This window comes from Acomys russatus, chromosome 28, assembly GCF_903995435.1.
Source record: "Acomys russatus chromosome 28, mAcoRus1.1, whole genome shotgun sequence".
Lineage (NCBI taxonomy): Eukaryota > Metazoa > Chordata > Mammalia > Rodentia > Muridae > Acomys > Acomys russatus.
In genome coordinates this window covers 35,226,092-35,297,218 of record NC_067164.1, presented here as the reverse complement: position 1 = coordinate 35,297,218, position 71,127 = coordinate 35,226,092, and the positions used below count along the sequence as shown (strand labels likewise).

Sequence of the window (71,127 nt, the reverse complement as noted above, 5' to 3'; positions counted from 1 at the left end):
GCTATCTATAACCTTTTTGAGTGAGGGGTGTACGGGCAGGCTGCAGCTACCCAGAGATCTCACGGGGAGCCTGGCTTGGAAAGTGAGTGTGCCTTGGAGTTTTGGGAATGCCCGGTGATTCCTGGCCAGGTCCTGGCCTGAACGTGGGCTGGGGGACAGAGTCCTCCCTCAAACTGTTGATTCATCCTGAGGTCTCTGGATCGGCTCATGTGGCGCTGAGATGGCTATGAGGCTGGCTGGGGACACACCCTTCTGGTCCTCTCTAGCCTTGGCTGAAGGAACCAACCAAGGCTCTGGGCTTGTCTGATTGGATTTCCCCCTCGCCCACTTTGTCTCAGCATCCACCATTAAATAGACCCTGGGAAAGAGGCCTGGTGGGGCTCATACTTGGGCAAGTTGTCAAATGTGCTAGTTGCCATGAAAAACTTGTGAGGGTTGAGGATGGTGGGGCCTGGGTTGGCCAAAGGATGTCCTGTTTAGAAAGTCCTGAAGAAACACCCCTCCCACCCGCTCCCCCACCCTCCCCACACACCCCAGCTGGAGGGAAGAATGTGTCTGAGGAGTCAGAGGGAAGCCTGCACTGGGGCCTGAGCCAGCTTTCCCCTCTCCTGGGCCTCTCTGCTCTGGGGGAGTGGCATGTTTTCTTCTACTCAGGGGCAGCTTGGGAGAGATCAGGGGCCCTTTCAGGGAAAGGGGAGAGGGAGGCAGGCCTGAGGACACTGTGAAAGCCCAGTTCTCAGCTTCAGCTACAGCCCCATGCCGGAACCCCAATCCATTTTCCACTCTGTTATGAGCATCTGGTGCTCTCTCAAAGGCTGTGTAGGGGAAGCACAGTCTCAGAGCTTTGCTGCTTGGTGGTGGTGGTGGGGGGACCTTGGAGACCAGTTAGTACAGCACCCCCACTTTACTGGAAGGCTAATTTAAAACAGTTGGCCTTGGCAGGGTCTGGTCTGGCCTGCCTTTTTCTGCTGAGGCCCCATTTCCTGAAAGAGACAAGTGTCCACGGTGAGCCAATCTCACTCACTCACCATTGCACCCCTTGGTGCATTTGAAAATAGCCTCAGAGGTTCTTTTTAAAGGTAACAGGGTTTGAGGCATGCAGGGTATTTCCAGTTCAGGGCCTTCATTTAAAATCTTGGCTCAATGCAGGCTCACAGCCAGGTCTTCCTCTGCGCCTTGTCAGGCTGTGCCTGGGAAGGGCACAAGGAGGCTTGAAATAGATATATTTGAATATGGAAAATATTTGAATATCACCAAGAATAAGGTGAAGGCTGATACGGTATAGGAGGGCTCGCAGGTACAGTGGACAGAATCATAGTTAACTGTGGATGATGGAGTACCTTCGCTGAGCAGCCCTTATAGCTACAGAAGAGACCAGGATGTCTAGGAGGTACTTTGTGCAGGGCCAAGGGGGCTCAGCACCCTAGAGGTGGGTGGGAGGGCAGTTGTGCAGGGTTTAGTTGATGACACCTGGTTCCCCAGGGAGGGCCCTGGGCTGGCTAAGATCTTGGCTCCCCGAAGCATTAGAAAGAGGACTCCTGGAAGATGGAAGGTTCTGGTTTTTACCAGAAAGGAGGGTAGGGTAGAGTGAGGGAAAGGCGGAGGTGTGTGTGTATGTGTGTGTGTGTGTGTGTGTGTGTGTGTAGGGAGGGAGAGAAAGAGGTGGGGGTGATGGTAGAACACAAGTAGGTGGGGGACATCCAAGCACACCCCTCCCCCAACTAACTTCTAGCTTGCTGGTTTTATCCCTTTTGGGGGAGGGGCTGGGGCGGCTGCCAACTCTGAGCTCACTTTTTGGACAGACCTTTAGGTTGTTTCTTATAGCCTCCTCCCAAACCCTAGAGAGTCGGAGCCTTCGGACAGAATTGGCTCTTGGCGGAAATCAGGAGGCAAACACAGCAGGGTGGGGGCAACACCTGCAGGGGGGAGGTGGGAGGGGGGCAGTCATGCCCTTGGAGGACAGATGAGTCTTTCTTTGCCTTTTCCTGTGAGGCAGGCTCAGGCTCAGGGAGGGGCTGTCCTTACATTGCACCCACCGTACCCCCTCATTAACCCCCTTCCCCCAGCCCCGTGCCAAGCACACACAACTGGATGAACAGCGTTAGTATGGGAATGCAGAGTATGTGGCCAGGGAACCTTCTAGAATACTGGTAACCTACAGTGTTTTTTTCTTTGGGATTTGGGGAATAACCAAAAACAACATTTACTCTCCAGGATGGTGCTGCTCTCTCTGGTGGGTCAGGACACCAGGTGACTTCCTGGGCTCAGTGTAGGGGAAGAAAGACCCTTGTTGGGACACAGCAGGGGAGAAGCAGCCCAGAGAGGCCGGATTTGCTGGCTCCTGGCTGCAGAGGGCTCCTGCTGACCTAGGCTGGAGATTGAGGTTGCCATCTTGCTCTTGTGCATCAAGTTTACTCCTCAGGAGACGACACCATCCTGTACCTCATGCATCCCTTGCCATGGGACAATTAAATAGAATCTAGACGCTGTCCGTGACCGGCTGTGGTGCCTGTCTGGCCTCGGTTACTTTGAGAAGACCATGCTATTCCTTTCTAGGGTCCTCTGGGAGCTCATCTGTGTGGACTATGGAAAGGGTGAGGTGCAGAAAGACTCCCCCCTCCCTCCCACTCTTCTCTCCCGAGAAAGCACTCCTACTTCTTCTCTTCAGCTTAGTTTTGGAAATGTGTCCACTCTATGCCACCTGCAAGTGGGGCCTTGCCAGTCCCTTTCCACGAAGGAATGGCGCCTCTCCCTTGCTCTTGGAGCAGACAGACTGAACTCGCGCCTGGGTGAAGGCTTTACGCAGAGACACCCGCCTGAAAACATCTCCTCTGGTTCTTGGGACCTCACAGACATACGCTTTTCTTCTTTGGTTCTGTCTGGTAGGGCCCCATCAGGGGGTTGTCTTATTTTCTCTCTAAAGCTGGTGGCCTGTACACCACCAGTCTCGGCTATGTGGGAATGTCAGGCTTTCCTCATGCCCTTTCCTAACCATTTCCCAAAATGCTCCCCTTTTCTACTTTTTTTTTGACACAGAGGCCAGTGTGTGGGGCCCGGGTTTTCCTTCTTCTGGGGAGAAGTTGGGAACAGCCTCGGTGTCTCAAGTCACACTTTGGCTTGATGGAGCAGGCCGAATTGGCTCGGGGACCGGGATTGCTTTGTGCGACCTCAGTGGCGAGTAGCGGAAGGAGAGGGTAGTGCAACCACAGCCCTGAAGCTAGCTGGGGACTAAACTCTGCGGCGCACCAGGGGCTGTCTCCGCCCAGGCCCAGGGTCGGAGGCCCGGGCAGAGCTGTCCAGAGGCCCCGGGGCGGTCCTGTGCCCATGCCTGCGTCCCGCGCCCCAGCGCCCTGCTGCCCAGCTCCGGCCGCGCCCCGACCCTCGGGAACGGGCTCACAGGCGACGGGGCGGGGGCCAGGGAGGAGGCGCGTTCCTGCAAATCACATGATTTTCCCGCTTATATAAATCACAGCTTGTTTTTCTCAACTAGCTGCAGACTTAAAGGTGCAGTGTCTTCTTTCTCTCCCAAGGGCACAGGCTCCCCTGAGTGCTTTTGACCTCCGGCAAGCTGGCCCAGAGTGGCTTCAGCAAGGGACACGTCACAGTTCAGGGTTTACATTTGGCCCCTCCTTGGTACTTGAGATAGTTCCTTGGGCTGGGGACCGGGCATGGAAATGCTATCCTTTGAGGGATACAAAACCTTTGCATTCGGGCCGCCTTTTTAGAGGTGGGCCCTGAGCTGAGGGCCACGGAGGGCACTGGCCTGTGGGAGAATTCTGGTAGGCAGGCTTCTAAGGCTATTCTGGTCAGCCCTGGCTGTTTGAGGCCAACGTAGGTGGGAAGAGAAACCCGTCACTATATATTCAGCATTTCCTGTCTAGGCACTGGGAGGCTGAACCGAACCGTTAGACAGCTTCCACCCTCAAGTGCGTTTATAGTATTTGTGATGAGGTATGCAGACGCCAGACACCGAGGCAGGAGCTAGATCAGGCAGCACAGGCAGTTCAATGCCTGTTCCTGGCTGAACAGAAGAGAGAGCCACAGGCAATTTGTAATTACTCCGGGATTAATAGTTTGGACATGAGTCCTGCAGGCCTTGGGAAGAGGCAGGAGGGGACAGCCTGCTGTGTGCCCCAGTGGGAGGGAGGAGGGGGCATGGTGTTGGGGGGGGGTGTTAATGGAGTGGTCTTTTTGTTCCATTGAGGAGTTAGGAAGTGAGGGTTGAGGCCGGAACTCTGCAGGGTGACCATTAGCAGCGATTGTGGGCTGAGCGTCAACTGGGAAGGCAGAGGGAGCAGTCCCCGCCCAGCCAAAGGGAATGCGGGTCAATAGTATTTCTGAGGACCAGCAGGCTCACAGCAGTGCATCCTGGGATAAACGGGAGGCCCCTGGGGAGGCTGTTTGGAGGGAGGCCAACATCAGTTCTCAGTGCTGGGACATTAGGAAAAAAGAACCCCCGGGGTTGGTGGTGCACGCCTTTAATCCCAGCACTCGGGAGGCAGAGGCAGGCGGATCGCTGGAGTTCGAGGCCAGCCTGGTCTACAAAGCGAGTCCAGGACAGCCAAGGCTACACAGAGAAACCCTGTCTCAAAAAACAAACAAACAAACAACAACAACAACAACAACAGAACCAACCATGAAAGGTAGGGACCGCTTGGAAGGAAGAATTAAGGTGCTGAAGTTCTTGTGTGTTTGGGGAGGGACAAATGGCTCCAAATGGTGGGAGGTGGGGGAGAAAGGGAGTCTACAGAGGGGGTGTGGGGGAGGGGAGGCCAGGCCAGACCTTTTTTTAGATGGTGTTTGTCTGGACACTGGGCACAAACAGTGTCCAGGGGCCTGGAAGCCAGGGAAGAGAAGCCACATAGAAGGAAGATGCCACAGGACAAGGGCGTGCTGCTGCAGATCTGGGAGTCCCCTGAAGAGGAGAGAGAGGGGGAGGTTGGGGAACATGAGGACGGCAAGGCTGTGAGGTCCTGTGTCCTTGCAGGTGCACTGTGTGTGTGCGCGTGCGCTGCTACCAGCCAGGCTGGTTTTCTCTCTGAACCAGAGTGATCTCATTTGGAGAATGAACCTTGTGATTCAGTGCTTCATGCATTGTCTTGCGGGCTTCTATCCAACATCCATCCTTCATCCATCCTCCATCCATCCTACTTGCTTACAGCCAGGCTGGGAACAAATGCTCTCTCCCTCCACGTTGTCCTACCATCCAGAGCCTCTGCTTCTGTTTTGTTCGTTTTTAAAGACAAAGTTTCTCTCTTAACCACCGAGCCATCTCTCTAGCCCCAAAGTTTCTCTCTATAGCTCTGGCTGCCCTGGAACTCACTCTGTAGACTAGCCTGCCTCTGCCTCCCGAGTGTGGGGATTAAAGGCGGGCACCACCATGCCTGGCCCTGCCTCTATTTCTTTTAAAGAAATCAAACGTTTAAAACCTTTAGAGGTGTGGGTGTCTCGCTTGCATGTCTGTTTGTGGGTTGTGTGCATCCCTGATGCCGGAGGAGGCTGGCTAGAGCGGAGTCCGGCTCTTCAGACTGGAGCTACAGATGGTTGTGAGCCGCCCTGTGGGTGCCGGGAACTAGGGCTCTGACAATGAAGTCATCTCTCCAGCCCACAGCCTCCTCTTCAGCAACAGCGGCTGGAGTTCAGCTACTCTCTGCCCAACTGTACGTTGGTTTTCTTTTTTCTTTTTCTTCTTCTTCTTCTTTTTTTTCTTTTCGAGACAGGGTTTCTCTGTGTAGCCTTGGCTGTCCTGGACTCGCTTTGTAGACCAGGCTGGCGTTGGTTTTCTTTTTATTACTCTTCATCCTCCTGGTCACTTCCTCCTTCTCCTCCTGGAAGAAAAACAAAGAAACCCTGTTCCTATGCGGATCTGAACTGGAAATGCCCTCTGTCATAAAGGAAGGAGACAATACACTTTGTTTCCTAAGGGCCTCCTTGTGAAGATAATTGTTACCTCCTTTGACTCGCCCCACCCTGCAAGGTTCAGGACAGCAGGTGTCACCGGGTGTCCTCACAGTGGACAAAACGCTTGTCAAGAGTGTCACTGTTTTGATGAAGACCCACATTTCTTTAAAAAAAAAAAAAAAGAAGAAGAAGCCGGGCGTGATAGTGCACGCCTTTAATCCCAGCACTTGGGAGGCAGAGACAGGCGGATCACTGTGAGTTCGAGGCCAGCCTGGTCTACAGAGCGAGTCTGAGTGGGGGACGATGCTGGGTGGTAGAGTTCGATCCTGGTGGGTTTGAGGGCCTGCATCTGATTTTCATCGCCACCCCACTCACCCCACACAGGAAAAGTTCATGCCTTCAAAAATTAGATGCCTTGGGGCTGGAGAGATAGCTCAGAGGTTGCGCTCTTCCAGAGCCTCTGCCTGCCCTTCCAGAGGTCCTGAGTTCAATTCCCTGCAACCACATGGAGGCTCACAGCCATCTATAATGTAATCTGATGCCCTCTTCTGGCCTGCAGGTGTAAATGCAGACAGAGCACTGTATGCATAATAATAAATTAATCTTTTTTTAAAAAATGCTTGCTGCTTTAAAAAAAAATTAGATGACTTAAAGTAAGCAGCTGAAGAGATCTGCAGTGGTACTGCATGTGGTAACACACCAGTGAAAGAAATAGCTATCGGGGCTGGAGAGATGGCTCAGAGGTTAAGAGCACTGGCTGCTCTTCCAGAGGTCCTGAGTTCAATTCCCAGCAACCACATGGTGACTCATAACCATCTACAATTTATCTGATGCCCTCTTCTGGTGTGCAAGCAGGACACTGCATACATAATAAGTAAATCTTCACCAAAAAAGAAAAAAGAAAAAAGAAATAGCTATCAAGGGAATTAGGAAAAAGTTGATTACAGTAACTTTAATTTTTTGGGGGGGCGGTTTGAGACAGGGTTTCTCTGTGTAACATCTCTGGCTGTGTTAGACTCACTTTGTAGACCAGGCTGGCCTTGAACTCAGAGATCCTCCTGCCTCTGTCTCCCTAGTACTGGGGTTAAAGCCATGTGTCACCACTGCCCAGCTATTTTTATTTTTATTTTTTAAAATTAAACTCAGAGCCTTATTCATATGGAGCATGAACTGCCACTGAGCATCATAGTCCCTGGTCAATTTTTATCTTTTTTTTTTCAATACAGGTTTTTTCTGTGTAGCCCTGGCTGTCCTAGAACTCACTCTGTAGACCAGCTCGCAGAGATCGGCCTCTAAGGCGTGTGCCAGGCCGATGCTAATAGTATGCTAATAGAAGATGGAGGCTCACGCTCTGGCCGTCTCGTCCCAGGGCACATGGGTGTAAGTGGCTAAGCTGGGACTCGACCCTGGGACTCCTCAGTCTCCGGCCCTGCTCCTTCCAGTACATGAGGGCTCTGGCCGGCCTGGAATTCTACATCCTGCTGCATCCCCAGTGCTGGGACTACAGGTGTGCACCACGATACCTGCCTGTTCTCAGGTGTTTGCACTTGTTTTAAAAATCAAAACACAGGGGCTGGAGAGATGGCTCAGAGATTAAGAGCACTGGCTGCTCTTCCAAAGGTGCTGAGTTCAATTCCCAGCAAGCACATGGTGGCTCACAACCATCTGTAATGAGGTCTGGTGCCCTCTTCTGGCCTGCAGGTGTACATGCAGACAGAACACTATATACATAATATAATGTAACAAATAAATAAATCTTTAAAAAAAAAAAAAAAAAAAAAAAAAAAAAAACCACAGCCAGGCGGTGGTGGTGCACGCCTTTAATCCCAGCACTTGGGAGGCAGAGGCAGGCGGATCTCCTTGAGTTCAAGGCCAGCCTGGAATGCAGAATGAGTTCCAGGACAGCCAGGGCCACACAGAGAAACCCTGTCTCAAAAAACAAAACAAAGCCAAACAAATTAAAAACACCCAGCAGTGGTGGGGCTCACCTTTTATCCCAGCACTTAGCTTTGCAGAGGCAGAGAGGCAGAGAGGCAGAGGCAGAGGCAGAGGCAGAGAGGCAGAGGCAGAGGCAGAGGCAGAGAGAAAGAGGCAGAGGCATCCCTGATCTCCAGGTCATTATGTTCCACAGAGCTAGTTCTAGGACAGCCAGGGGTATACAAAGAAACCCTGCCTCGGGGAAAAAAAAAACCCAAAGAAAAAGCAATCAAACAAACAAAACCCCACACGAACACGCCTAAAAGGCAAACTGATTTTCCAGGTCTAAGTATGCTCTTAATTGGCACTTATTTCTGGGCCCTTTATTTACTTCAAGGGACCCTCCTTCCTCTTTCTCCTGTTTTTGAACAGTTCATAAACTTGGCCCTTTCTCGGCTCACATTTCTTCTTCCTAAACAAAGTTGAAATTTACAGGCGTTTGGTCACCTGTGGGAAAGGGGTTGCCTCATAAGGCAGAAAGAAAAGAAAACTGACGTTGAAGCGTCTAGAACCAGAGTTAAAGCCTTGCCTTCTTTTTTTTTAAATTAAAAAATTAATTAATTATTTTAATAATTTATTCAGATTAGAACTAAATTGTTATCCCATCACTTGTATCCTCCCATTCCTCCTTCCCTCTTGCCTTCACCCTATTCCCCTCTCCTAGGTCTATGACTGAGGGGGACCTCCTCCCCCACTATATGGTCATAGGCTATCAAGTCTCATCTTGGTAGCCTGCTTATTCTTTCTTTGAGTGCCATCAGGCCTCCCCACCAAGAGGAGTTAGTCAAATATGGGGCACCAGAGTTCATGTCTAAGTCAGTCTGTGCTCTCCACATAACTGTGGAGAATGTCTTGTCTGTTGGCTAGATCAGAGAGTAGGCCTTCAATGTTTTACTACTTGTATTGTCCTTGGATAGTGCAATACCTTGAGCAGACCCCCGCCCCTTCCTTCTTTACACTGGTATTTGGGTCCACCTGGTGGCCAAGAGAGCCTTAACACAAACAAGGCCTGGCTGTCTCCCCCTTGTGGCAAACACTGGTAAGACAGGCTGGTAATCCCTTGTGTGCGTCTGCAGGTCCCTTAACTTCCGTTGCAGGTGGAGCTCAGAGCTTCCGTGGGCATGGCATCCTCACAATCGGCCTGATGGTCATGGGAGAGTTAAGATAACCCCAAATATGAAAACTCAGTGTGAAGCGGGTCAGGTGCAAGCATTGCATAGTGTCATTGGAAAGAAATCTTTGTCTTGGGTCTTGGAAGGTAGTCGGAAATAGAGCTTCTTGCAAGACCCTGGCTCTGACCCCATCGTTCCAAGTTGAAGCTTTCTTTCTAGTCTCCATTTCTACCGTCTTCTGTGTATGACAGACGTTGTCAGTGTGTGTACACACCCTCCTGCTTACACAGGGCAGCATGGGCACAGAGGAGAGAGAGAGAGAGAGAGAGAAGAGAAGAGAAGAGGAGAGGAGAGGAGAGGAGAGGAGAGGAGAAAGAGGAGGGAGGAGAGAGGGAGGGCATGGGCTCTCGGAAGGCAGCTCAGCAGTTAAGAGCTCTTGGTTCTGCGGATGGCCACCGGTCAGGAAAGTTAACCTCTGCTTTGGAATACAGCAGGCAGCACACTGAAGGTGGCAGACAGAACAGTGGCCCCAGGAGGGGCCCCACCCCCGCAATTTAATCCTTAGGATCTCAGACTATGCTAAATCTCACTGCGAAAAGACTTTGCAGAAGGAATTAAGCTTGTGAACTTGAAAATAGGGAGGTTATCCGGGATTATCCAGAGAGGCTGGTGTTATCGAGTGAGACGGTAAAGAGATGAGTCACTGAGCTAAGACTGTAGAGGAGGAGGGCAGAGTCCAAGCTTGAGACTTAGGTAAAATTTTTTTTGGTATATTTTATTTATTTATTTATTTATTTATTTATTTATTTATTTATTTGACTCAGTCTCTCTGTGTAGCCCTGGCTATTCTGGAACTCTATATGTAGGCCAGGTTGACCTTAAACCATCACACCTGGTGCAGCCAGTGCTCTTAACCCGCTTGACAGTGGAGCCATCCCTCTGCCCCGCGACAAGGCTGGTTTTGAGGAAGGAAGGTAAGCCTCCTCAGCTCCTGGGAACAGCTGATGATGTCATCAAGGAAGTGAGGATGTCCCTTTGTCCCTCAAGGGTGTGAGTCAACAATCTGAAAGCATAGGCTGGAGAGATGGCTCAGCAGTTAAGAGCACTGTCTGCTCTTCCAAAGGTCCTGAGTTCAATTCCAAGCAACCACATGGTGGCTCACAACCATTTACAATGAGATCTGGTGCCCTCTTCTGGCGTGAGGTGTACGTGCAGACAGAATACTGTATACTTAATAAACAACAACAAAAACAACTCTCTGAAAGCAAGAGCAAGGGACCAATTCTTCTGAGAGCCTCATGAAGGCCAGCCTTGCTCACCCACACTTGACAGCAGCTTGGTGAGGCCTACAGAAACAGATGCTGGCTTAACTTGCTAAGTCTGCAGTACTCAGGGTGAGAAACACAGAGGCTAACCACTGCTCAGCTTAGCTACGCAGTCCTCCACGGATGCCTTGCTTCTTTCTCTAGGTGCCAGGGGAGAGGAGACACAAGGGCATTGCATCATGGGTACCAGGACCGAGGATTCAGGAAGAAACAGGTTCTGGCTGCCCCAAATAGCCTCCTAAATTTCACGAGTAAGTGGAAAATTAACAACTTGAGGCTGCAAACCAAAGTAAGGTTTAGAAAAGGGAAGTGTGGGCTGGGGAGATGGCTCAGCGGTTAAGAGCACTGCCTGCTCTTCCAAAGGTCCTGAGTTCAATTCCCAGCAACCACATGGTGACTCAACAACCATCTATAATGAGATCTGGTGCCCTCTTCTGGCCTACAGTTGTACACGCAGGCAAAACATTGTAAATGTTCTGTAAGAAAAGAAAAGTGTTACCATGATTTGATACCACATGCTGCACTCCCGTATTGAATTATCACACTGTATCCTCTCCAAATAACTGATCTTCCAGCACCTAGAAAACAAATGAGACTCTCTCTCTCAGACACACAACTCTGAATACACTTTGGAAATTTTTAGCCTCTCGAGAGTGCAGTCTGCGGAGCAGAACCCTTTGTCAGTGGTAAGACAGAGAGTCATGCTCAGAGGAGACAAGCAGTAACAGGAGACGACCCAGTTAATGCCCTGTTACCCCCACATGGCTGTCACACTACCCGGAAGAACGCTTAGCTCGGCTACACTGAACTAATTCAATTTTAATGGGATGAATTTCCTAGACTCCTAGACATTTCAGCTGGGTCTGTGACTGACGGGTTCCTGGAAAGAGGCCACACTGTTGAGTGCGACAGTCAGTCTTCATCAGATAGCGACTGGAACCTAATGATTTGAGGGCCACTCTGAAAAATTAAAAGCCACTCAGAGTAGACATTGATTTTTACACCAGAGTGTGCACAAGAAGGAAACAAAAACACACGTTCACCTTTCGTAGGCTGACTTTACAAACAGTTGTCCGTGACACTTTTGGAGATCACTAAGTTTATGAAGGCTTCCTATTGCATTTTTTTTTGAGACAGGGTTTCTCTCTGTAGCCTTGGCTGTCCTGGACTTGCTTTGTAGACCAGGCTGGCCTCATAAACTCACAGCGATTCACCTGCCTCTGCCTCCTGAGTGCTGGGATTAAAGGCGTGCACCACTATGCCCGGCCCTATTGCATCTTCAAGAGGCAGCTGCCTCTGCTGACGCAGTGCTGGTAGCCACATGGAGAATGAAAACACGGCAGGCGTGGGTGGGGTAGTACTTGCATTTAAGCCTAGTATTCAGGAGGCAGAGGCAGGCAGATGTCTGTGAGTTCAAGGTCAGCCTGGTCTTTGTAGCAAGTTCCAGGACAGCCAAGGCTACATTGCTGGACTCTGTCTCAGAAGCATTCATTTTCCCCCTAGCTAAGGTATTTAGTATGTGGTATGTGTGTGTGTGTGTGTGTGTGTGTGTGTGTGTGTGTGTGTTACATGTGAGGACAGCTTGTGGGAGCTGGTACTCTCCCTCCATCACATGGGCCCTAGGGATTGAATTCATGTCCTCAGGCCCCGTGGCAAGCAACTTAAACTGGGGCTCCTATAGAGCAGTATGTTTCTATGTGGCATTTTCTTTCTTTCTTTTTTGCTTTTTACTTTTTTTTGCTTTTTCTGAGACAGGGTTTCTCAGTGTAGCCCTGGCTGTCCTGGACTCGCTTTGTAGATCAGGCTGGCCTCGAACTCACAGCGATCCGCCTGCCTCTGCCTCTGGAGTGCTGGGATTAAAGGCGTGCGCCACCACGCCGGGCTCTATCCTCCACACCTTTATCTTCATTTAAACCTTTCCACACCGAGTATATCCACCTCCTACCTCACATCGTGCGTGTTTTACTACAGCCTTGCACCTTCGTCTTCCCTCCCCCTTCCCAAGCCTCCCTTCTTGCTTGTGGCTGTGACAGGCCTGGCTATGTGTCTTGTTGATGGGATGTGGACTCTGGAGCTCTGGAGTAGGAAGGCTGTGAAAGCTTTAAGCAGGCTTCCATGGGCCGGCCCAGTAGGAGCAGGGAAGGCCCTGGTGCAGCGAGCAATACAGATTCTGCGGTCTCAAGAGGTTTCATTGAAGAATAGCGTCTGTGGCTTGGAGATTGTTCTAGTGCTTTTTTGGTGAACAATGTGTCTGCCTGTTGGCCTGAGGCTAAACTGAAGAGTTTTGGACAAATGGCACTGGCAGAGGAGATTTCAAAGGGGTGTGTTTATTAGTGGTCCGTTTTACACAGATCTGTGATGAAAAAGAACAAACTGAGCAAGGAAAAATGACAAATTGTGTGCCTTGAGGAGAAAGGGGCACCAGGAAGTGTAATGGAGCTGAGTCCAGTGCTCAGGGAGACACAGGGTCTAAAGGATGCTAAGTGGAATCAAGGCAGTGGTGACCTCAGTGCGAGACCCCCGCCCAAATAAGCTTCCAATGTGAGGAAAGGAATTAAAGAGCAACTTAGGCCCAGCTGTGGAGGCGCACACCTTTGATCCCAGCACTCTGGAGGCAGAGGCACGTGGATCTCTGAGTTCAAAGTCAGCCTGCGCTACAGAGCGAGTTCCAGGGCTACAGGGCTTGGCTGTGTACAAGCTTAGGCAGTGTAGGAAACCACTGAGAGCAAAGAGCCGGTGGCAAAGCCGGGTGGTGGTGGCGGATTGTTGTGAGTTCAAGGCCAGCCTGGTCTACCAAGCGAGTCCAGGACAGCCAAGGCTACACAGAGAAACCCTGTCGGGGGGGGGGGGGGGGGGGGGGGGGGGGGAAGAGCCGGTGGCAATGTATTTGAAGGAGGAGCCATGTTCCAGCCCCAGTAAGCAGAAGAGCCTGGCAGCTTCAGCCACGTGGCTCTGGCTTTAGAGTCAGGATAGAAGAAGGAGTTTATGGAATCTCCTTCTGTGACTAAGGAAAGGTGCTGAAGCCAGGCATATGGCAGGGTGTACCTTCAAAAAGGCCAGAGAGAGCCAGGCGGTGGTGGTGCACACCTTTAATCCCAGCACTTGGGAGGCAGAGGCAGGTGGATCTCTGTGAGTTCCAGGCCAGCCTGGTCTACAAAAGCAAGTCCAGGAAAGCCAGGACTGTTACACACTGTCTCGAAAAACCTAAAACAAAACAAAAACAAAAGCAAAATGGTCAGAGAGGCCATTTCGTGAAGCTGTTAAAAGTGAATCCTGAGGGGCTGGAGAGATAGCTCAGTGGTTGAGAGCACTGCCTGCTCTTCCAAAGGACCCGGGTTCAATTCCCAGCACCCACATGGCAGCTCACAAGGATCTGACACCCTTACACCAATGCACATAAATTAAAACTAAATAAAAATATTTTAAAAAAGTAAATCCTGAGTTTTGTTGGAGGCCCCAAGATGTTGGCGATGCCAGTGTCGTGGGATACCGGCCAAGGAGAGCCGCTAACAGGGCATGGAGCCAGCCTGAGAGAGAGACGTGTGGTGTTGTCCACAAAGCTGAAAGGAATTGGAGATCTGAAGAGCAGTTGCTCATCAGATGTGGCCATGCAGGGTTTGCAGTTTGCCCGGCTGCTTTTCGGTATTGCTTTGGTTCAATATTTCCTCCCTGAGCTCCTTCTCCTCCCTTTTGGAAGGTAACATATATATTATATATCATCTGCCGTTGTATGTTGGGAGTATGTGATTTGCTTTTTTTTTTTTTTTGGTTTTGTTTTGAGACAGGGTTTCTTTGTGTAGCCTTGGTTGTCCTAGATTCTCTTTGTAGACCAGGCTGGCCTCAAATTCAGAGTGATCCGCCTGCCTCTGCCTCCCGAGTGCTGGGATTAAAGGCGTGCGCCACCACGCCCAGCGGTGATCTGCTTTTTCATTACAGTTATTACCATGAGTCTCCAAAGAGACTTAAAAATTTGGACCTTCCTTCCTTTCTTCCTTCCTTCCTTCCTTTCTTTCTTTTCTGAGACAAGGTTTCTCTGTGTAGCCTTGCCTGTCTTGGACTCACTCTGTAGACCAGGCTGGCCTCGAACTCACAGTGATCCACCCGCCTCTGCCTCCTGAGTGCTGGGCTTTTCAACCGTGTTGAGAATGTGATAGACCAGGGGACTTTGGAAGTTGGACTAAATGCATTTTCACATTATGATATAGCTACAATGGGGGCCAGTGAATGGACCGTGGTGGCCTGAATTGACGTGGCCCCATAGACTCATGTATTTGAATACTTGGTCATTAGGGACTGGCATTACTTGATAGGAGAAGGCATGGCCTTGTTGGAGAAAGTGAGTCACTGGGTGTTAGCGGTGGGGTGTGGAAGAATGCCTTGAGTGGATGTAACAACTGTCAATAAATTTCTGTTTAGCCAATCAGTTGGGCAGAAGGACAGGCAGTGGAAGGCGGGACTTCCTGGAGAGGGGGCGGAGCCAAGAATTGACAGCTGACAGGGGCGAGAGCAGGGTTTACAGTTGACAGGAGGAGGAGGAAGAAGCCTCCGGAGGAGCAGATTGTCAAGTGCTTGTGATATTTGTATGTTATGAGGTTTAGAGTAGTTTATGAGTAGATTAGTATTAGTTTAGATTCTGCCTGGCGTAGTGCTTGCAGCTTTACGTTTCAGTCTCTGTGTCAGTTATCGGCTTCCTAGGCCAAACAGGTACATTTATTGTAACATTGGGGTTTCAAATGCTGTAGCCAAGCTTAATTTCTCTGTGTCTCTGTCTCTGTCTGTCTGTCTCTCTCTCTCCCTCCCTCCCTGCTGCCTGCGGATCCAGATGTAGAACTTTCACCTGCCTTTTCCTGCCATGATGACAATGGACTGAACCTCTGAAACAATAAGCCAGCCCCAGTTAGATGTTTATCTGTACAAGCGTTGCCCTGGTCATGGTGCCTCTTCACAGCACCATGTAGTCACAACACTGACTATAGCGCTGGCCTTGAAGGCCCTTCTTAAGAACCAGAGTGAGCCGGGCAGTGCTGGCACGGCACGTGCCTTTAATCCCAGCACTTGGGAGGCAGAGGCAGGCGGATCGCTGTGAGTTTGAGGCCAGCCTGGTCTACAAAGCAAGTCTAGGACAGTCAAGGCTACACAGAGAAACCCTCTCTCGAAAAACAAAAACAAAAACAAAAACAAACAAACAAACAAAAAGAGCCAGAGTGTACTCAGGGTATTCACTCAAGCCTGGAGCTTTTGACGTTTGATATGTGATGGGACGGTTAGTGGATTGTCAACTTGGCAGGACGTAGAATCTTCCGGGGAGGGGCGGGGCTTTGGGAATTGTCTTAGTTATGTTTTCATTGTGGTGAGGAGACACCATAACCGAGGCAATGTATAGAAGAAAAGTTTATTGGGAGTTACAGTTTCAGAGGGTGAGTCCTTGACCACCCTGTCCGGATGCCACACCTCCTAATCCTTCCTTGACAGTCCCACCCATTGGGCATCATGTAAACTCTATGAGCCTGTGGGGGCCATTTTCATCCAGTTACCACAGGCATTCTTGTGTGTGTGGACAGTATATTGGTTATGAGATTACATCCATGAATTATGGGCAGGACCATGAGCTGGATTCTCATCTGAATGAAAGGAGAAAGGGAGCTGAGTGCATGCATCTATGACTTGCTCTCAGGTTCCTGACTAGGGATGCAGTGCTATCTCCAGGGATGCTATCGCCAGGTCCTGCCATTGTGCAGTGATGGATTGTAACAGAATAAGAAGCCCCTCCCCCCCAAGTTCCCTTTGTCAGCGATGTCATCACGGCAGCCGGAAGAAGTGTGGTGAGTCAGACAGAACACCTGCTGCCTTTTGAGGATATTTAGTTTCACACCCATAGGTTTACCTTTTCCATGCTTCCTGCTGCTGTCACAGTTTTCAAGAGTGGAAAAGTTATTTTCTTACATGATGAAAAATATGTGGATAGCCGGGCGTGGTGGCGCACGCCTTTAATCTCAGCACTCAGGAGGCAGAGGCAGGCGGATCGCTGTGAGTTCGAGGCCAGCCTGGTCTACAAAGTGAGTCCAGGATGACCAAGGCTACACAGAGAAACCCTGTCTCGAAAAACCAAAAAAAAAAAAAAAAAAAAAAAAAAAAAAAAAAGAAAAATATGTGGATAAAACAAAGACATATTTTTTTCCCCTCAGGGAAGATAAACATGTAACAACACTCATTCTGAAGCAATGGCCTCAGCCAGAGTAGGGCTGAAGTGTGTGTCTCCACTGCAGCTTTTGAGGTGGAGCTGGACTGACTTCCAGTTTGCAGTTTGCTTTCCTCTAGGTTCCTAACCATGTTGTTCCAAAATTTATTCATTCACATATGTGTGTGTGTGTATATATGTGTGTGTATCTATCTGTCTGTCTATCTATCATTTATTTACACACACAGACAAACACACACACACACACACACACACACACACACACACACACATGTAAATCCTAAGAGAGATGAAGAGAAACCAAAAAAATGTAGCCGTCTTATTCTATAACACTCATTACACTATAGGACTGGATATTGAGAGAAAGAGAGACAGAGAGAGACAGAGACAGAGAGAGAGACAGAGAGAGAGAGACAGAGACAGAGAGACAGAGAGAGAGACAGAGACAGAGACAGAGAGAGACAGAGAGACAGAGAGAGGAGAGAGATATTTTTTAAGGCAACAATAAAAAATACATTTCTTCTTTTGTTTTTTTCAAGAAAGTGTTTTTCTTTGTAGCCTTGGCTGCTTGCTTTGTCGACCAGGCTGGCCTCAGACTCATAGAGATCTGCCTGACTCTGTTTACCTGAGTGCTGGGATTACAAGCATACACTACTGTGTCTGGCCCACACTGTCTTTTTTTTTATTAAATATTTTTATTTTTTACACATAAATTTATATTATTACATATGTATATATAATAAACTACCTACGGCAAGAAAAATATGAATCAGGTGTGGGAAAGAATAAGCCTTGTCACAGGTGGGAGCAGTCTTGGCGGGCTTTACCCTTGGGGCACCCCATGAATACCTTGTGACAGACTGAGTGGAGCCATCCTGGGTCTGGAATTCAGGAAGCAGACCTGGGAACCCCACCTGGACTATTGTCTTTCTAATGGACCCTCACTGGGAGAAGGAGATGGTCCTTCCCACGTGACTCAGGCAGTTGGGGAAGAGAGAATAACAAAGTCAGCTGGGCGAGAGAGCGGTAGAGCAACGGACCAGCTGGACCAGCACGCGGGCCAGAGAGACACCTAAGGACCTGTCCCATGGAACGGCTACCGGAAGGTTCACTCTTTTGTCCCTTTAACCTTTTTCCTTCTTGTATAAGCTAGTTGGGTTGTATAATAAAGTTTAATTGCTAAGAAACAGAGTCAACAATCAGGAATTATATATATGTTACAGTCTTAGTGTTTTGGCTATTTGTATTTGGCAGCCTTGAAGGAAACATCTTTCCTATCTTGGTGCATCTAAAATTCTAAATGTAAATCAATATCTATCATATCTCATCACTATCAACTTAAAACATCTATCTAGACCTAAAAACATCTTAACCCCTAAACAACTAAGCTTCATTGTAAAAGTAAACTGTCTGGTCTTCAACCACATCAGAGACTTGAGAATAAATAAAATTAATTACCTGAGTATGCCGGGACTGCAGTTTAGCAGCTTCCCAAATGAGAAGATGACTGAGAAAGTTTGCTGCCTGGACAGTCACCCAAAATTCTCCATAATGTTGGAGCGTCATCTTCAGCCTTTTGGCCCAATAAATCTGACAGACATATTTGTGAGGCAGGAACTATTGAGGACTTGCTTACCCTGTCTTGGCAGAGTTTGGCCATTGACTCTGCCTGCATCCAGGCTTGCCCTTTTTTAGGCAGGATTCTCTCTGTGGCAGAAATAAGGACATATTGCCCAGTGGCTTGCTTGCCACATTTAAAGCCATCTCCATAAGGAGGTTCTTTAATGCTCATCATCCTCTTTGAGGTAGGCTGGGTGTTGCCAGGAGTTAACCTGTCTCATTGTCAATGAATCTTTAAAACAATAAAAATATTTCCAAATGTCATATTCTGTATGTCTGTGAGGATTTGAAGACCTTATCTATTTTACTTTCTCTTTCTATAGAATCATATCTATCTGTTGCACCTAAGATGTATATTCTTGTGATAAAAATAGACTAGTAATTGATATGATCATGATTTGATCAACTAACAATTAACTTGTATAACTTATTTTTCCTAAACATCCTGCAATAGCACTTTCAAAGTATTGGAAGTAAACCTTGTATTATAATTGAGTATATGGGTACAATACCGCATATTAGAGCAGAAATATATATATAATTTGTGTGAAGAATAATCTTAAATTTGAATCTATACCATTGTAGCTAAGATTAATTGGTCCCCACTGTCTTAAAAATGCTTCAAACTGGATGTCCCTCCTTTCTACTTCCTGTGCGTCTCTCTATCCATCTTTCAGACTTCCTCTCTTCTCTATGGTTTTTTTTCCCTTGTTCACTCCCTGTCAACTGGTTGCTTGCTCTGCCTCTTGACCTATGGTTGCCTTTATTCAGTCCTGTTTACAGAAAGTTCTTTGATTAGAGGAGTGTGCTAGGGATGAGCCACACCACAACTAGAAACAGGTTTTACCAGTACTCAGTCTTGGGGTTCACAGTGATCAAATCTACTGAAACAGCAGTCTCAAAAGCTTCCTGTTTTTAAAGGTAAGCCACACGTCTTTAACTCCTGGGCACTCCTCTTGTGTCTGTGTGATCCACCACCCGTGTATCATCGAGGCCTAGCCCAGCCCGTCCTGAGCTCTGGTCCTGTGTTCCTGCACCTGTTCCTCACTAAATCCTACAGATTTCTGAAACCTAACAGCTGAACATCTGTGACCATACATGAATATGCTTCCCTCACCACAGAAAACTCATGTGCACCTTCTTTCCCAACATGTCCTGGTGATTTTAGTGTGTGTGTGTGTGTGTGTGTGTGTGCGCGCGCGTGTGCGCGCATGCTATGTGTGTGTGTATGTGAATGTGTCTGTATGTGCGTGTTGTGTATGTGTGTGTGAACATGTGTGTGCTTTGTATGCGTGTTGTGTATGAGTATATATTGTATACATATGTATGTACATATGTGTGTTGTGTATTTATGTATGTATATATGTGTATGTTGAGTCTGCATGTGGATGCTATGTATGTGTCTATGTACGCTGTGTGTGTGAATGTGTGTGTGTGTATGTATGCATTTGTGTGCTGTGTATGTGTATATGCATGTTGTATATGTGTATATTGTGTAGGTAGGTGTGTGTTATGTATGTATGCATGTGTATACTGTGTGTGTGCATGTAAGTGCCTGTGTGTGTGTATGTATGTATGCATGTGTGCAAGTGCATGTGTTTGGCCAGGAGTCAACTGCAGATGTAATTCCTCAGATGATGTTCATTTTATTTATTTGTTTGTTTATTATTTACTTACTTACTTATTGAGAAGAGGGCTCTCACTGGACTGGCAGTCCCAGCTTAGGTGAGGCTGACTGGCCAGTGACATCAGGGAGCCACCTGCCTCTGTCTCCTCAGTGCTGGGATCACAGAGCTCACCACTACACCTGGCTTTAAAACATTTATTATTATTATTATTATTTATCTTTGTTTTTTGAGACAGGTTTCTTTATGTAGCCTTGGCTGTCCTGGACTCACTTTGTAGACCAGGCTGGCCTTGAACTCAAAGCAATCCTCCCCCCCTCTGCCTCCTGAGTGCTGGGATTAAAAGTGTCCACTACCATGCCCGCCTTTCTTCTCTTTTTCTTTAGGCTAAATTTCTTGAAGTCTGTGCACACTGCATCCAAACTGGGGCAAACACTGGGGCCTCAATGTCTTCTTTTCTTGAAGGTTTTAAAGTCAGAATTACATCCTTCACACACATATATGAAGGAAGCAATGTACAAAACAATTTCCTTGAATCAACTCGACCGTGCAAAAATATTACTACAGAGGGGAAAAAAAAAAGCCTGATAATACATGAAAACTTAAATTTGCACAACTGAAAAAAAGAATAAATCAAATTTACATTAGAACTCACTGCTATGTAAGTTATATTTTGGGGGAAAAGGACAGTAAACTATGCACTGAGAAGCTACTAGCGGGCGGAGCTTTCCCAGCGTTTCTGGCTCGCCTCCGGTTGCCGTGGTAACAGTCAAAGCGCAAGGTCAACTCTTCCCACAAACCTACGCGCCCGCCTACTTCCGGTGCTGGGGCTCCGTCGTGACTCCTCCCGGAAGCGAGCTCCGGCTGGCTTCCTAATGGACGGTGCGCGGCGACGGGCGCTTACGCAGTTCCTTCCCGGCGTTCGGAGGGATGAGCGGAAATAAGGAAATGCTACGCTTTCGCCAAATTTTGTTGGCGTCGGGAAACTAAGCAACGGCGAGGGGAGTGGAGTGGTGGCCCACCCCGATCCCAGCGCACTGAGCTCGAGACCAGTCGGGACCACAAACCTTTTCCGAAAACTCCGGAAACGGTGTTAGAGCGCTCGCCTAGCGCGGGGGCTGCCCTTGGATCAGTATCCAGGCTTTTTTTTTTTTTTAATTTTAAGATCGAACCAGCGTTCAATGCAAGAGCAGCAAATGTTCTTCACCACTGACCATATCTCTAGCGCGCCAGTAAAAGGAAGAAAAAAAAAAGTCCTGACTCAAAATCACCCCCACTCCTTTAAAAAAAAGGGTATATGTTACTTGACTCGGTGTTCTGCAATGTAAACACATTTGTTGTAGGTCATAGGTTTGATTTTTATTTTAAATTATAAAACGGAATTAAATGTTACGAAGTTAAGATGCTTAAAATTATATGTAACTTCATTCGTTACTGAGATACATTTAATGACTGGTTTATTTTCCATAAAAGTTATTTTTTGCAGCCAGGTGTGGTGGTACGCTTGGTAGGCAGAGGTAATGGATCTCTGAGCTTCAGGCCAGCCAGGGCTACACAGAAACCCTATCTTGACCACTCCTCCCGACCCCCAAAGTTATTTTCGCCTTACAAAATGAAAGCAAGCATTAAAAAAAACTCAAGCCCATGGTCCTGTCTGTGGAGGGATAACCACTGTGACTGGCCACGGTGAAGGCGTCTTTTTTTTATTTAGTGAATAACGATTAAAAAATAGAATTAATTAAAAAAAAAAGAATTAATTGTGCCGTTATATAATGTAAAAAAAAAAAAATTATTTAAAAAGACTACATGAGGCCGGGCATGGTGGCGCACACCTGTAATCCCTGCACTCGGGAGGGAGGCAGAGGCAGGCGGATCACTGTGAGTTCGAGGCCAGCCTGGTCTACAAAGCGAGTCTAGGACAGCCAAGGCTACACAGAGAAACCCTGTCTTGAAATACAAACAAACAAAAAGAAATACAAACAAACAAAAACAAAAAAAGGAAAGTAGGTTAACCAGGCTGAAAGCCACGGGGAGCAAGCCAGTAAGCTGGGCTTCAGTTCCTGCCCACCTTTCCTCAGTGATGGACTATATACTCTGAGAGGTGAAGTAAACCCCTCCCCCGGTTGTTTTTAATCAGTGTTTGATTACAGCCACAAAGTAGCAAACTGGAATGCCTAGTTGTGGTCTGTGCCAAGTCTTTCTAGCTTTCTTCTCACCTTCCAAACTAAGCTGAATTTTAGTTTTTAAAAGTATATGCTTATTTATTATTTATTCAGTATTCTGTCTGCAGGCCGGAAAAGGACACCAGATCTCATTATAGATGGTTGTGATCCACTATGTGGTTGCTGGGAATTGAACTCAGGACCTCTGGAAGAGCAGCCAGTACTCTTAACCTCTGAGCCATTTCTCCAGCCCCCTGAGCTGAATTTTAATGGCTCAGTTTCACTTTTCTTTCTTTTTTTTTTTATTTTTTATTTTTTTTATTTTTTTGAGACAGTGTCTCTCTGAGCCTTGCCTGTCTTGGACTCACTTTGTAGACCAGGCTGGCCTCGAACTCACCGTGATACACCTGCCTCTGCCTCCCGAGTGCAGGGATTAAAGGCGTATGCCACCACCGCCCGGCCTCTTTTTTTTTTTTTTTTTTTTCAAAGTGGCAACAGACAAAGCTTGTTTTCTTTTAATGACTGACCTCCGTGAGGCCACAGCCAGACCACGATGAACAGACAAGAGGGAAGCTTCATTTCTTGGTCTCCTCCTCCTTGGACAGGGTCTTGACGAGCTCCTCCTCCTTGGCTTGTAGGGCTCCTCCCTGCGCTTGCGTGCTTCCCTGGTCTTAGACCTGCGAGCCTCAACCTGGTCAGCCAGGAGCTTCTTGCGGTCCTCGGCCTCGGCCGCCTTCAGCTTGTGGCTGTGGCTGTGTTCCGTGAGAATCTGATTGGTTTTGAACACATTCCCTTTGACCTTCAGGTACAGGCTGTGGGACACATGGCGGTCAATCTTCTTAGATTTGAGGTATCTCCTCAGGAGCTGGCGACGGAGCCTCATCCTGTTCATCCAGGTCACCTTCTAGAGCATGCGGGTGTTGGCAGTACCCTTCCGCTTCCCTATGCCCACATGCCTGCTCCTCCGTCGAGCCAAGGTGTTTTTTGGGCATCGAGCCCGGGAATGGACAGTCCCAGGCTTCCAGATGAGCCGCCCACCTTTTATCAGCATTCTGATTTGCTGTCAGCTGGCGTTGGTGATTTTGTTGGTCTCATTGGGGCCCAACCAGACCTCCTTTTTTTTTTTTTTTTTTTTTTTTTTTGGGCAGGGGAGGACGCTAGAGGCAAGCTTTGTCTGTAGTCTGAGCGAAAGGAAAACTTCTTTCTTTTTATAAAGATTTATTTATTTATTACTTAATCAGTCTTCTGCCTGCATGTGAGGCCTCTGAAGAGGGCACCAGACCTCGCTATATAGTTGGTTATGTGGTTTCTGGGAATTGAACTCAGGACCTTTGGAAGAACAGCCAGTGAGTGCTCTTAACCTCTGAGCCATCTCTCCAGCCCTGGTTCACTTTCCTAACTAATTAAAAAAAAAAAAAAGGTTTATGTATGTTTTATGTGTATGAGTGTTTTGCCTGCATGTGCCTGGTGCCCAAAGATGTCAGAAGAGGGTGTTGGGTCCCCTGAAACTGGAGTTAGGGACATAAGCTACTATGTGCGTGCTGGTGACCCAATCCAGGCCCCCCGCAGGAGCAACAGTTCCTCTTAACTTGCCAAGTCATCTCTTCAACCTTATTCTTTCTTGTTTTTTGTTTGTTTGTTTGTTTTTTTCCTTAAGACCTGGTCTCCCATATCCCAGGCTAGCCTTGACCTAGCCATGTAGGTGAGGATGGCTATGAACTTCTGATCCTCTGGTCTCTAACTCCTGGGTGCTGACATTACAGGCACATTTGGCCACCATGTCTGCTTATGTGCCGTTGGTCATAGAACCTGGGACTTCATGCATACCAGGCAGGGCTCTCTCAGCTGGGACACACCGTTGGCCTTCTTCTGTAGCTGGTTTCATTGCTTACTTTTGCTGAACTCACCCCCCCCCCCCCCCTTTGAGATAGAGTTTTTCTGTGTAACAGTCCTGACTATCCTGGAATTCCCTCTGTAGTCCAGGCTGGCCTCGAACTCACAGAGATCTGCCTCCCTCTGCCTCCCAAGTGCTGGTATTAAAGGCGTGTGCCACTACCGCCCAGCTGAATTCACTTCTATCTGCAAATTAGGGTTGCAATATTTTGCAAGGTTGCAATGAGGATTGGAAATGATATACATAATGGAGCTCAATAAAAAGAATCTAATTTTTGGCTTATGGCTTTATTAGTCTGTAAGTACAGGTGCTTATATTTGTATAATATTTCAAATGAGTGAATGCCCTCTGCCTCCCACCCAATTCATGTTTGTCGAGCCCCCGTGACACCTAAGTGCTGTTCACAATTTGTAAGTCCTTGTACGCCTATTTTTTTTTAGATGTTTTTCCAACTTTAAAACATATGCCGCTGTTCAACTTCAGAAATGTTATTCATCTTTGTTTCTCTGACTCTGCCAATCTGCCTGGCCCACGGCAGCAGGTGGTGAAAAAATGTGTGAGCTAAGCTGAATAATTTAGTGTGTGTGTGTGTGTGTGTGTGTGTGTGTGTGTGTGTGTATGTGTATGTGTGTGTGGGGGAACAGGGCACGAATTAAATAAAAACTGGAAGTCTGTTATGAATGCACTAACATGTACAAAGTACTTTGAACTGCAGATCAGACAACATTAATTTTGAGTAAGCGTGCTGGGAATGCCCCAGGGAATTGATTATGGGTACTGAGTGAAAGGCCTTCAGAGACCAGGCATCGCAGTGTGAGTTGCTGTTCGGAGGTAGGATTGAGGTATGCGTCTTAGCATCAGTTATTTGTGCTGGCAAGAGAGCAGGGTTGATGAAGGGTCCCGATTTAGTGGCTTGCATGGGCCTGGAGGAGAGGATGTGTCCAGAAAGGGGGTGGACACCCTAAGCAGTTCAGGAGGCAGCAGGAAGTTGAGAAGATAGGCTTACCAAGACCCGCCAACCACGCCAACGGGCAGCAGCAATAGCTAACCTGGCCACAAGGCTTCGCCCCTCACGCCCCGCCCCGGCCACAGAGACCCCGCCCCTCACGCTCAGCTCCGCCCCACACACCCAGGTCATGCCCACCCAGGCCCCGCCCCTCACACCTAGTCCCGCCCACCATACCCAGGCCCGGCCCCGCTGGCCTTGTCTCTCCTGTGCAAGCGGGCGGAAGGTGTGCGGGCAGCGGAAGCGGCGGCCCCGAGGCCGGCGGGAGGGAGCCGGCAGGAGGAAGCCTGCGGGCTGCATGGCGGGAGCTCCGGGTGCTGGCCAGCCGGGCCCCGCAGCGGGGGAGCCGCCGGCTCACGAGAAGCCGCAGCAGGGCTTCCTCTCCAGCCTCTTCTCCCGGGACCAGAGTTGCCAGCTCATGCTCCTGAAGACGCTGGAGACCAGTAGGAGACCCAGAGCCTGGGGTCGGGGGTTCGGGGATCGAGGGTGGCACCGGGCCCCACTGAGCCCGAGCTCCGCTTAGCTGCGTGGGCGGCAGGGGGTGTGGGCCTCCGGTGCCACTGCTGCGCGTGAATGCAGGGGCCCGGGTCTGCCCTGCAGCAGCTCTGGCTGTAGGGTGACGGTGAGGAGATCTGAGAAGAACTCCGTTAATAAGGCGGTCCTACTGGCTCTGCGCCCTTCGCTGGGGTGGGGTGCAGTTTTTAGCCTTCATTCATTGCAGTAGGGACCGGGGAATGCTAGAACAGGAACTCCTGAAAACTTGTGTTTATGCACCTAAGTGCACTTTGCTAGGGAGACTTTTTGGCATCCTCGCATTCGCTAAGAGGCCCGTGACCTCCAAAAGGGTTACTACTGCAGTGGGTCAGGCAAGTTCCCGTTGAGCACTTTCTCTCCAGTCCTTAGGACACTGCTTTGGTCCTTTGCATCGGCATAGATGGCCTGTCAACCTCAGACTTAGTTAGGAAAATAAGAGTTTGAATGTATTTGTCCCAAATAATAGAGTTACTATTTTATAGCAGAATCGGTCCTAATTCAATAGTCAACTCAGTATTACTGTCTTTTTAAAGTTTTCTTTCTTTCTTTTTTAGATTTACTTTATGTATGATTGTTTTGTCAGCCATGTATGCCTGTGCACTATGTGCATTCCTGGGGCCCAGGACTGTGAGCCACTCTGTGCATGCTGGGTACTGAACCCAGGTCCTCTGTAAGAACACCAAGTGCTCCTGACCCCTTAGACTTGCCTTTTTAGCTCCCTCCCCTCCCCCCCCCCCCCCTCCCCTCCCCCACCCCTTTACCACAGACTCACACTCTTCCTACTGAAGAGCTTTGGTGGCAGGCCCCATTGGAATGTGGTTCCCGGAATAGGGTATGATGTTGCCGCCGCCGAGAACAGTGTCGGTACTGTACTGTGCTCTTCAAATCTAGGTCCTATGCTGCTCTCGTTTTTTTCTGGCCGTGGCCCAAGGTTTCCCCGGTCTCCTAATATATGCTGTCATACAGTGTTTAGTCATTTAAACAAAACCAATCTTTGATACTAAGATGCTTAAAAGGTACCATTTTTGTATTTGTGTTAATTTCCTCCTTTTTTCATCTAAGACTTGATTTGGTGTTAATCTCTCTCTCTCTCTCTCTCTCTCTCTCTCTCTCTCTCTCTCTCTCTCTCTTTTTTCCGAGACAGGGTTTCTCTGTGTAGCCTTGGCCATCCTGGACTCACTTTGTAGACCAGGCTGGCCTCGAACTCACAGCGATCCGCCTGCCTCTGCCTCCCTCCCGAGTGCTGGGATTAAAGGCGTGAGCCACCATGCCTGGCTATGTACATGTTTTATACGCATTCAAAAAACGGTTTTAAGATAGTATTTGTGAGTTATTTTGTGATGCTTAATTGCTGCTACAGTTTCTAATGAGCATGCTTGATATCTTTATAGATCCGTATGTCAAACTTCTACTTGATGCTATGAAACACTCAGGTTGGTAAGTAAATCTTTTATAAAGTGACTGTATATTCTGGGGGCCCCCAGAACTGGAATTGCAGATCTCTCACTTTGGACCACAAAGCTCTCTCCACCAACAACAGCAGGCTCTCCAGCTGGCCTGTCCTCGTCCTGTGTCTTTTGGCCTAATTCAGTCTCTGGCTCTGCTGTTCACTTTGAGTATTCGCAAAGGCAGTAGTCACAGTCTCTCTTGTACGTAAGCACCAAACCTGGCCTTTGCATCTCTCTAGCCTAGGGCATTGTGTGAGGAAACCTCAGAGCCGGTCAGAGGAGACTTCTGGTACCTACTTCTTATCACTTTGACCCAAGTCAGGTGACCGACTGCTTCGTCGGTCGTCGGAATCCTGATAGAATTTATTTATTTTTGTTTAAAAAGAGTTATTTATTATTTATACAGTATTTTGCCTGCATGTACACCTGCAGGCCGGAAGAGGGCACCAGATATCATTATAGATGGTTGTGAGCCACCATGTGCCTTCTGGGAATTGAACTCAGGACCTTTGGAAGAGCAGCCAGTGCTCTTAACCCCGAGCTATCTTTCCAGTCCCTGATAGAATTTAAAGTAGTATGAACTCTGCAGGGATGATCTCTTTTATTCTGCAGATGAGATGACTTTGTCAAATGGCTCGCTAGGTTTCCTATGTGTTAGTGGTGGGAGGGCCCTAGACCATGAGGTCTAGGGTATCCTGGCCCTGGGCTGCTGCTTCCTTCACACCCAGCGCTTACATCCTTCCGTGCTTTCCAGTGCTGTGAACAGAGGGAGACACTTCTCCTGCGAAGTCTGTGACGGAAACGTCAGTGGAGGGTTTGACGCGGCGACGTCTCAGGTGCGCTTCTTCGCTGAGCTGTTCTCTTCTTTCATTCCCCTCAGACACTGGGTGACCACCTCACACGCCGCCGCGGCACATTCTGCCTGGTGGACTTTGCAGAGGACTTTCAAAACAAAGATCCTTGTAGTGCCACAGGTTAACCATCCTCTGGGCAGGAGAGAACCAGTTCAGAGCACTGGCTGCTTTTCCATAGGACAAGGCTCAGTTCCCAGCACCCCACGTGGCGGCTCAGAACCATCAGTAGCTCCACTGCTGTGGGATCCAGAACCCTCTTTTGGCCCCTGCAGGCGTGCATGTGGTGCACAGACATACATGCAAACAACATACACACAGACGTTAAGAAACCAAACCAAAAGCCGGGCGTGGTGGCGCACGCCTTTAATCCCAGCACTCGGGAGGCAGAGGCAGGCGGATCGTTGTGAGTTCGAGGCCAGCCTGGTCTACCAAGTGAGTCCAGGATGGCCAAGGCTACACAGAGAAACCCTGTCTCGAAAAACCAAAAAAAAAAAAAAAAAAAAAAAAAAAAAAAAAAAAAGAAACCAAACCAAACCCAAAAGACAAATAAAAGAGCTAATTCTTTAATGCCCCGGGCCTGTGGAGGGCAGTCAGGGTCCAAACAGTGGCGTGTGGTTAGCTCAGAGGCATGTTGGTCAGAAGAGACTGACAGGCTCAGCTGGAAGATACGAAGTCTCTGCAGGGGTAGAGAAGACAGCCGCTGCGAACCAAAACAGCAGGAGACAGGCTCTGTGGCCCGGGCTCCCCTGAGCCCAGAGCCTCGCTGAGGATAACGGAGCCTCTGATGCTCCTGTTTGAGCTTCCTGAGTGAGTGGGATGGCACGTGTGGCGCGTCATGCCTGCCTCATGCCGTACTGGAGGGTTGAACCCAGGGCCTGGGCGTGCTGGAAAGTATCCCCCCAACCCAGTTACAACCCAGCCCTTGGTTTAAACATTCCTGCCCCAGAGAAGTCTGTCCCAGCTTCCCAGATCAGCCCTGGCATTCTCATCGTGTCTGCCCAGGACTGTCACCTGCATCTATTAATCATTTTGATGAATATTTGTTAATTTCTGTCTCCATTAGGAGACTATAAATTGCTTATTGGGTCTTAATGGATGTTAGTTGTAAGTTAATGTTGAGTGAGTGTATACAGAGTAGCTGTCACCGTCTGAGTGTCAGGCATGTGGTAAATGTAACTGCCGTGATTAGGATGCTTACCTCTTCCACTGGGCTTTTGATCTCCTTTCTGACAGTCTTTCTGAAGGCGCTCCCTGGGAACTTTTCCTCATTCTCGCTGGATGGGCCTAGTGCTAGCCGTTTCCCTTGCTCTGAAACGTGCCGGGAAGTACTTTACACATATTCTGACTGAACCTCCCAGGTCTCTGCTGATAATTATTCCAGTTTATAGTGGAGGACTCGGAGGCACAGAGAGGCTAAGAAGCCTGTGTAAGGGATCTGAGGGATGGCTCCAGAACATGCAGTACTGTGTCAAGGGACCAGAGTTCACACCTCAGCACCCTTGTCGGGTGGTTCACAGTCGCCTATTTCATCTGTAGGGGATATAAGATCCTCTCTGTGGCTGCCCAGACTCACGTCCATATTACTCCCTAAGACAGTCGAAAATAATACAAAGAAATTTGGCAGCTTGCTAAGTTAGCAGGACCCGGAATTGTGCTTTAAATATGTCTGTTTCTCCCCAAAGCCCGTCCTTAGAACCACAGTGCTGCAGCATCCGAGGCAAAGCGGTGTGGTCAGCTTAGGGGCATAGTATATGAACACTTAATTGGGATGCTGGCGTGGCCTAGAGTAAAGGGGCAGGGGTTAGTCACCAGAAGTGGGACATGAGGGGATGTGAGGGACAACGGTGAGTGGAGGCTTCTAGCAGGAGGCCATGCGCAAGAGAAAGTGGGAACCACAGAATGAACAGGATTTAGAGATTTAGTGAAGCCAGGTGTGGTGGTGCATGTCTTTAACCGCAGCAGAGGCAGGCAGATCTCTGTGAGTTCGAGGCCAGCCTGGTCTACACACTGAGTCCAGGACAGCCACGGCTATGAAGAGAAACCCTGTCTCAAAACACAAAACAAGCCAGGCATGGTGGCGCACGCCTTTAATCCCAGCACTCGGGAGGCAGAGGCCAGCCTGGTTTACAAAGCAAGTCCAGGACAACCAAGGCTACACAGAGAGACCCTGTCTCGAAAAACCAAAAAAAAAAAAAAAAAAAAAAAGAAAGAAAAAAAACCCTAAAACACAACAAAACAAGGACAGCAGAAATGATCGAATTTCTCTTATTTTGGTGTCTCTTAGATTGTTTTGTGCCAGAATAATATCCGAAACCAGGCTCACATGAGCAGAGTCGTCACCCATGAGCTCATTCATGCGTTTGATCATTGTCGGGCCCACGTCCAGTGGTTCACCGATGTCAGGCATCTGGCATGCTCAGAGGTGAGTTGCATCCTAGGAGACATTTCTTTTTCCCCAGAACACTGAGCTTTTCATTTAAGTACAATTTAAGCAGGTTCCTTTTCTTGCTGTTGTGATTTTTAGCATAGTCTTTTTGTAGAATTGCTATAAATATTATCTTCAAGGACTAATAGTACCATTGGCTCATTTAAATTGTAATAAATCATAGTAAACTACTTTACCTGGGGATACAGTGAGGGCTAAATGTTATGCTTGTATGGATTAAAAAAAAATTATTAGGGCTGGGAGTGGTGGTGCACGCCTTTAATCCCAGCACTCGAGAGGCAGAGGCTGGTGGATTGCTGTGAGTTCAAGGCCAGCCTGGTCTACAAAGTGAGTCTAGGACAGCCAAGGTCCACAGAGAGACCCTGTCTCGAAAAACTAAAAAATGTTGTTCTGGGATTTGAACCCAGCGCATCTTGCATGCTAGTCAGATGTTTTGCTAACTGAGCTACCTTCCCAGCCTTGCATTTGCCTTTGCAATACTGGGTAGAGCTTAGAGCCAAGTGCATGTAGACAGTCCCCCACCATGTTACATCCCAGCCTTTCGGGATTCTCCTTTAGTTTTCACAATAGTCCACTGAGGAGGATTGTTGCCATGTCTTCTGTCCTTGCAAAGTGAAGCAGTTGTTAGGGTTCTAGAGTTAGTGACAGAGCCGGGGTTACCAGGATTCTTAACCAGTCTGCGTGTTTCATAGTCAAAGTCATCGTTTGCCTTAGAGTCAAACATTTAGCCTCAAGAGCACTACATAAAAATATATTTATCATGAATGATTTTGGATGCTTTCAGAAGTTCATATGCTCCTAGCGAGATGTGTGTTTCATATTAGAATTTCATTATTTGAAGAGTGCATTATAACGGGTAACTAAGGAATTAACAAGTCTCAAGCGTGCACTCTATAAAGTAGGCTGTTCTCTCCTTCCCTTAATATTAGGACTTGCCCCCACTGCAGGTGTTTGCAGAGTACACTACCCCTGAGTTTTCTTTTTTAAGATTTATTTATTTACTATTTAATGCAGTTTTCTGTCTGCATGTACACCTGCAGGCCAGAAGAGGGCACCAGATCTCAGTATAGATGGTTGTGAGCCACCATGTGGGTGCTGGGAGTTGAACTCAGGACCTTTGGAAGAACAGCCAGTGCTCTTAACCTCTGAGCCATCTCTCCAGCCCCAACTCTGAGTTTTAAAACAGGCCTCTGTCCAGTGTTTCAGGAATAATGCCTGTTAGCTGCCATGCACTCGGTGCCCCGAGCTGCAGAGGCGTCAGCTGTGTTACTGTAGAGGTTATGGGATGCGGACCGTTCTCTTGGTGGTCTTTTACCAGCAATGTGGCTAAGGGTTGTGCCGTGTGTGGGGGCGGTCCCAGGTCTTAAGAAAGCCTACTAACACCGTAAGTCAGAAAGATGTGCTAACTTCAGACGATGTTCTTCATTCTTCGCACCTTTATCATGTATCCTGCCTCGAGACACAGTCAGGGGCCCACAGGAGCCTCCTGACTGAGGCTGGAGGTCTGAGACTGTCTGGCGCTTCCGCTGTGGCTAGGGTCACATGCTAGCTTTAGGTACCTTCTTTGGAAGAACGCTTTCTTAACGTATTTTGGTAATTTGTAGCAGTGCTTGAACCCTTTAGAGCTCATGGATTTTAACTGCGAGGGCCGACTCACTGACTCTTTTTTCCAGAGGTAAAGTTTAGAAAATCCTCTTCGGTAGGCTGTTGACCTCCCCTTCCCCAGTGCCCCTGATGTGTATAGCACAAATGACGATTAAAGAAACGATCTAGCAGCCAGGTGTGGTGGCACACGCCTTTAATCCCAGCACTCAGGAGGCAGAGGCAGGCAGATCGCTGTGAGTTCGAGGCCAGCCTGGTCTACAAAGCGAGTTCAGGATAGTCAAGGCTACATAGAGAAACCCTGTCTCGAAAAACCAAAAAAAAAAGAAAAAAAGAAACGATCTAGGTGGAAGTCTCACATACACCGAGTCTCAGGAGCACGTGCTGACTTCTGGTCTTCCCCAGTTTGAAACGCTGGCTGGTTGTGGAGAAACAGAGTCTCTTTGCTTCTCACTTGCCCTCTGTGTTTGTGACAGATTCGAGCCGCAAGCCTCAGTGGAGACTGCTCACTTGTGAATGAAATCTTCCGCTGGCGGTTTGGATTGAAGCAACACCATCAGGTAAAGGCGCCCATGGAGTTGCTGGCCCCCGAGAATGTCCTGATTAGAGGTAGTGAGTAAAGACAGGACACGCAGTCAGCGTCAGGAGCTACCTACACCAGCAGAGTACAGACTGTGAGCTGGTGAAGTTGATGAAGTTAATTCTGCTCCATAACCACAGGGCAGAGAGTCAAGATCTTGCCCTGGGGCATTTAAAAAAAGAAAAGACTCTGTTTTATTTTATACGTATGAGTGTTTTATCTGCATGTGTGTGTGAGATGGCTCAGTGGTTAAGAGTGCCACCTGCTCTTCCAAAGGTCCTGAGTTCAACTCCCAGTCACCACATGGTGGTTCATAAACATCTGTAATGTGATCTGATGCCCTCTTCTGGCCTGCAGGTGTACATGCAGGCAGAGCACTGTATACATAATAAATAAATCAATCAATCTTAAAAAAAATCAAACAACAACAACAACAAGAACAACTCATAAAAAAAAAGTTTGGTCTGTGTCTGGGCAGTGGTGGCACAGCCTGCACTTAGGAGGCAGAGGCAGGTGGATCTCTGAGTTCAAGGCCAGCCTGATTTACAGAATGAGTTTCAAGACAGCCAGGACCACACAGAGAAACTTTGTCTTGGAAACCATGCCCTTGCCAAAAAAGAAACCCAACCACCAAAAAAGTTCAGATTCTGTAAAAATAGAAAAATCTCTTTTAAATCCATGGCCTATTTTTAAAATTGTTGTTACATATGTATATACATACATGCAAGTGTACATATTCCTTTAAAAAAAAAGATTTATTTACTTATTTATTATACACACAGTATTTTGCCTTCATGTACACCTGCACGCTGGAAGAGGGCACCAGATCTCATTATAGATGGTTGTGAGCCACCATGTGGTTGTTGGGAATTGAACTCAGGACCTTTGGAAGAACAGCCAGTGCTCTTAACCACTGAGCCATCTCTCCAGCCTGCGTACATATTCCTAAACGCATAAATCCATCTTGCTCAGTCTTATGTTGCCTGTATGTGAATGCTCTCTGGGATGGCCACTGGGTACTGGGCAACCAGTTGAGAGTCTCTTCCCTAGGAAAGCCATTTCTCCCGCTCTTAGCTTTCCTGACTTCTCTGTCTAGGGTTGAGGCCCCATGCGATTGTCCCCTTGCGTGTTAGCATGTCTGTTGATGCCGTCACTGTTCCGGTCTGGTTTAGGGAGCCATGCTGATGAGAAGATGGTGTCATTTCTTTGGCATTTTTAGCAGACACCATGTCATAGAAACCTTCCTGTTCTTCTGGCTGTTTTAATCCTTCCTTCCACGTCATCAGCTGTGTTGTATCAGTTAGAGCCGTATCACATGATCTCTTATGTTCTGTATTTTGATTGGTTGTGGTTATCTGTAGTTAGCTCTGTCTGTTGTAAGGAGACTTGAGGGGTGAGTCCCGTAATGATCTATGGTGCCATGCTGGTCATGTTTTAGCTTGTAGACGGTCTAGCTGGGTAGGACTGTTGATTGCTTGCCTTCCTCGGAGCCTGGCTCTGCACCTCTTGGTATCATGAAAGCTAGTGGTCAGGGCGGCAGTGTTCAGATCAGTCCCGGCTCAGATGCCCTGGGTCCTGGTGTCTTCAGCAGCAGGACTTACCTTCTGCCTGGGCTTGGGGGTGGGCAGCCAAGGGCAACAGCAGAGGGACCCACAGCTCAAGGCTTCTCAGGCTTGGTGCTGGGTTTGTGCTATGTGGTCTTTGTTTCTCTTAGGAAGCATTGTCAGCCAAGATGGGGAAATTTCACTAAATTATATGTGTATATTACAGTTCCTGTAGGCTCTTCTCCAAGATCGATGCCTTTACCAGCCCTGGGCAGTTGCTAGATTTATATGCCCTGTAGATAAACTTAGATAGATAGTACAATCCTCCCGCCCTCCCTCTCACCCCCCCACCTTTGGTTTTTTGAGACAGGGTTTCTCTGTATATCCCTGGCTGTCCTGGACTCACTCTGTAGACCAGGCTGGCCTCGAACTCACATCGATCCGCCTGCCTCTGCCTCCCGAGTGCTGGGATTAAAGGCGTGCGCCACCACGCCCGGCTCGGCCTTACATTTCTTAAAGCAAGTAAGTTTTAAAATGGACAGATTTGGGCTGGAGAGATGGCTCAGAGATTAAGAGCACCGCCTACTCTTCCAAAGGTCCTGAGTTCAATACCCAGCAACCACATGATGGCTCACAACATCTATAATGAGATCTGGTGCCCTCTTCTGGCCTGCAGATGTACATGCAGGCAGAGCACTGTATACATAATAATTAAATAAATCTTTAAAAAAAATTCAAGATTCAAGATCTTAGGCAAGTTATTCTCAAAAGAAAACTGAGGTCAGTGAAGGATTATGTTTAATTTTTCTCTCTGTTTAAAAAAGGAGGCACTTTCAAGTTTGTGTGTCTGTGTGAATGGTTGTTTTCCTGTTGACTCAGAATAAACAATAAAAATTAATCTATCATCAGTCAGCTAAATTATGAAAGAGAGGTGTGGAAGTAAAGTATATTTTATTTTTTAAGAAACGATATGCTTTTGTTGTTGTTGGTTTTTTTTTTGTTTGTTTGTTTGTTTGTTTTTCGAGACAGAGTTTCCCTGTGTAGCCTTGGCTATCCTGGCCTCATTTTATAGACCAGGCTGGCTTTGAATTCACAGTGATTTACCTGTCTCTGCCTCCCAGTACTGGGATTAAAGGTGTATGTCACCACATCTTTTTCTTTTCTTTTTTTTGTTTTTTGTCTTTTGAGACAGGGTTTCTTTGTGTAGCAGACCAGGCTGGCCTTGAACTCAGAGATCCGCTGGCCTCTGCCTCCCTAGTGCTGGTGTTAAAGGTGTGTGCCACCACCACTGTCTGGTTCATATACTCCATTTTTAGTTATGTGTATCTGTGTCTGTGTGTGGGTGTGCACATGGGTGTAGGTGCCTTTGGAGGCCAGGGCGGGGCATCAGGTCCCTGGAGCTGGAGTGACAGGGCCTTGTGAGCTGCCCAGCATGGCTGCTGGGAATTAAACTGTGCTCTGGAAGAGCAGGCAGCTCTCTTAATTACTGAGACATCTCTATAGACCCTTGAAATGTGTTTTAAATTTAATTAAGCAAGATCAGTCAGGAGCTTGCCTACGGACTTTTTTCTTGTGATTTTGCGAGTTGGGAATTACTGTTTGGCAGACACTGCCCCGTGCTTCAGAGGATGGCATCAGGCTATAGTCTTGTAAATATAAGAAAATGGAGGTGTTATGTATGTCTAAATAGTTTTATATTGAACTAGCATGTTTCATGGTTTGAGAATTGTATTTGTTAATTTTATCTTAATTTTTAGGATAGCAGAAATTAATGAAAGAACAGGAGGAGAAGCAAAGCGTTAAGATTTGTTTTCATTTTACTTTATTTTTATGTTCATTGGTGTTTTACCTGCGTGTCTGTCTGTGGGAGGGTGTTGGATTCCCTGGGATTGGAGTTAGAGACAGTTGTCAGCTGCTGTGTGGGTGCTGGGAATTGAACCTGGGTGCTCTGGTGGAGCAGCCAGTGCTCTTAACTGATGAGCCCTTTCTCCAGTCCTGGGGAAATTGATCTTAATGTGGCTTAGGTAATATGTGATGATACCATGCCTTACATTTTCACAAGACGTTAACCACGCGCTTTCCTTTCCTTAGACTTGTGTGCGGGACAGAGCTGTTCTCTCCATCTTGGCCGTCCGGACCATCAGCAGGGAAGAGGCCCAGAAAGCCGTGGATGAAGTCTTCGAGCCGTGTTTCAGTGACCGGGAGCCTTTTGGCCGGATCCCGCACAATAAGACGTATGCCAGATACGCTCACAGGGACTTTCAGAACCGTGATCGCTATTACGCAAACATATGACGATGGTGGCCGCTGAGTGGCTGAGGGGCACCAGGACCAGGAGGAAAACTCGGTTCTTAGGCACAGAATGTATAAAATGCAGATGGCCAACTGATTAGGCTCTACAGATAAACTGCAGACGGCACTCTTTGTAGTGCTCGGCTACAGAAAAATAAACAAAGCAAAAAGGAGCTCCTTAAACCGCAGGGCAAAAACGGGGTGTTCATAGATAATCATTTAGTAAGTAAGGTAAATAAGTGACATTTTTGTATTTTATTGATGCTTTACTTTTGTAATTTGTTCTTATTACATGAGATTCTTTAAAGCTCTACTATGAAATCTGTGAAGTGTGCACCTGTGATGGCAGGTGATGAGATGGTCGCGCTTTGCCATGATCTAATGCAAAGAATGAGAGTCGGGAATAATCCATTCAAGGTCAATGCTGTTTTGTCTCTGTGTGTATGTCCTGGAGGACTTTATGACTTAATTTCCTGGGAATAGTCCAATAATCAGATAGCTTTCTTTCTATTAAACGTCCTTTGTTTTTGTTTTGTGTGTATGCATGTTCTGCCTGTATGTGTGTCTGTGTATCATGTGTGTGCCTGGTGCCTGAGGAGGCTAGAAGCCCTTGGATCTCCTAGAACTGGAGTTATAGAAGGTTACGAGCCACCGTGTGGGGTTTGGAGAGCAACCGGTGCTCTTAACTGCTGAGCCATCTCTCCTTTAAAAGTTTAAGTGCTTTTTTTTTTTAACTTTAAAAGTTAAAGTACTATATTCAATCTGTAATGCAATTCAGTTTAATTTTTATGTATTTATAAAGCTTTTCATATAATACTTTTCAAATGTTTTGTCAGTCCACATACCTGAATTTCAGATTCAGAAAACATTCTAACTAGTGGTGGTGTGCGTATCCTCCTAGCACATGGGAGGAAGAGGCTGGCAGATCAGGAATACAAGGCCAGCCGTAGCCATACAGTGAATCAAGGCTAGCCTGGGCTACATGAGACGACCTCCTCTCGTCTGTACCTCCTGACTGGCTGCACTTCCACTGGCAGACAACACTTAGGTGGAGTGCAGACTGAGATGGTAGCTGTGGCGAGTGGAGGCGCATGCGCTGCAGCCTTTCTAACTAAAAAGGAAACTGTACAGTCAAATCTTTTATTAGTGCATATTTGTGTGTACAAAGTAACAGGCTTCATAGTGACATCTTCTTTCAGTTATGCTACGTGCTTTGTCCATGATACCTCCACAACTCTCTCTCTCTCTCTCTTTCTCTGTCTTATACACACACACAGTTTTAGGTTCCACGTTTAAGAGCACACATTTGCCACGAATCTGATGTATTTTGCTCAGTACGATTTCTGCAGCATCTATCCTTTTCCCAGCAAACCACAGAATTTCACCCCGATTGGCTCTTTCTAAATGACCTATACTGCACCCACACCATAGTTTCTTTATGCCCTTTCCTGTGGTGACACCGAGACTGTTCCCTAAAAGGCTGCTGTGAGTGAGGCTGCAGTAAACACGCATGCGGGGTGGTGGCTTAGAGCTGTCGGGTGTGTGCATGCCCAGGAGCGGTGGTCTACTTATATGGCATTCCTTCTTTCAGTTTTTGGGGAGCCTCCATACTGGTTTCCATAGAGGCTGCACTAGTTCATACGTCCACCACTGTCTATGGGATTCCCCCATCTTGTACCCTCTCTAGCATTTACTTGTATTTTAAAGATGGACTGTACTTTAAGTTATGTGCGTATGTGTGTGTGTGTGTCTGTGTGCATGTGAGTGCAGGTTCTGTGGCGGCCAGAAGAGGGTGTCAGGTGCCCTGGAGCTGGCGTTACAGGTGCTGGGAACTGAACTCAGGTCCTCTGCAAGGTCTGCTCATAGTTTTAAGACCTCAGCATACCTCCAGCCCACTAATATATTTTTTTTTTTTTTGAGACAGGGTTTTTCTGTCCTGGACTCGCTTTGTAGACCTCGAACTCACAGCGATCCACCTGCCTCTACCTTCTGAGTGCTGGGATTAAAGGCATGTACCACCATGCCCAGCCTAATTTAAAAAAAATTTTTTTTTATTAATTTATTCTTGTTACATCTCAATGTTTATCCCATCCCTTGTATCCTCCCATTCTTCCCTCCCCCCCCCCATTTTCCCATTATTCCCCTCCCCTAGGACTGTTTCTGAGGGGGATTACCTCCTCCTATATGTGCTCATAGGGTATCAAGTCTCTTCTTGGCAACCTGCTGTCCTTCCTCTGAGTGCCACCAGGTCTCCCCCTCCAGGGGACATGGTCAAATGTGAGGCACCAGAGTATGTGAGAAAGTCATATCCCACTCTCCACTCAACTGTATCCTATCAGAACACCAGCCTAATTTTTTTAGATCTTAAAAAACCTTATGTATATGCATGAGTGTTTTGTCTGTGTGTATGTATCTGCATCACTTGTATGCCATTTTTTTTTTTGAGGTCATATTTTCTGGAACTGGAGTTAGAGATGGTTGTCACCTGCCATGTGGGTGCTGGGAACCAAGCCAAGGTCCTTTGTAAGAGCAACACGTGCTACTAACTGCTGAGATCTCTCTAGCCCCTGTTTTGTTGGTAGCCATTTTTGGCTGGGGTGGAACGGGATCTCATGTGTTTCCTGATGCCAAAGGACACTGAACATTGTTTTGTGTATCTGTTGCCCACTGGACTTTATGCGTTTTTTGTTTTTTGTTCCTTTTTTTTTTTTTGCCCATTTATTGGTTAGATTATTTGTGTTTTTTATATTAATAAAATCTTAAAAATGAGGTCCTTGGGGCCTGGCTAGATGGCTCAGTGGTTAAGAGCATAGGCTGCTCTTCCAGAAGACCCAGTTTACTGTCTGTAACTCTTCTTCCAGGAGATCTGACCCCCACTTTTGGCCTCTATTTTGTTTTTTGTTTTTGTTTTTTCTCATTATGTAACTTTGGCTGCCCTGGAACTTGCTCTGTAGACTAGGGTAGCCTTGAACTCACAGAGATCCACCCGCCTCTGCCTCCAGAGTACTGGGATTACAGGTGTGCACCATTGCACCCAGATATCTCCCCCCTCCCCCCACCCCGAGATAGGATTTCTCTGTGTAGCCTTGGCTGTCCTGCACTCACTTTGTAGACCAGGCTGGCCTCGAACTCAGCGATGCACCTGCCTCTGCCTCCCCTGGGATTAAAGTGTGTACCACCATGTCTGGCTCAGATATTTTTGATTTAAGGTTCATTTTTTTTTTTTTTTTTTGATATGCAGTTTTTCTAGGTAGCCTTGGCTGTCCTAGACTCACTTTGTAGACCAGGCTGGCCCTGAACTCACAGCGATCCACCTGCCTCTGCCTCCTGAGTGCTGGGATTAAAGGTGAGCGGCACCACACCTGGCCCTTAAGGTTCATTCTTAATTTATATGTATTAGTGTTTGGCCTGCAATGTACCATGTACATGACTGGTGACTGAAGAGGACACCAGACCCCATGAAACTGGAGTTACATATGGTCATTAGCCACCATATGGGTGCTGGGAACTGAACCTGGGTCCTCAGAAGAGCAGCTGAGCCTTCTTTCCAGTCCTAGGTAGTAGGCTTTAAATCTATGCCCTTCTTCTTCTTCTTCTTCTTCTTCTTCTTCTTCTTCTTCTTCTTCTTCTTCTTCTTCTTCTTCTTCTTCTTCTTCTTTTTTTCGAGACAGGGTTTCTTTGTGAGGCCTTGACTGTCCTGGACTTGTTTTGCAGACCAGGCTGGCCTCGAACTCACAGCGATCCTCCTGCCTTTGCCTCCCAAGTGCTGGGATTAAAGGCGCGTGCCACCACGCCTGGCTATGCAATTCTTCTTGCTATTCTTTTTTGGATTTTTTTTTTTCGAGACAGGGTTTCTCTGTGTAGCCCTGGCTGTCCTGGATTCACTTTGTAGACCAGGCTGGCCTTGAACTCACAGCGATCCTCCTGCCTCTGCCTCCCAAGTGCTGGGATTAAAGGCGTGCTCCACCACCCACTATTCTTCTTGCTCTTCTTAAGCTCTTGGCATCTTTTCCAGGAAATCTTTGTCTGCACCTGTATTTTGAAGTGTTTCCTTTGGCAGCAGTTTCAGGGTTTGCATTAAGGTCTTTGATTCATTTTTGGCTGATTGTTTTTTAATTAAATTTAATTAATTATTGTAAATATACATGTGTGTGCCATGGTGCATGAGTGGGAGTTGCTTTTCTTCTATGGTGTAGATGCTCAGGGTCAAACTCCGTCTTGGTGGCAGGCGCCTTTACCCACAGAACCATCTGGAAAGCCTTGAGTTAATTTTTATATAGGGTGAGAGACAGACACACCAAGTTTCCTTCTATACATGGGTGTCTAGTGTTCCTGATCTTCCCTCACTGTATAAACAGAATTAAGAAAGAAAGAAAGAAACAAACAAACATCAATAAAAAAACCCCCACACAGGTAGGAGGTGAGTAAAAACTTGAAAAAAAGAAACTGAAATGGTGAAAGTCAGTCTATCATATATTCAAATCTAGGTGAACATTGTGACCATATGGTCATGCTTGACATGAAAATTCATTGATTATGTTGACAAACAGGTTTGAAAAAAGGAGTTGCATTTAATTGATGTTTTAGGTGATAGAATGTGTATGTGTACAAATCTGGAAAAGGGTGCAGTATGGAGCCCGCCTTAGTGCTCTGTTGTGGCTTAGCACTGTTCTCTGTTGTGACTTAGCACTGTGCTGTACTACCAGCCTTCCAATCTCATTAAAAAAGATTGGCTTTTATGTGCATGAATGTTTGCCTGTGTGTGTGTGTGTGTGCCTGTTGCTCACAGAGGCCAGAAGGGGGCGTCAAATCCCTTGGAGCTGGATTAACAGGTGGTTGGCCTCCTGTTGAGGGTATGGCTGCTGTGCCTGGGTTTTCAAGGGCTCTTACCAGCTGAGCCATCTCTCCAGGTTCCCACCCCCACTGCCATTTTGATCTGCTGCTTAGTTCTCTTAGCATCTCTTCCCTTGGGAACTGGGTGTCTTTGTCCTTGGAACATTAACCCTTTGTTGCTTTAGTGCTCATCTCTAAATCCTGTCTGTTTCTGAGTCCAGTTGTCTCCTACCATGCAAGGCTTGGGAGTCAAGCTGAGGCCGTCTGTCTCGGTGCCAAGCACCTTTCCTGGGCCAGCCATCTTGGTAGCTTTTTTGTGCTAGTGTCCTTCCTCTGCCCACCTGGTTTGCTCTCACCTCTTAGCAAGGGCGCTATGCGTTTCAAGTCCCCCAACATGACAGGGAGTCAGAACTTGGGGCTCCCTCTTGGATCCATAGCACCAAGCCTTTGATTTACATTTTCCTACTGAGTGCAGCACCTCTTCTCCTGTTATGGTGGTGGGATGGAGGATGGGAGGGTGAGCTGGGGCCCATCTGTAAGCTCTGAGCACCTTCACCTGGACTATCATGAGGCTATTTAGGGTCTCCTCCCAACAGGGCTCGTGTTAGCATCTTACTTGGTTCCCCAGGCCTGTCTGGCTGACCCAGGCCTGTCTAACTGACCCAGGCCTGTCTGGCTGACCCAGGCCTGTCTAGCTGACTCAGGCCTGTCTGGCTGACCCAGGCTGATGCGTGCATGGAGCGCAGAATACCTTTGCTTGGAAGCATTATGGTAGGAGAACTTTCCCAGGATTTCCATTCTTTTCTCCTTACTTCCCTTGCAGTGGGAAGCAGGCTGAGTGTAGTTAGCGCCCAGAAGCCTCATGCATTTATGAGGTGTGCTTTTAAAGAATGTTAATTTTTAAATACGTAGTTTATGTTTAAAAAACATTTTATTTATTCTCATGTGTGTGCATGTGTGTGTGCACCATGGCATGTGTGTGTATGTACAGTATGTATGTGTACAGTGTGTGTTTGTGTGCACCACGGCACGTGTGTGGAGGTCAGGGGACAGTTTGTAGTTCTCTCCTTCCACTGTGTAGCTCTTGGGTTCATGCTCAGGCCATCAGTCTTGGTGACAAGCACCTTTACTGGCTCAGCCATCTTGCTAGCCTTTATTTTTAACTGAGCCTTTGTGCCGGCTAAATGACCAAGTTTGTTCTTATAAGATCTCAGCTGATAGCAGCCATGGTGGTGCACACCTGTCTGTAATCCACGCTGTTGGGAGGTGGCCATGGTGGCGCACACCTGTCTGTAATTCACGCTGTTGGGAGGCTGAGGCAGGTATCACTGAAAAATTGAGACCATCCTGTTCTACATAGCAAGGTCTAGGCCAACCTGGTCTACATAGCAAGGTCTAGGCCAGCCTGGTCTACATAGCAAAGTCAAGGTCGGCCAGGGCTACATAACAAGGTCGAGATCGGCCAGGGCTACATAGTGACGTGCTTTCAAAACAGCGCAGCAGAATCTCAAGTAGAGCCGGATTTTGCTTTAGAGGCTTCTAAAACTTGCGTTTAAAAGCCAGAAATGGAAACCACCAGGGAAGAGAAAGAAAACTATGAGCTATCAATGCAGATTGGAGGCTGGAGAGAGGCTGAGCAGGAAAGAGCACCTCTGCCAGCTTACAAGGGCCCTGCACTCAGTTACACAGACATACATGCAAGTAGAACGCCCATCCATGTAACGTAAAAATAAATCTTAAAACCCTATTAAGATGGAGATTATCATTAGAACACATGGCTCTTGCTGTTCAAATATGATAAATTGAGGAAAAGGTAAAATTCAAGGCTAATATTGCCAACACAAATGAACATTTATTAATTATACAGGAAGGTATTGCTCTCTAGTGTGAGTTCAGTGAAGAAGTCACTGGGTTTGGTCATATCTCGCCTGGAGATTTCTACCCCGTGAGGTGGTAGAAACAGCCTGCTCTGATAAGTTGTGCTCTGAAACCACAGTGTGATGCTCTATTGTCTGCCTCTCTCCAGAGGGCAGACATGGCCAAAAGAAAGGTTTCCTCATTGCTTAATGTTGGAAGTTTCAGCAAAGACTGTGGCTGCATCAGTTAAAAAAAAAAAAAAAAAAAAAAAAAAAAAAAAAAAAAAAGAGCTTTATTATGGAAAACTTCAGACGTTTAGAAAACTAGCATAAAGAGGAACCTCCCACTTGTCACTCAGGCTTGGCAACTGTCATAACTGTCATCTGTCTGTGCTCAGCCTCCCCTCTCTGCTGTCTCTAAGGCAGCCCTCCCACTAGTGGGCCAGACACAGTCTGAGTTGACAGTGGGTGACCTCCGACACTACAAAGATGCAGACATTTTCATCATCCCAGAAGCTTTTGTTTCTCAGCTTATTTCCTTTTCTTCACCTTGCAGGATTCCTTTGTTCTCATTTATTTAAACTTAGATTAAATTTGCCCATCCTAGAATTTTATATGCATGGAAATCCTCAATATGCTCTCTCTCTCTCTCTGTCGTCCCCCTTACCCCCACCCCCACAGGGTCAGAGGCAGCCCAGGTTGTCCCGGAACTGGGGGAAAAAAAAATCAGCTGCCTCTGCCTCCCGAGTAGAGTGCTAGTCTTAAACTTGTGTGCCACCTGCCCAGCAGTGTGCACACTTTTAGTATCAGGTTTCTTTTACTCAAAATGTGTGTGGCCCTTCACCTTATATCATGTACCAGAGACTCCCTTTTCCTTGCGGAGAGAGCTCTGCAATAGAAATAGGTCACAACTCGATTGTTCATACTTAAGTTTATAGGTCCTGGATCGTCCCTAGTAATTCGTGTCAGCGTACACGAACATGCATCATGAGGTGGTAGAAGCACACCTCATCAATAAATATGGGAAAGGGTTTATTTCAGCTCAGGGTTCAAGGCACAGTCCACTATGGTGGGAGGGGTAGGTTGGCAGGAGCTGATGCAGCTGGTTGTATCACATCCACACTCAGGAACGGAGGATGCTGGCCACCTGCTCACTTTCTCCAGTCACGCAGTGCAGGATCCCAGCCAGGGAATGGAGCTGCCTGATGTGGGTAAGTCTCCCCACTTCAATCCGGACACCCATGGCGTGTCCAGAGATCTCCCCAAGGTGAGTCTAGGATTTGACACGTTGGCTGCTAACGCCGGGCTTGCTCCTGTAGTAGGAACCTCTGCAGAGCGGCTGGGGGTTGCACAAAAAAACAAACAAACAAAAAAAACAAAACACCCTAGGCTCTTCAGTGATGTAAGCGTCTCCCTGTAAGCCCCACTTTTCAAAGATTTCACCCTGTAGCCCAGGCCCTCAGTCTCAACAGACAGATGCGGAACACCTAAGTTTTTTTAAAAAGCTATTTCCTAAAGATTTATTTATTTATTATGTATACAGTGTTCTGCCTGCATGTACATCTGCAGGCCAGAAGAGGGCACCAGATCTTATTATATAGATGGTTGTGAGCCACTATGTGGGTGCTGGGAATTGAACTCAGGACCTCTGGAAGAGCAGCCAGTGCTCTTAACCGGTGAGCCATCTCTCCAGCCCCGAAAGTTTAATTAATTTTAATATATGTTTATTAGTCACATGTGGTAGTAGTCACCCTACTGGGCATCTAGAGGCCAGTCTTGGAATTACCAGTGGAGTTATATCACTTCATGGCTAATAGCGGAATGTAGGAACCAAGGGACGATGGATGACTGGAACTGGAGAGGAAGAGTGCCCAAGGTTAGACACTGGTGAGCAACAGCATCTAAGGCTGTGTCTGAGATGACGTTGGAAAGAATACGGCTATGGAGGCCCTAAACGAGTGGCGTTCTCTAATGGAGGTCCAAAAAGAGAGGGAATGGTCAGTAGCATTAGTTATCACTGGCTGACTCGGTCAGGTGACAACTGAAAATAGCTCTGTCTTTGACCCTCACCCTGCCTGTGTGCTCGGAGGAAGCCTTGGGACTCTGCAGGCTGAGGTGAGGCTTGAGGTACCGGCTCCCCTTTGCCTTCTCTGCGAAACGAAATGAGTGCTTACGGCAAGACCACTGCGGTGCCAATTCCTATGACTGACTCTGGGGGTTTTGAGTGTGATGTGACACAAAACCACTTCTGGGATGCTGTTGGAAGGCCTTGGGACGTTCACGACGCTCCGGCACCTAATTAAAATGTTAAGGTATGAGTCAAATTGATGGGTTTTGAACCCGAAAGATCAAATAGTTCACTTAATCGTATTAACCAAATTGGTTTTAAAACCGGCGGAATTATCCGCGGTGCTTAAGGAGTCATTATTCTCCAACCGAGTGGATTAATGGGTCACCTTGGGATTTGCAGCTGGAGTTTTCCTTCATGGCCACGCACTGGGGACTGGGTCATTTGTCCCCAAGAGACTCTCAGCAAAGGTTCACCAGACCTGTCTTGATTCATTTACAGAACTGCACGAGGAGATTTTCCAGTTACACTTTCCAGGGTTGGTTTGATCAGTCTCATGCGGTTGCTCTGTCTGCGGCGCTGCCGGGGGAGATGATTTGCGAACCCACGTCTGATATGACTGGAGCTTGTGTGGCTTAGACGGCTGTTATCTTTGAGATGTTGGGTGTAGTTATCTCATGCACATTCTGACACGGTTTCTGAAGGAGCAGGAGCGGGGCGGTGGCAGGGGTGGGGTGGGGGGGGGGGGTGGGGCACTAACTCTTTTTTGCTAGTGGAATCTGAGTGACAGAGACATCAAAGCAACCAAAGATAACACAGTGAACCCAACGCATAACTATCAAGGTTTTCTTCTTCCTGTTTTGGCCCTCCATTTCTACAGCAGCCATTAGTACGTTATGGCAGTAATGTGGTTGTGACCTGCACATGCAGCTCCTGGCCCAGCCACATCAGTACCAACTAGAAGCTGCTTAGAAATACTTAAGATAGACCAAGACATCAGATTTGAAAACATCCCTTGAAGGACCTTTACAGCCCCAGGAGAGTGGTTCCCTTCCTGGCTGGGTATATCACCGGTCACACTCACTTCCGAACTTCGGCCTCAGGGATGGGGCTGGGCATCATGCAGTTTCAAGGCTCCCCCATGTGATTCAGGGGTTCAGGCTTGGAGGGTGCGGTGGCTTGAGGGTGCTCCTTCCGAATGTGCCACTCTTTCAACTTTATGTAAGCTTTATCGTTGGATAGAGAGACTAGAGCCCTCAGGATTATTCACACCCCACCCACCCATTCATTAAATGACTTTAAGGACAGATGTGTTGGGCTGGAGAGATGGCTCAGAGGTTAAGAGCACTGACTGCTCTTCCAGAGGTCCTGAGTTCAATTCCCAGCAACTACATGGTGGCTCACAACCATCTGTAATGTAATCTGATGGCTTCTTCTGTCCTGCAGGTGTACATGCAAACAGAGCACTGTATACATAATAAATAAATAAATAAATATTAAATGGAACAAAACAGATGTGTTTAGTCTGCTGTCTGGCTGACCCTGTTATAGATGTTAAAGCCTACTGAATGTCCCATGAAACATGAGGGGATAATAGAAAACAAAGGGAGAGATGCTTTGTTTTTATTCTCTATTAAGACGAGCTAAGTGCTCTGATTACCATAAGAGAATACATTTAATTGTGAAATTCAGAATGCACGTGAGGTCAGCTTATCAGACAAAAATAGGGGAAAAAAAAAGTAAGATTTGAAATTTAGACAAACAGTACCTTTTTTATTCAATAATTTAGTGTTTCTTTTTGTTTTTGCTTTTTTTTTTTTTTTTTTTTTTTTTTTGGAGACAGGGTTCCTCTGTGTAGTCTTGGCCATCCTGGACTTACTCTGTAGACCAGGCTGGCCTCAAACTCACAGTGATCCACCTGCCTCTGCCTCCCTGAGGGCTGGGATTACAGGCATGTGCCACAATAATTTAGTGTTTTATCAGATGGTGAGGATTTACTCTATTGCAGGCTGGTCTTCAACTTAACTCTGTAGTGCAGCTTTCTCTCAAGCTTGGAATCCTTCTGTCTCATAGTCCCAAGTTGTTGGACACGAACCACTGAACCTGGATTAACTTACTATCTTTTAAGGCCCGGCTGTCCTGGAATTCCTTATGTAGACCAAATTTGTCCTCAATTCAGAGATCCTCCTGCCTCTGCCTTCTGAGTGCTGGGGTTAAAAGTATGTGTCACCAGTCCCAGTAAAAAAAAAAAATACTTAGTTATTTTGTTATATGTATGCTGGCTAGTCTTATGTCAACTTGACACAGGCTAGAGTTATCTGAAAGGAGGAAGCCTCCATGAGAAAATGCTTCCAAAGGATCCATCTGTAAGACATTTTCTCAATTAGTGATTGAGGGGGAGGACCCAGCCCATTGTGGGTGGGGCCATGCCTGGGCTGGTGATCCTGGATTCTGTAAGAAAGCAGGCTGAGCAAGCCATGGGGAACAAGCCAGTAAGCAGCACCCCCTTCATGGCCTCTGCATCAGCGCCTGCCTCCAGGTTACTGTCCTGCTGGACTTCCTGTCCTGACTTCCTTCAGTGATGAACAGCAGTGTGGAAGTGTAAGCCAGATAAACCGTTTCCTTCCCACCTTGCCTTTCGGTCCGGGTGTTTCATTGCAGCGATAGAAACCCTAGCTAAGACTGGTGTATCAGCATTTACCTGCGTGTAGGTATGCACATCATACTAAATGCATCCATTGCCCACAGAGGCCACCTTCAGACGGTTGTGAGCTGCCTGGTGAATGCTGGGAAATGAGCCTGGGTCCGCTCCAAGATCAGCAAGTGCTGTAAACTGCTGAGCCATCATCTCTCTAGCCCTGACTTTATATTTTTAACAATAAGTCATGTTTATCGTAACTAGTTCCTATGAAAACACAGGGTGCATGTTTATAAATGTTAATTCTGGCAACCTTGAGAAATAAACCGTGTAAAATGAAGACTAAAAAGTATATATAACAAATAGAATTTTAACCTATAAATGTGCTATCAGGATACCCACACAAAATACCTTTTATAGTTCATTTTATTTACTTTTAAGGAGGCAGGATCATAGTCATACAGGACGACAGTCACACCCTGAGACTCAGACACGGTCCTGCCTCCACTTCCCACGTTGCTAGGATTATAGGCATGGCCCCTACATACAGCCAGGACATTTGATCAATTAAAGAATAGTCTATACTCCATGGTTTCAGGCCAGCAAGAGGTCTCTCTGAGATGAGGCTGAAACACAAACGTTTATACATGCTGATTACTCTTTGGCTTTTTGGTTTTTTTTTGTTTTTGGAAATAGGGTTTCTTTGTGTGGTCCTGGCTGTCCTGAACTCACTTTGTAGACCAGGATGGCCTTGAACTCACAGAGAAGCACCTGCCTTTGCCACCCGGGTGCTGGGATTAAAGGCATGGGCCACCACTTTTGTTATGTGCAAACCAAACCAAAATAAGAAGATTGCCAATCTTCCTCACACTAAATAAGAGGAAAAGAGCAGAAACAAACTGCACGCAGAACGAGCTGTTGGGAGCCCTACCCAACAGCAGAGGGCGCACGTGCACTACGGATGAGCTTCCAGTCACACCCGACCGGGTCATTTTCGCAATACTTTGCGCAGCTCAGATTTTATTTAAATATTTATTGGAATCAACTTTGGCATGCAGCGGTGCAAAAACAGATTAGAAACTAAATGCAGGTCTAGTATATTCTCCAGCGATTGCATTTCCCTAAATGATATATTGCTTTTGTCTAAGCTCCTTGGCTTAGGAAGTCCTTCAGTTTGTTTTTGGCTCCTGGAAGCCCTGTGCTTCTGGTTTATGAATTTAGATCCTGGCGTTTTTTTCGGGGACCTCTGTGCGAGGGAGGCGGAGTTGGGTGGGGGTTTATCAAGGTAAGGAAGGGAAAGTCCCAGCCTGGGAGGGATTGCCGCCGCTGGATTGACTTGGCGCTGAACCACAGAGTCAAACGTGACAGTTTGTTCTCAGGTGCAAAGCCATGCAAGAAAATCTGAGAGACGATTTAACTCCCGCCCGACACCCCCCCCCCACCCCCCCGTGCCGCTTTTCAGGGACAGAGCGGGGCATTCATATTGGTTTTCCTAGTGCAAGCCATGGAGAGCCTTGGAACTATGAGGGCGGGTTCTTAGAAATGCATTTGTGGATGTTTTTTTTTGTCTTTGTGCAAACAGTGTAGAGTGTGCCTCCGCCCCTACATGACGCTGAGGCCCATGGCTCCTAAACCACGGACTTGTACAGCATATTACACAATTTAATTTTCTTGGTTTTTATTTTTTGATTTTTCTGAGATAGGATTTCTCTATGTAGCCTTGGCTGTCCTGGACTCGCTTTGTAGACCAGTCTGGCCTTGAACTCACAGAGATCCACCTGCCTCTGCCTACCTAGATCTGGGATTAAAGGCTGTGCCACCACCCCTGACTCATAATTTAATTTTCTAGTCCACTGTAACACAGTGGTGCTTGTGTCTTAGTTTTTTTTTCTTCCCCATTTTTAAAGATTTATTTATTTATTGTATATGAGTGCTTTATCTGCAGCAGAGGGCACCAGATCTCATTATAGATGGCTGTGAGCCACCATGTGGGTGCTGGGAACTGAACTCAGGACCTCTGGAAGAGCAGGCGGCGCTCTTAACCACTGAGCCATCTCTCCAGCCCCACAGTGGTGTTTGTGTATGAAAATAATTGTAAATAGAGAAAAGGTACACCAGATATAGTATTTTAAAATTATAACGGTTTTTGAAATTACAATAAAATCACACTGTTTCTGTCATTCCCTTTCCTCATTCCAACCCCTCCAATGCATCCACCCTCTTGTTTCTTTCACATTCGCGGCCTTTGGGGCTGGAGAGATTGCTCAGAGGTTGTTCTTCCAGAGGTCCTGAGTTCAATTCCCAGAAACCACATGGTGGGTCACAACCATTTAAATTGAGATCTGGTGCCCTTCTGGCTACAGATGTACATGCAGTCACAACCCTGTGTACATAAGAAATTAAAAAAAAAAATCGTGGCCTTTAAAAAATTGTTGTTTTATATATATGTGTGTGTGTATATATATATACACACATACACATGTATGTGTGTTCCTAAGTACAGAGTACAGCCTGCTCAGTTCCTGTGTGTTGTACGAATGTGACCTTAAGGCTCAGCAAGTGGCATAGGATAACTAATTGTTTGGTTTTTCCTTGGGGAAGATCGTTTCTTTGGCTCTCAGTATTCTGTAGTTGCCAGGGGTCTTTGGGCTGTGAGTTCTCCCTTCCACATCAGCATCTTCTTCATCCTTGTTAGGCCACCGTGTTCCCTTCCACATCAGCATCTTCTTCATCCTTGTTAGGCCACCGTGTTGTGAGACTTTCTGCATGCAGCCCCTCGGACGTTTCTAGGAGACACAGTCTCTCAGAAAACGTCTGTTTCTCTGCCTCTTACAATCTTCTCATCTCTTCCCCGATGATCCCCGAGGCTTATGTGCCAGCTGGAGCCAGACTCCACAGTCTCTTGCTTTCTGCGTCCTGATTGGCTGTGGTTTTCTGTTGCAAAGAGGTTTCTCCAATGAGGGGCGGGGCGGGGCGTGCCCTTACCTGTGGGTGTCTGAATACGGACTTTTTCAGTTCGTTAGAATCCGAGGGGCTCATATAGATTTTCTTTTTTCTTTTTGAGTCAGAGTCTGGCTGTGTAGCCACAGACTTGCCATGATTTCACAATCCTCCTGCCTCAGCCTTATCGAGTGCTTAGATAGCCCAGCATTTTGTGGTCCATTGTTGGCTGAAAAAATTTAAAAAAGATTTATTTATTTCTCTATTGTGTACACAGTATTCTGCCTGCACGCCAGATCTCATTATAGATGGTTGTGAGCCACCATGTTGTTGCTGGGAATTGAACTCAGCACCTCTGGGTGAGCAAACAGTGCTCTTAACCTCTGAGCCATCTCTCCAGCCCCCTGTTGGCTGAAATTTTGTCCGCAGTGTTTCACTGTGTGACTCAGTGCATGACTATATTTGATTTTATTTCAGTCATACAACAACTCCGTTAAATAGTTGCTGCTTCTGTCTGTGTAGAGGTTTAAAAAAAAAAAAAAAAGTCGTGAATCTAAGCAAAAAGACACCACTCTTTTAAACAGAGAGCACTCTTTACACTCATGAAATATTACTTCCTAAATGTGATTCTGAAGGATGTTGTTTTTCACTGATATATTTTATCAATTTTGGAAAATGTTGCAAACTTTAACCCTTTCCTGGAGTTTTACAATACACAAGAATATTTTCTTAAGAAATTCTACTGCCAGCCAGGTGGTGGCGCATGCCTTTAATACCAACACTCAGGAGTTACAGGCAGGCAGGTCTCTGAGTTCAAGTCCAGCCTGGCCTACAGAGTGAGACTGTGTCTTGAATACCCTCCATACACCCCAAAAGAAATTCTATTGCAATGAAATACATAATTAACTTTGTGCAGTTTATATTTCCAAAAATTATTTTATTAAAGGACCCCTATTCTGGGCTGGAGAGGTGGCTCAGAGATTAATGGCACTGACCGCTCCTCCAGAGGTTCTGAGTTCAATTCCCAAATAACCACATGGTGGCTCACAACCATCTATAGTGTGATCTGATGTCCTTTTCTGGCCTGCAGGTGTATGTGCAGCCAGAGTACAGTATACACAATAATAAATAAATAAATCTTAAAAAAAACTCTTCTCTCCCAATTATTCTATTTATTCATTTATTTATTTATTTTTGGTTTTTCAAGACACGGTTTCTCTATGTTATCTTGGCTGAACTGGGCTCGTTTTATAGACCAGGCTGGCCTCAAACTCAGCGATTCATCTGCCTCTGCCTCCCAAGTGCTGGGATTAAAGCCGTGCACCACCATGCCTGGCTCTATCCTTTTTATTAACATATATTGGTTGTACAAAATAATGGGTTTTATTGAGACATTTTGAAGAAGGTATGTACTATAATCACACTCCCACTGTGCCCTTTATTTTCCCCCTCCCTGGAGTGGTATCTTTCCTTCTTCTAATTAATACTTTATTCCTTCCTTGTACTTTTATGTCTTAAAAAAAAAACCTGCCTGATTCTGTATATGCAAAAAAGTAACATCTGTCCCTCCCAGTCTATCTTATTTTGCTTAACATGATATCCAATTCTTTTTTTTTTTTTTTTTTTTTTTTTTGAGACAGGGTTTCTCTGTGTAGCCTTGGCTGTCTAGACTTCCTTTGTAAACCAGGCTGGCCTCGAACTCACAGTGATCCTCTGGCCTCTGCTTCCTGGGTGGTGGGATTAAAGGCATGCGCCACCACCACGCCCGGCATGATATCTAATTCTTAACACGTATCCAGTTCTTAACACGATATCCAGTTCCACCCATTTTCCTGTACATGATATAATTTGTTTTTCTTTATGGTTGAATAAAAGTACATGATGGGTCTGCACTCCATTTTCTTTATTCACCCGTTGATAGGTATCTAGGCTTATTCCATAACTTGGCTATTTTGAATAGTATCACAATACAAACGGGCATATAAGCGTGTCTAGTGTATGTCGACTCAGATCGCAGCGGAATCCGAGAAAAGGGAGCCGTCGGCATCTTAGAATCTACGATACCAGGAGTGGGATGGCTGGGCTCCGTTTTTTTTGTTTTGTTTCTTTTTCATTTTTAGTAGAATAGCCGTGTCAATTTTGCGGAGCATGTGTCTCCCGTGGGATATGTTTTGAGAAACGTGGGGTCTAATGAGTAAAGACGTGGTTCATGTTTTTTTTTTTTTTTTTTTTTTGCAGGAGTTCAGAGGAGTTCATTACGACCATCAGATTAGAGAACACAGCGTTCATCTCCTTCCGTTATAAGCACCATAGGGCCCAGAGACGTGAGACAGGGTCTGCAGAGAGAAGTTTGCAGACTGAACGAGGAGGAGGTAAAAAACTGCCTTTGGTATGAATGGGAGCACGGCTTCGGTGCCCGTGACGCTGAAAACAGGAAAGTGAGAACGGACCACAGTTTCTACTGATTTCTCAATATGGCGTTCTGATGAGCTCTCCTAGCGCATCAACTAGTATTGTCTTTCATTAATCCAGGATTGCTCAGCTGCTGTGAGGAAAGGAGGGTCAAACACTGGACCTGAATGGAGAACCAGCACTGAGACTCGCACGCTAGCAAACTGGGTTTCCTCCTTTTTGCACGGATGCGCATGTGCACGCTCACACAGATGCATCACACCAAGGCATCATGTCCTTGTGTCACTTGTCAGATAAGGAAAACAGGGAATGAGGACGTTCTTTTTAGAAGTAATTATTATTTATTATTACTGTGTGTGCATGGACGTTCACGTGGAGGTCAGAAGACACGTTTGTGGGGTTGTCCAACTTTTTGCAGGTTTTGGGGATGGGGCTTGCTTTACTGGCTGTGCCATCTTGCCGGCCCAGTGTGTGGACATTCTTGTCAGAAGATTGGTCGAAGGATTTTGAGTTTAAAGAACAGACAATTGTAAGCATTTTTCGGTAATATTGATGGCTTACAAGTTTCCGCTAGTCAAAATCTCTACCCTTCTGTGCTGGCTAGTCATATGCCAACTTGGCCACAAACTAGAATTATCTGGAAGGAAGGAAGGAAGATCGACTGAAAAAAAAATGCCTTCATAAGATCCAGCTATAGGGTATTTTCTTAATTAGTGATCGACGCGGGAGGGCTCAGCCCATTGTGGGCGGGGCCATCCCTGGGCCCGGTGGTCCTGGGTTCAATAAGAAAGCAGGCTGAGCAAGCCATGGGGAGCAAGCCAGTAAGCAGCACCCCTCCACGACCTCAGCATCAGGTTCCTGCCTTGTTGAGTTCCTGCGCGACTTCCTTAGATGATGAACAGTGATGTGGAAGTGTAAGTTGAATAAACCCTTTCCTCCCCAAGGTGCTTTTTCGTCATGGCTTTTCACAGCAGTAGAGACCCTGACTAAGACAGCTTTCTTCTCCAGAGCAGGGATGATGTTCATCTTATTCTGGTACTTTTTTTTTTCAAGAAAAAAAAAATTTTTTTTTTGAGACAAGAGCTAGCAGGCTACCCTGAAACTTGCAGTGGTTTTGCTAGCATTACAGCCCTGAGGCACCAGGTCTGGCATCTAGGAATCTTTGAGAGACCTTATCAAGCAATGTAGCATATTCCTTATCAGCTGGGGGAGTGAACCCAATTCATAGTTGCATCATTGGTCGAAGGGTTATAAAGAAACATTCAGCTGCTGCTGGGTGTGCAGAGGACTCGCTGAGACAGTGAGCCTCCATCTTCTGCATGACTCCGTCTCCGGGCATTCATGTGATGACGTAACAACAGTAAGGGGTTTCCCCTTGTGACCGGCCTGATGTAAACTGGTCTCCTCCCCAGCATCCCTTTGAAGTAGGTTTGGTGTGACGAGGCCCGTGGAGGCAGCACACATCACCATCTCATCACTTTGTCTGTCCCGCCTGTGCTTCTGTCTGTCATGGTAGCACTCACTTCCTTCCTGTGAAGGCACCAGAAGAGTAGAGAAATCACGGCAAACTGTGATTTCCCACATCACAACTGTAATGAGTTACCTGGGGCTTTTCAGAGGCCAATTTCAGAATAATGGTAACCCGAAATCCAGCAAAAGGAAGCCATTTCCTCCACAAGGCAGTTATGATTAAGAATGATTATTTTATCTTTGCTAATTCTGATAACACCTAATCCTCCTTACGAGATTTGCTTTAGTACCTAAAAATAGTGGACGTTTCTGAAAACGTGCTCGCTACAAAACCAGAAACTCACTAGAAATTGCTGGGGGTGTCCACGTGGGAATTTTTCTATGAAACTCGAATTGGGTCATGACTTTTCTTTTGGATAGCATTCTAGGGAATAAGATACACTTATATATATATATATATAAGACTGCATAAACGGAATGCTTCATGTCCTGGCTCAGTTGTTAGCACTGTTCTACCTCGGTGTCTTTGCATTTTAATTGAGCATACTGCTATTTAGTTAGTTAGTTTCATTTTTAAAAGTAATTTTATTTACTTATTTATTTTTATTTTTTACGTATACATTTATATAGTTTCGGTTTTAAGACCTTACAGCCTTTGGCTGGCTTGGAACTCACTATGTTGACCAGTCTGGGTTCCAGCTTACAGAGATCTGCCTGCCTCTGCCTCTTGACTGCTGGGATTAAAGGCATGGGCAAACATGCTGGGCTTGCATTTAAAATAAGCACACATAGTCCTGGAAGAAAAAAGGTTAATTCATCATTTTAGTTCTATTTCTCACATTTAAACACTGAGAATGTGAGGTTAAGAAGCTGGAAAACCGAGACAAAAGGAACGGATCCCACAGGTCGCTGGCAGTGCTACTCTCGGAGATGCAGGGCCTGGCGAGGAGGGCAGATGCTACTGTTAGAAGCTGTGAGAACAGCTCTAGGGACAAGAATGGAAACAGGAAGAGCTCCTGGTCTACTTCTGGTGAGCCAGGTGAGTCAGGGCCTTTGCACTAAAGAAACCGTTGATTGTGAAATGCATCTTGGAGAAACAAAAGGATTCACTGATGAGTTATAAATGGGCTGGGGATGGAGGAGACACGATTTTGTTTCTGGAGGCCAGCTTAGCCTCGAACTCACTGCACATCCCAGGGAGGCCTTGAATTTGTACAACCCTCCTGTCTGTTGGAGATTGCAGCTGTAAGTCGCCACGCCCATGAGCTGTCCTGAGCGATCTACTGAACTGGGAAAAGAGAGTTGCCGAGAATGCAAGTTCCGAGTTCAGGTTGAGTGTGGTTACTCTCAGGCTGGAGACATGGCTCAGCAGGTTGAGTGTGGTTGTTCTCAGGTGCCTGTTGGACATGAAAACATCGATGCCAGGTAAGCCAGAGCTGAAGGCTCAAATGCGGGTATTGTTTGCACGTGGGCCACACTTGAAGATCAGGAGCTGAGCCAGCTGAGCCAGGGACAGTGTACAGATCCCAGGGGAAGTATTCCCAAACTATATTCCCATGTAGAGGCTGGCAAGAGGAGGGGGAACCAGCCAAAGAGATGAAAAAAGGAATAGCCAGGGCACGAGGTGAGGGAGTGTGGAGCCTTGGAAGCAAAGGAGAAAACAGTTAGGGGAAGTGTTTGCTGCAGTAGCGAGAGGTTAAGGAAGATGGGAAGAGAGAGGCCGAGAAGGATGCTTGTGTGTCCTTGAGAAGATCAAGGACCCCGCTTGGCATACCTAAGGTGAGGAGACAATGCTCTTGCCTTCAGAGAAGTACAGTGTTGTCACAGCAACAAAACCGGTGCTAAGTAGAACTTCATTTTGGGGCTGCACTTAACTTCTGGGAGTATGCGTGTTACCATGGAAACCAGGAATTATTCCATGGAATAATATTATCTTTAGCTTCAAGGGTACTCAGAGGTCAGGCAGTCTGAATTCTCACCTTAGGCCCTTCCAGCAGAGGCTCACACATGCTCATGTTTGCACAAACATTTCTAGACACAGAAGTTCATTCCATGGGATGTGCTGTGGTTGGCTGGCTTTTGGTCAGTTACAAGAAAAGCATTCACAGTCAAAAAATCAAGAAGAGACCCAGTCATGAATGGGCAGTACTCAAAGCAGAAGAGGCTCTGAGGGCCGCTAAGCATGCTGGGAGCATAGGCAGCATGCTCAGGTTTGCCCCCTATCTGTAAGGTCTGAGGGATGCAGCCTGTGATTAGGCTGGCACTCAGCTGCATATGATTGGCTGGGACTCAACTCTATTAGCTGATTAAGTTGCAGTCTTCCACTGGCCTACTGATTAATTTGCCAGGCTGCTTTGGGCGCATGCAAGAATTTATGGTGGCGAGATGTGTGTGCATGTGTGTGTGTGTTTGTGTGTGCGCGCTCGTGCGCGCGCGTGCGTGTGTTCGTGTGGAGGTCAGAGGACAATATTGGTCTCTCTATGTAGTCCTGGATGTCCTAGAACTTGCTATGTAGACCAGGCTGAGCTCACAGAGATCCTCCTACTGTTGCCTCCTGAGTGTTGGGATCAAAGATGTGCACCACCAGCAAACCTTGGGTTTGGGGAAACCACCCCCCCTTTTTTTTTGAGAGCAACTCTTTTCACTGTCCTGAAACTTACCCAGGAGGCTCAGGCTAGCTGGTAAGTAAGACCCAGGAATCGACTTTTCTCTAATTATTGCACTCTGGGACTATAAAAGTGTGTGCCACTACTTTTTAAAAAAATTGTCTGTGTGTGTGCTTCTGGGTATTTAACTCACGCCCTACATGCATCGACTGAGCTTTCTCTCTATTCAAGGCCATAATATTTTAAATGAGCATTTGCTTCTCCTCCGTCTGCTCTCCTCACCTCTGGGGTGTGTGTGTGTGTGTGTGTGAAATGAGCGGCACAGTGATTAGTGGTGTTTTTGAAGCCAAATTGCAGGTCTGACTGTTAGCTGAAGGGTCTTGGGCAGTTTACTGATCCCCTCTGAGCCTTGTTTCTTCTTTTGAAGAGTGGTAAGTGCTGGTTTGGTGTAAGTGGATGGCGGTTAAAGGACGTAGTTCTGAGGGAGTTCTTGAGACAGTGCCTGGCACATGGGCAGTGCTCCCTAACTGTTACAGGGTCATCCCCATAGGCCCTGAGGGAGTCTAGTTTGTGGAGTGACTAGACAAAATGACTGTCATGGATTGTCACCTGTATGGGTAAGTGCCCCTATGTGATCTCAGAAGTTTTGTATATAACATATATATTATATAGTATATATAAAATATAAAAAAATATATTTATTTATTACAGAAGTTCAAAATTTAGAATTACAAAAAGCAGAAGAGAACGTCCTGACTGGGTCTTTCTCTAGTGCCTGCCCTCCTCATTCTGGGTTTAGTGTGTAGAATTTATTGATTTTATTTATTTATTTATTTTTTTAGGACACAAAGGTTTATGTGATTTTTAGCCATTACAACAGGAGTTCAGAAAGATCTCAAGTAATGTTACAAAAGGAGAAAAAAAAAAAAAAAAGTGACAAGTGACAGCGTAGAGCACCAGAGACCCAGCATAAACCTAAGGCCATCTTCCTTTCTGCAACTGCAGAGGTATTTTCAAAGACAAACACCGCCCCCCTCCCCATCCCCCGGGGAACTCAAGCCTCCTCCTCTTCGCCTTCCTCCTTCGCCTCGAACTCACCCTACTCATCCGCGCTGGCATCCTGGTTCCTCAGATACCGCGTCATTCATGTTGCTCTCTGCCTCGGCGAACTCCATCTCGTCCGTGGCCTCTCCCGGGTACCAGTGCAGGAAAGCCTTGCGCCGGAGCATGGCAGCGAACTGCTCTGAGATGCGCTCGAACAGCTCCTACATGGCGGTGCTATTGCCATTTGAAGGTGGCTTATGTCTTGAGGCCTCGAGGACGGATGCCACACACGGCCGTCTTCACGTTGTTGGGGATCCACTCCACGAATTAGCTGCTGTTCTTGTTCTGCACTTTGAGGATCTGCTTATCCAGTTCCTTTATGGACATGCGGCCCTGGAAAATGGTGGCCTCTGTCAGGTATGGCGTGGGTCGCAGGCGGCCATCATGTTCTTGGAGTCGAACATCTGTTGACTGAGCTCGGGCACTTCAGGGTACCGCTGGCTGCCCCTGCTGGTCAGAGGTGTGAAGCTGGGCTTGAAGAAGTGCAGGCTTGGGAGGGGCGCTGTGTTCACAGCCCGCTGGCACAGGGCCACGTTCAGCTGGCCTGGGAAGCTCAGGCAGGTGGTCACCCCGCTCATGGTGGCTGATACCAGGTGGTTGAGATCGCCATAGGTGGGTGTGGTCAGCTTGAGGGTGCAGAAGCAGGTGTCATACAGGGCCTCATTGCAGATGGAATAGGTTTCATCTGTGTTCTCCAGCAGCTGGTGTCCGGGAAAGGGTGCATTACAGGGCTCCATCTCGGTGTCAGAGACCCTGGGTGAGGGCGTTTGTGATGCGGTCTGGGTATTCCTCTTTGATCTTGCTGATGAGTAGGGTCCCCATGTCTGAGCCAGTGCCTCCCGCCAGTGAGTGAGTCAGCTGAAAGCCCTGGAGACAGTCACAGCTTTCGGACTCCGTCCTCACCACGGGCAGGATGGAGTCCACCAGCTCAGCACCCTCTTTTTTTTTTTTTGAGACAGGATTTCCCTGTGTAGCCTTGATTGTCCTGGACCTACTTTGTAGACCAGGCTGCCCTCGAACTCACAGCCATCCCCCTGCCTCGGCACCCTCTTAGTAGTGGCCCTTTGCCCATTTATTTCCTGCACCACTCTGGCTGAACACGACGTTGTCTGACCTGAAGATCTGCCCAAGTGGTCCAGACCCCTTCTTAGTCCATCGTGCCCCGCTCCAGGTCCACCAAGATGGCCGAGGTACATATTTATTACCAGTGACTTTGTTGTAGTGTACATTGATTCTTTATAGTTGCAAATCACTGTCTCCATGGTAACTTCCAGTGAGGTCGACACCATGCTCATCACTGATGACCCCCCCCCAAACTTGGCACCTATCTGGTTACTGCATTGGCCAGCCTGGATGTGCACGATCTGTCGCATGGTGCCTTGTTAGCTTCTTGATTTGGCTTAGGTCTGTGCCAGTGGGTCTCAAGGTCCTCCATGTCCACACCCTGTGCTGGGCCACCTGGAGCCTACTTTAGCACTGATTGGCTGAGCGATTTTTTAAAAAAGATTTAAAAACAAACAAACAAGCAAAAACAAAACAAAACAAAACAAAAAAAGAAAAACAAAAAAAAATTTTTTTTGTGCTATGTGCCATGCTTGCTTGTGCATACCCACAGAAGTCTATAAGCAGTTGTGGGCTGCCAGTTATGGGTGCTGGGAACCAAACCTGGGTCCCCTGAAAGAGCAGCAAGTACTCTTAATTTCTGAACTACTTCTCAAGCCTGTATTGTTTACGTTTTGTGGTTCAAGATACAACCTCAGACAGAATTGACAAACAAAACAGAGCAAAAAAACCAAGTCAGCGATTAACTAAACAATTAGAATTAATTAGAAACTTACAACTAAAAATCTTGTTTAAAAATAATGATTTTTATAGTTGGACTGTAGCTTTCATTTGCTCTTCAGATATGTGTGTGTGGACTAGAGATTGGCTGATGTGGGAGGAGGAAATGTTAGATCAAAAAATTCCCCCCCTACTGTCACACGGCCGGTATTTTCTCAGCTGCACACATGCATTTCTTTAGGTGAGGTTTTGCCAAAAAGCTCCTGTTTAGCGGCAGGAGGCACACTCCTGGCCAGGAACTCCAGGGACAGGAAGGCCCAGGGGAGCAGGTAGCTCTGAGCACAGCTGTGGGGTGCGGGTGGCAGTACGACCTTTGGTCTGTCTGTTCAGGCAACTGGACGCCCAGTTTCTGACTTGGAGCCTTTCATCTTTGGTTGCTGCCCTTGGAATTTCTCCTGCCCTGGCTCTCCAAAGGGAGTCCTTCAGATTGCGTTTAGATTTTGGGAAAGCAGCAAAAAAAGTTCTTTGGATGAACGGGGACTAGAGCCATCCTTTGGTGATGAGTTTTTATTTCTGAGGCACTATGTTCAGACTCAAAGGCATTTTACTCTGGTAGATTTTATCTTGTTTGAAAATAAATAGAAAGGGACATGCAAATTTTTATCAAATTATTGATCAATACAAAGCCCATGGTAACAAAATGCTTTTCCCCTCCAATAATACTTTATTATGAATATTTTCCTAATGTCCTAAAAGCCAGCTATAGCTCTCCTGACTCTTAAGAAAAATTACTGTTTGGGACACCACTGTGTCTATTTTAGATGTAAAGGGTTGTTTTGGATTTCTTTTCTGGTTAGACACAAACATTTATTTTTGAAGACAGATTTCCATTTTACATAAATCACCTAAAATATATTATTAATACACTATAATATGTAATATTTAATCAAGATTCACTTGATTAGAATACTCGATGATTTTTTTTTCCAATTTTTAATGAAAAAAAAAAATGGATTCTCATGCCCTGGGGACCAGCTCACCTGCACCCATATCGGCAGAGCCGGCTCCACTGTGCTGCCTCACACTCCAAACTGCTGTAGCCAGTCAGGGGCTGGGCCAGCTTTCACACGCTCACATCCTTGCAGCTGCCTTCACCATCAGGGCACTGTGTTGTCTGCTCTCCCGAGTGTTAACAGTGAGCGAGCAGGTCTAACTCTCCCACTCTCCTGCCCTCGGGACCAGATCTCCACCGAAGGTGGCGAGGCGCGGAGGAGAGCATCACCGATACATCACAACAGACCAGTGGTGGGGCCAGCTCCGCCGCGCTCGCCCTCAGGGCCAGCTCCGCCGCGCCCCATCCACCAGGGTCAGCTCTATCATGCTGCTCAGGGCCAACTCAGGGTGGCAAGTGGCAGGGTGGGGAAGGCATCACCTCTGCACCCATGCCACCTCACAACAGATGAGTGGCAGTGCCAGCTCTCCTGCGTTCTTGCCCTGAAGCCTGGCTCACCTGCGCCCCCACTACCAGGGGTGGCTCTGATGTGCTGTCCAGGTGATGGTCAGGGCCCCACTCTCCGTAGTGCTGCAGCTGATGAGGGGTAGGGACAGTCTTCCTGAGCTCATGACCCCGTGGGCAAATAGTCCTCAGTGGCAGCTTGGGGCTGGGACCTCACCATGGTCCCAGGTGACAGGGCTGGCACTCACAACAGGCTATTCTTCTCTACCCTTGCCGCCTAGAAAAGCATAAAACAGCTTTGGCCCCCACGCCAGGCATCAAGCTAGGATGAACAAAGAACTGCCATCTACCACCAACAAGGTGTCTCTTTGCCCATTGCCAGGGGGTTTGGGCGTATATCTTTTGGCAAATGTGATTGTATATTCATAGAATTGGCTGACTTAGGAACAAAATCTAATTAAAAAATACTTATTTGTTTATGATGTATACAGTATTCTGCCTGTGTGTGTGCCTGCAGGCCAGAAGAGGGCACCAGGTCTCATTATAGATGGTTGTGAGCCACCATATGATTGCTGGGAAATGTGTTTGTGTGTGTGTGTGTGTGTGTGTGTGTGTAGCCTTGGCTGTCCTGGACTCACTTTGTAGACCAGGCTGGCCTCAAACGCACAGCGATCTGCCTCCAGAGTGCCAGATTGTTGGAAATTGAACTCAGGACCTTTGGAAGAGCAACCAGTGCTCTTAACCTCAGAGCATACCTTAATACTTCTTTTGGTCAAATGTCCAAATCAATATGCCCAGGGTTCCAGTGCTCACAGTGTGGCTGCCTTCAGGATGACAAATTCCACATCACAATCCAGGCGACTCTGGTTGGTTGATTATAGTAAAGTCTGAAACTCGGATGGGGAAATCTGGGTGGACGCTGCTGGTGACGTCCCTTTGTTCCTCTGTGGTTAGCATCTTCTTAGGAAGATCCCCACGTTTTAAAATCAGTGGTTCTCAGCTTTCCTAACCCTAATACAGCTCCTCATGCTCTGGTGACCCCCCCCACCATGAAATTCTTTTAGTTGCTACTACGTAACTGTAATTTTGCTGCTGTTATGAATTGTAATATAAATACCTAATATGCAGGTTATCTGATATGTGACCCCTGTGAAAGGGTCATTCCACCTGCAAGTGGTTGAGAAACACTGATACTGATCTGAAATTTTCATTGCTCTGATGTTATTAGGGATTTTATTCAACTGTCTATAGTAAAAGCATCATAGAATGTTCTACTAATTACTGTAAAAATTTCAAGCAATGTTCCAGAGTTTTAAATGATTATAGGGCTTTTTTTCTTGCTTTTTAAAATGGGTGGTAATAGTGGACATTTAAAGTTTTATTTTATTGTTATTGTTTTTATTGTAATTATTAGAGAGAGCATTTAACTGTGTGGCCCACGCTGGCTTTGAACTTGTGACCCTTCTGCCCAGATTGCGGAGTGCTGGGATTAGATGTGTGTGTCAGCACACCCAGCTCTGGGTTCTGTTTTTTTGGATAATGATTTGATATCAGTTCATAATTCTTTTGTATTTAGGAGAGAAGAGAGTGACACATAAAATGTACTGAATTTTTATTTTTATTTTTTGAAACAGGGTTTCATTGTGTAGCCCTGGCTGGCCTAGAACTCACAATGTAGACTAGGCTGGCCTCCAACTCACAGAGATCAGCTTGTGTCTGTCTCCCAAGTGTGTGTGTGTGTGATGTTGGCTATAGAACCTAGGGCTTGTGTGTATCTAATGTGTACTGTTCCGCTCAGCTACACTCACGGTTCTCAGCTTCACTCTTTTGCCTGTGGACCCAGTCTTCCTCACACCACTTGTTTAGAATACTGTCTTTTCCGGTTGAAGTTTTGGTGTCTTTTGTTAAAAATAACTTGATCTTAGGCAGCCAAAATTCCCGAATAGTTGGGGCATATGATCTTTTTTTTTTTTTTTTTTTAAAGATTTATTTATTATTAGCAGACCAGAAGAGGGCGCCAGATCACATTATAGATGGCTGTGAGCCACCATGTGGTTGCTGGGAATTGAACTCAGGGCCTTTGGAGGAGCAGCCAGTGCTCTTAACCGCTGAGCCGTCTCTGCAGCCCAGGGCAGATGATCTTCAAGGCACTGCTCACTGTGGTGCTGTAAGCAATTGGTAGCTAGGGTTGGGGTGAGGAGGGAGAACTGCTCTCTTCTGACGATGTGGTCACTTGTAAGATTCCCATGATGCCTTGGGATGGCCCAAACCCATGTGCATATGAGAAGCACTGACTGTACTTAGTAGATTATAAAACAAACAAACAAACAAACACACACACACACACACACAAGATGTGAGGTTGGGAGGGAGAATGCTGGGGGGATGTGGAGGGACTTGGAGGGGAGAAATGTTCATACTTCATTGTATATATCTGAAGCTCACAAGAATAAAGACAAAATAAACTATCTTATGTGGAATATTTCTGGGTTATTTCTGGGTCCACAACAATTTATTTTCCATTGATCTGTCAGCCTTTCTCATACTGGGTAGGGCTTTGCTTATTCTTCTGATCAGGTTTCATTCTGTAGCTGTGATGGACAATATTGGCTGTTGACTTGACTATATCCAGAATCAACTAAAACCCCAAATTCTGGACACTTGGGGAAGGGCTTTCTTTCTTTCTTTCTTTTTTTAAAATCTATTTTTATTTTATGTGCATTAATGTTTTATCTGCATGTATGTCTATGTGAGAGTGTTGGATCCTGGAGCTGTCATGTGGGTGCTGGGAATCGAACTCAGTTCTGGAAGAGCAGTCAAGGTTCTTAACTGCTGCGCCATCTCCAGCCCTCCAAATCTCTCTCTCTCTCCCTCCCTCCCTCTCCCTCTCTCCCTCCCTCCCTTCCTCTCTCTCTCTCCCTTTCCTTAATCAGATTATTTCAAGTAAGAAGAGCCACCCTAAATTTGAGTCACATCTTCTGGTGGCCTGTGAAGGGACACAGAAGAGGGATACTACTTTGTGTCTGCTCCAGGGGTCGCTATTCAATGCAACTCTTTCTTTCTTTTTGTGCTCCACCTGCTTGTACCCCTGCACGCCAGAAGAAGGCATGAGATTACATTATAGATGGTTGTGAGCCACCATGTGGTTGCTGGGAATTGAACTCAGGACCTCTGGAAGAGCAGTCAGTGCTCTTAACCTCTGAGCCATCTCTCTAGCCCAACTCTTTCAATATTACAGTGAAGACCAGCAGATCTCTGGAGCCCTTTGGGAATCCAGCGCCAGACTGGACTTCAGACACCTCCAGCCATCCAGACTGAATACTTATTGGGCCTCCATTGCTGAACTGTCTGGACCACAACCTATGAGTCAGTTCAACACATCCTCCATTTTTTTTTTCAAGACAGGGTTTTTCTGTGTGGACCAGGCTAGCCTTGACCTAGGAGATCTACTTGCTTTGCCTTCCGAGTGCTGGGGTTAAAGGCGTGAGCCGCCGCTGCCCAGTTCAATAGCCTACTCGGTGTGACCTGACTGCTCTGCTGAGGTGAGGTTCTGTACTATAGCTTAAGATCATAAAAAATTTCCCTGGGGACAAAAAAACTTACTCCAGGAATCATACATGTATATATCAAGGGTATATTTATGTACATAAGTACCAGTGCACCCCACAATGTGCTGCACAGTGTGTTATTTTTTCATGCTTGTCTTCACATTTTTCTGTTAGGAGCCAATGACCATTTTAATCCTTGTGGCTTGTAAGGTCTCTGTAGGGACTGGTCAGCTCTGTAGCCATCAGCAGCGCGCAGCTGTGCCTCAATATCACTTGATTTATGGACTCTGAAACTCGAATTTCACATAATTTTCACATGTCATAAAGTGTTATCCTTTTGATTTTTTTCCCCCTCCACCATTAAAAATGTGAAAAAGCCACGTGCACCTTGTGGGCTGGACAGAAATAAATGCAGATTCAGCTCATAAACCACGGTCTTCTGAAACCATGGCTTCATCTTAGTAACTGTTGGCCACAAACATCAGGCACAGCTGTAATATGCATGCTATAAATGACTTCTGTAGAGGGCTAGGTTTTCTAATAATCTGTAGCAATTGGATAATGTCCCACCCAAAGGTTAGTATCTTTCCTTCCCTTGGCTAAAAAATGGGTTCATAATATGTAATATAACACTGCAGTTTCTCTTGATTTTTTGTAGTATATTTTTATTTTATTTTATTTTATTTTATTTATTAATTTATTCTTATTACATCTCAGTGGTTATCCTATCCCTTGTATCCTCCCATTCCTCCCTCCATCCCATTTTCCCCTTACTCCCCTCCCCTTTGACTGCGACTGAGGGGGACTTCCTCCTCCTTTATATGCTCATAGGGTATCAAGTCTCTTCTTGGTAGCCTGCTATCCTTCCTCTGAGTGCCGCCAGGTCTCCCCATCCAGAGGACGTGGTCAAATATGAGGCACCAGAGTACATGTGAAAGTCAGACCCCACTCTCCACTCAACTGTGGAGAATGTCCTGTCCATTGGCTAGATCTGGGGAGGGGTTTAAAGTTTACAGCCTGTATTGTCCTTGGCTGGAGCCATAGTTTGAGCGGGACCCCTGGGTGGAGTATATTTTAAATATCACAAAAACCACAAAAGTTTCCACAATTTTAAGCGCATTGTTTTAAAATCATTTGATGATGTAAATGGATGCTTTACTTTAAACATCTCCACAGAATCACTTTGTTTGGGTTAATGTTGACTTCTTTTTTTTTAAAAATTAAAAAAAATTTTAATTTAATTTTATTAATTTATTCTTATTACATCTCAATGGTTATCCCATCCCTTGTATCCTCCCATTCCTCCTTCCCTCCCATTTTCCCCTTACTCCTTCCCCTATGACTGTGACTGAGGGGGATTAATGTTGACTTCTACCGACTTCTCTTGAACTTACCATGAGGAGAGAGGAGATGGTCCTGAGTCACAGCAGGTGGATTAGTGTGGGTGGAAACTTTGCCACTTTGCATGCGGTTGAGAATTAGTGGCACAAGAAAACACGAGTGTGTGAGCTTGTGCAGCCACACACGTACTCTCCAGGGCAAGAGTCACACACCTGAACCCTGCAAGGCCCAGAAGTGGCACAAAGGGGCTTTCTCTTGCAAACACTCAGTGTAGCACAAAACTGATAACCCGTGATTTTAAATAAAATAGCGAGACTCATACAAATTCATATACATTTTCAGCAGATTACATTTTATGCTATAATAAAAGTCCTTTATAATAGTTTTTTTTTGTTGTTGTTTAAATGGGTCTAGGTAGAATATAACCCAAATAATGTTCCTTGAAGCAGTGTCCACAGTCAGTAAGGATTTGATCCATCACAGATATTAGTTTTAGCCTCCTATGTTTTCCTATTTTTAAAATGTGAAATTTCTTATTTAACTAATGGGCAATTAGAACATTTCAGAATGAATCAATTTGCATATGACCAAGGCATTAATACCCAAAGGGCTGTATACAAAAACTCATACGTTCAAAAACCTAAATTACCAGCGTGGCTGTGTTTAACTTCAAGTCGCAATATCAAGGAGGAATTAGATTTTTCTATGAGAACATTTTTGTTCTGAAGTCAAAATGTCACCTTGCTGTCAAATAATTCCACAGATTGATACAAACAGAGCTTGAGAAATTGTGCCATGACTGAGAAGATGTGAGGTAAATTCTGTTTGTTACCTAAGATATGACTTCCATTGCATATCCAACTGTCACAATGACATCCCTGGCCATGGCCACTCACTAACACTCTCCCCCATCCCCCCAGTTAATATTGGCCAGCACATTACCATTTCTACAGTAACCTCTGAGCTAAGTGGGGTCAGTCCTTCATTAAGATGTTCTCCATAATAGCACAACTTGCACCTCCTCTTTTCATTTATGGCTAAATTAAAAATTAGTCTACCACCTGGATTCCATTTTACTCCCGTTTTCCTGATTCTGTGTTGTGAATTTCATCACTTTGGAGAGAACTCAGAGTCTTCTTGTCAAGGAATGTTTCTTCTCTGGCTTACATTTAACTTAAAAAAAAAAAAATGGAAAGACTCTTTGGCCTTAAGTCTGGTGTAGAGATGAAACCCATTAGCAATGTAAAATCAGCCAAAGAGTTACACAGTCTAAAAGTCCATTGGGGAGCCGGGCGTGGTGGTGCACATCTTTAATCCAGCATAGGCAGGAGCAGACAGATCGCTGTGAGTTCAAGGCCAGCCTGGTCTACAAAGTGAGTCCAGGGCGACACAGAGAAACCCTGTCTCAAAAAATAAAACAAACAAAAAGTCCATTGGGATTTTTGGAGATAGAGAACAGATTTGACCAGACAAACGTTGCAGTGACTTGTTTGATGTGATGAGAACCAGAAGGAGTGTCCCTTCTGGTGACCACTGAAGGACTACGATCCCACGCTCTGGCCGTGTTCTTAGTCCTTCAACATGGTACCTCACCCCACTTGGTGAGGCATGGAAACCGCCAACATCCCTGTAAAGAGGATGTTTGTTTCCCTGCAATGTGTTATTTGATCATTCCAAGTTGAGGAGAGGAATTATGACAGCAAGATGGCTTTAAGAGGAAGGGGGGCTTCATCTAAGAAGCATCTCTTACTCTGAAGAATAATAAGGCTCCGCGAGGCAGCCAGCAGAGGCTGATGTTCAGGGACCTCCTCACCCTTTACGGACCATGCCCATTATTATTATTGTTGTTATTATTATTATTATTATTATTATTTTCTGTCTTTCTAAAGCAACTCCTGGAACACTGCTTAGAAATTTTATGGTAATTAGTAGAAGATTCTAGCATGCTTCTACCATGGACAGTTGAGTAAAAAATGCTAGCACTTTCAGAGCAATGACAATTTCGGATCCAGCTCATCTTTTAATTCTTTATTTTGGTTTTCTGAGATATGGTCTCACCATGTAGCTGTGGCTATCTTGGGACTCTTCTATATACACCAGGATGGCCCCAAACTCACAGAGATCCACCTGCCTCTGCCTCCTGAGTGTGCCATCACCACCTGGCTTCTTTACCTATATTTTTAAAAACTATATTTAGTCATATTGTTCCATAGTGTTTAATCTTGATTTTTAAGGCCACTGAAAATAGATTCTTTCCCTGGTACAAGTCTATGTGCTGTAGACTAGCTGGCATCTTAAAACGTTGCAAGGTAGGGTTGCTGCTCTGGAGATAAGGAAACTGAGAAAGAGAGTAGACCACACACCTGGCAACTGGTAGAGTCAGAATTTAAAACTGAGACTGTCTGACACAAAGCCAGTATCTTTTCTGTCATAATATAGCTGTGTGTGTCACTCACTCAAAATATGTCCAAGTGGAGGTAGACAGAAACTCTCAGTATCTCAGAAAGAAAGAAAGAGAGGGAGAAAGAAAGAAATAAAAAGTCCGATGTATTCTGCCTACATGTGTGCCTACACAAGAGGGCACAAGATCTCATTACAGATGGTTGTGAGCCACCATGTGGCTGCTGGGAACTGAACTCGGGACCTTTGGAAGAACAGATGGTGCTCTTAACCTCTGAGCCATCCCTCCGGCTTGAGGATCTGATTTTTAACCCCTAATATTATGTGAAAACCCAGGGAGTGGCTATGGGGCCACACAACACTGTGGAGGGCAGAGATGGGAGAATTGCCGGTCCTCGCTGAGTCAGTGAGAGACTCTGTCTCAAGGGAATAAGTAAGGTAGAGAGAGATAGAGGTGGAAAAAGACCCAACGTCCTCCCCTTGGTCACGCACACTTACACATATGTGAGCATACAGCACGCATATAGCCCACATACTCCCACCTCCCCCAATGCAGAGGAGAGAACTGGAAACAAACACTGTGTGTCCAAACTTACCCAGAGTCATTCTTTAATGAGGGGACACACCAGCGCCCTAAAAAAACTTTATTATACCCTAGTTATAGACCATTTAACAAATTTCAGAATGTGGGACTTCCTTCACACTTGTGCACGGTTTTGGGCGTTTCGGAGGGCGGAGGCAGTCATTTACATTGGCTCTCTGCAACACTTGAGAAGTTTGACGCTGCAGTGAAAAGCGCGTTTAAATAAGCATGGCTGGTTTGTCACTCAATCGTTGCCGCTGGGCTACAAGCCCATTAATCACCGCCAGCGCTGTGAACACTGAGGTTTGAAGTATTTCTCCTCTGAAATTGCGTGCCATGCTAAACTTTGTCAATAGGGGGTGCTGGAGGGATATTGGAGAGAATTTTAATTCCTGGTTCTAGTGGGCTTTCTAGGAAGACTCCCAGCAAGCTGTAGCTTCTCTCTCTGGGTCTCTCTCTCTCTCTCTATCTGTCTCTGTCTCTCTTCTCTTCTGTCTGTCTCTGTCTCTCTTCTCTTCTCTTCTCTTCTCTTCTCTTCTCTTCTCTTCTCTTCTCTTCTCTTCTCTTCTCTCCTCTTCTCTTCTCTCCTCTTCTCTCCTCTTCTCTCCTCCTCTCTCCTCCTCTCTCCTCCTCTCTCCTCCTCTCTCCTCCTCTCCTCTCTCCTCTCTCCTCTCTCCTCTCTCCCCTATCTCCCCTCTCCCCTATCTCCCCTCCACCCTCTGGTTTCTCCACCATCCTGCTCCCTTGGTGAGTGGCTGCAGGGTGACCCACTGTATCCAGCTTCCAGCAGCCTCTTGTATTGATAGCTTTGTATCAAGTTCCGAGATGTAGGATCTTACTGTGGAAGCCTCTGCCTGGCACATTAGACAGTGGATTTCCAGAAAGTTCCACAGCATAATAACACCTCAGCAACTTTTCTTTTCTTTTTTCTTTTTTCAACACAGGGTTTCTCTGTGTAGCCTTGGCTATCCTAGACTCATTTTGTAGACCAGGCTGGCCTCGAACTCACAGTGATCTGCCTGCCTCTGCCTCCCAAGTGCTGAGATTAAAGGCATGCGCCACCATGTCTGCTCACCTCAGCAACTTTTAGTTTGGTGAACTAAGACCATACTTTTATTTATTTATTTATTTATTTATTTAATTTATTTATTTACTGGGCCTGGCTATCAGTCCCAAGAGAGGACCATTATTTCGGGCCAAGGGCATTCTTTTAGAGTCTTCTTTTATTTAAATTAAAAAAAAAATCACATTTTATTTATGTGTGTTGTGAGTGGACGTGAGGAGGTCAGGGGAGAACCTGTGGAAATCGATTCTCTTTTTCTACCATGTGGGTCCAGGAATGGAATTGAGGTCCTCAGACCCCGTGTTGAGCACATTCCATGACACCAGCCATACCAGCTTCTTTGTGCTGCTTAAATGCCCCATAAGTACACCTGCCTTGTGGTCTCTGTTCTTCTTATAGCTCTGCCCTGCTGGGTCTTCTCGACTTTCTGGAAGGCTTTACTCCATGGTCACCTCTCCAGAGCACTTGCCTGACTACCTTTAAATTTGTAACCCTGACCTGCCACCCACTATCCATATCCCTTTATTTAATTTTCTCCATGAAAATTTTTACTTTCTATGATCCTTATAATTTACAATTTTATCTTGTGTATTGTCACCCTCTGACTAAAATATTAAGTTCCATGAGGCAGAATTAATGAAATTGTTTTTCGGTGGTTTCACCCTCGGGAAATAGTTTGGATGGTACTTAAATGCTCATGAAGAAAGATACGTGCACAGTGTCCCTCCTCTTGTACTATTAAGTGGAATTTGATCAGTACTCATGTACTTTGTAATCTTTACTCCAGCTCCGGTGTGAGTGTATGCATCTCTACTTATTTAACCAGAGTTATAAAGATGACAGAAGATACTGCCCTTACCAGCCTCCACATACTGAATAAAGGATTCCTATTGCTGGCTTACCATA

At 46.5% G+C, this 71,127-nt stretch overlaps 1 protein-coding gene and 2 pseudogenes across 1 annotated transcript; 1 reads left to right on the top strand and 2 right to left on the bottom strand.

The window, feature by feature from the left end:
• Nucleotides 1-22,496: 22,496 nt before the first annotated feature.
• Nucleotides 22,497-25,121, bottom strand: LOC127210777 (60S ribosomal protein L19-like; annotated as a pseudogene).
• Atp23 (ATP23 metallopeptidase and ATP synthase assembly factor homolog) lies at nucleotides 25,049-36,450 on the top strand. The gene is made up of 6 exons (XM_051170703.1): nucleotides 25,049-25,264; nucleotides 26,747-26,792; nucleotides 27,558-27,639; nucleotides 29,942-30,079; nucleotides 32,182-32,265; nucleotides 35,921-36,450. Exons 1-6 carry the CDS (start codon nucleotides 25,120-25,122, stop codon nucleotides 36,122-36,124), a joined length of 699 nt encoding a protein of 232 aa, XP_051026660.1. The 5' UTR covers nucleotides 25,049-25,119; the 3' UTR covers nucleotides 36,125-36,450.
• A 21,593-nt stretch (nucleotides 36,451-58,043) lies between these two features.
• On the bottom strand, nucleotides 58,044-59,421 carry LOC127210925 (tubulin beta chain-like; annotated as a pseudogene).
• Nucleotides 59,422-71,127: the final 11,706 nt, after the last annotated feature.

Coding starts and splice junctions, on each gene's coding strand:
- Atp23 (XM_051170703.1), top strand. CDS start 25,120: ATGGCGGGAGCTCCGGGTGCTGGCCAGCCGGGCCCCGCAGCGGGGGAG. Junction 26,793..27,557: donor GCTATGAAACACTCAGGTTG/GTAAGTAAATCT, acceptor CGTGCTTTCCAG/TGCTGTGAACAGAGGGAGAC. Junction 30,080..32,181: donor GGCATCTGGCATGCTCAGAG/GTGAGTTGCATC, acceptor TGTTTGTGACAG/ATTCGAGCCGCAAGCCTCAG.